At 44.2% G+C, this 72,089-nt stretch overlaps 1 long non-coding RNA gene across 1 annotated transcript; it reads right to left on the reverse strand.

The window, feature by feature from the left end:
• Window positions 1–4,644: 4,644 nt before the first annotated feature.
• On the reverse strand, window positions 4,645–40,813 carry LOC144242914 (uncharacterized). The gene is made up of 3 exons (XR_013338489.1): window positions 40,706–40,813; window positions 5,362–5,522; window positions 4,645–5,182 (listed from the first exon to the last, which is right to left on the reverse strand). It is a non-coding gene; the product is annotated as an uncharacterized LOC144242914 (long non-coding RNA).
• Between the last annotated feature and the right edge of the window lie 31,276 nt (window positions 40,814–72,089).

Here is a 72,089-nt window from a genome sequence, read left to right on the forward strand (position 1 = left end):
GAAAATGGGGGTCCTTGTGTTCAAAACTGATCAGGAATTTCAAGACAGTGACAGTGGAGCATGAAAGCATGTGCAGGACCCTTTAAGTATGGTCTCCTGGGCTCCTGAATAAGTTTCTACACAGAGCAGAGAGACTCAGAATCCTACCTACCCCCACCCGGCTTTTGAGGAGTTCTGTCCTCATCTGACATGTTGTCTGTGGGATCACAGGGTGGTCCTTGAATTTATATCCCTCCTGGGCTTTCTTCAGTCCAGGACAAACATTTCTTGCCCTCCAGTCAGGTGGGATCCCTTTGAAGTAGCTTCTCAAGTGGCCCATCCTGACCCGACAGAATACTCTAACAGGTGGCTAGGAGAAACCTCTCAGGGTGTCGCACACCCTTCCTTCCCCCCTCAATTGCTGGCTCTTAGCAGAAACGGCATTCATTCTCTCTCCAGAGCAGGGGGCCTTGTGAAATGGACTTGAACGGAGTTGCGGGGAGGTGCCCGTGGTGATGGACATTTCCTCCTCCTGTGAAGGAAAACAGAGAGTTTTAGGAGCCACACCCTGATTCTCAGAACAGGTCAGCTCATCATTGGCAGGCATTCGCACAGCCCTCCAGGGGAAAATAAGTCAAATACAAAATGGCTATTAACTTCCTCAGGTTGCAAACCAGCTGGGGAAATTAGAAAAACTAATAGAAAAATAAATCTCGCAACCCTGACACTGAGGCAAGTCAAAAGCGGAAAGAGGAGATCAGGCACCGGGGAAAGGTTGTTTTCCTAGTACAACATCTGTCTAGTGGGGCTGAATTCCGAACCCCACTGAGGAAAGGCTAAGGAAAATTAAGGAGGGTTCTGGAATCGGGCTGCACTTTAAAATCAAGCAGGGAGCTATCAAGAAGGGCACTTGTTGGTAGGAGCACTGAGTGTTGTATGGAAGCCAATGTGACAATAAATTATATTTAAAAATAAAAATAAATTAAAATTTTTAATGTTTTTATTTATTTTTGAGAGAGAGAGTGCACACCAGCAGGGGAGGGGCAGAGAGAGAGGAAGATGCAGAATCTGATGCAAGCTCCAGGCTCTGAGCTGTAGACACAGAGTGTGACGTAGGGCTCACAAACCTCATGAACCAGGAGATCATGACCTGAGTGGACGTTGAATGCTTAACCAACTGAGCCCCTCAGGTGCCCCTCAAGTAGGGAGTTTTTAAACCAAAACTAAAGCAAACCTGAGCCCAGGTGCTACCATCGGCAATTCAGTAAGAATTCCTTCTTTGCGAGAATTTACTTTTGTAGCTTTTTAAATTTTTTTTAATGTTTTATTTATTTCTGAGAAAGAGAAAGAGAGACAGTCTGAGCAGGGGAGGCTCAGAGAGAGAGGGAGATACAGAATTTGAAACAGGCTCCAGGCTCTGAGCTAGCTGTCAGCACAGAGCCTGACGTGGGGCTCGAACCCATGAACCACGAGATCATGACCTGAGCGAAGCCAGATACTTAACCGACTGAGCCACCCAGACGCCCCACTTTTGTAGCTTTTTACATAGAACATTTTAAGAATATGCAACATAGACAGAACACTGTGCTCAAGGGCCAAGCATGTCATCCAATTTTCGTAATTAATTAATCGGTCAGGACCAATCTTGCCCCCCAAAATACAATTCTTTTGAAGCAAATCCCAGATGTCAAACTTCAGAATGTATCACACCAAAAAATAAGCAAATAAACTCTCTGTAATAGTAATTCCTCAGATAATGTGTCAAAATCTAATTTCCCATTTGACACATTTTTTAAGTGTTTTTAATGTTTAGTTATTTTTGAGAGAGAGAGAGAGAGAGAAAGAGAGAGAGTGCAAACAGGGGAGGGGCAGAGAGAGAGGGAGATGCAGAATCTGAAGCAGGCTCCAGGCTCTGAGCTGTCAGCACAGAACCCAACGCAGGGCTCAAAGTCACAAACCATGAGATCATGACCTGAGCCAAAGTCAGCTGCTTAACCAGCTGAGCCACCCGGGCACCCTGTCTCCTTTTTTTTTTTTTTTCTTTTTTAAAGAGGGCGAGAGAGCATGAGCAGGGGAGAAGGCAGAGGAAGAGAGAGAGAAAGGGAGACTCTTAAGCAGGCTCCCCACTCAGCATGGAGCCCAGCACGGGGCTCAATCCCACAACCCTGAGATCATGAACTGAGCTGAAATCAAGAGTCGAACACTCAACAGACTGAGCCATGCTGGTGCTCCTCCTTTTCTCACCAGAAAACACACTGTCCCCTCTTTTCTTAAATAAATGTAGAATACCACACTCTTAGCCCTTTTTCTTTAAAGAAACTCTATGTCCAATGTGGGGCTTGCATTAGTGATCCTGAGATCAAGAGTCACAGGTTCTACTGACTGAGTCAGCCCCGCACCCCACACACTCTCAGCTTTTTTCACTGACTCCTGGAGCTTGCTCCCCTCTGCTATGCAGACAGGCTCACTCCTTTCCGCAGGTGCCTGACACCCTATCACGGGGATGGGCCACAGCTCGCTCGGGGCTACTTCTCGTTTTTCGTTACTACACATCGAGCTCAAGTATGGAACCGTATGTGTACGACTGCTCATGTTTCCAGTCTCCCTAGTGGATCTGCCGTGCAACTTGGGTTGAGAACTTCTGATCTAGAGAGACAAGCAGGTTGTTAAGAGACCTAAGTTTGGGTCCCAGCTCTGCCCTTAATGTCCCCCTTGTAAAATCTGGATAGTAATATCTGGATAAAATATCTGGATCATATCCAGATAATAAGCTGCCTCACAGATTGTGGAGAGAGTTTAATGAGCTGATAGGCGAGGTGCTTAAAGCCGTTCTCAGCACATTGTAAGGGGCTCCTGTCGCTGTTATTGTTACTTCCTGTCAGGTTCCTCCGTGGCCCCCACCGCCTCAGGATGTCGCCACAACAAAATCAGGTCATCGCCGCGAAATTTCCTGAAATGGCTCAAATCTCCCAAGAATGCAGAGAAGGGGTATCATCTTCAACACCACGGTCCCTGAGGGGCCCACAGGGGACACGGCCCCTTCAGTGTGGTGACACCGTCGTCTCTAGAGCTGCCAACACGGGGCTCCCAGACCCAACCAAGTCCGTTAGACAACCTGTCAATTCACTCAAACCACTAATGTCATTGATTTTTTATTTTCTACTAAATTGACAGACTGAGTACATTGACCAAATTGACTGGCTGTTTTGATATCATTTAGACCCAGCTTGAGTGGAGCTAATCACGAAGAGGGAAATAATTATTATTGACATTGCCGCAACGATCAGACGCCCGGCAAGCAGGGGCCACCAGAGAAGCACTGGGACCCTCCCGGCGTCGACCCCTTCCTGTTCCGCCGGGTCCAGGCTCAGAGAATAAACCCACTGCACAGCATTACAGAGGAGATCAAGACAGAGGGCAGACGGGGAGCCGGGGACTTTGCAAAGGAGCAATGGATACCTAAGCGTGGTTATTATCACTACCCAGTCCTACATGTATGGAAAAGCTAACAGAGCCAAGGGGGGTTAGATGCTCGCCCGGGGCGGGGGTGTGAATAATGAATGACCCCTCCCCCCAATTCCTGGAACCGGTGAGTGTTACTTAACTTGGGAAAAGGGACTTTGAAGAGGTGATATAACTAAAGATCCTGAGATAGGGAGATTTTCCTGGACCACGAGGGTAGGCTCAATGGACGCACCACTGTCCCCGTAAGAGGGAGACCAGGAGGGGACCTGGCCACGGAAGGACAGTAGAGCAGGTGAGGATGGAAGCGAGCAGGTCCAGGGATGTGACAAGGCCTGGGGACCTGCAGTGCAGGCAAAGGCAAAGGGATTCTCCTCCAGAGATGCCGGAAGAAACTAGCCCGGCCAAAGCCTCGACGTCAGCCCAGTGGCACCAGTTTCGGGCTCCTGGCGTCCAGAACTGTGAGCGAGCCCTAGGGAAGCGGCACACTCCCACCAGTGGTCTTCTAGCTGCAGCCCTCAGGGGAGATGCTGCGGGGCAGGAGGGCCCCAAATGACTAAAATGGATCCAAAGCCATTCTGTTCTCCATGTGAGTTCCAGGTAAGATTACACTGGGGGTAGACAGCAATCTGAAATACACAAAGTTGATATTTGCGTATCCAATGCACAGAAAACACTTGGATCAGTGCCTGGCACATCGTGAAAATAAGACACAGTCGTGGAAGGGGTAGTGGTAGTTATTACCTGCTCTGATGCCTTCATTTCACCGATGACAGACTACGGCTCAGTGACTCGCCCAATGGCATCCAGCTCTTAGAAGGGGGATCAGTGATGCAGCCTGGGTCTGTATAATCTCAGTGTCTACTGCAGCCTGCAGCCTGGATCCCCACTCCCCATAGTTAATGCCACCAGCTGCCTTACATTACTGTGGCATTACCTGTGGCATTACAATACTGTGCCTTACATTAAAATCAAACTTCTGCATAAAAGCTGTTTTTATTTTATGTTTTTTAAAAAGCTTATTTATATATTTTGAGAGTGAGTAGGGGCAGATAGAGATGGGGAGAGAGAGAGAACTCCAAGCAGGCTCCACACTGTCTGCACAGAGCCCGACATGGGGCTCGAACTCAGAATATGAGAGGAAGACCTGAGCTGAAATCAAGAGTCGGACGCTTAATCAACTCAACCTGCCACCCAGGCACCCCTATTTTAATGCCTTGTGTTTACAGAGCCATTGCCAAGTTCCACAGTGGGGTAGGGAGTGGGGCTGGCCAGTCCGGGAGCTCCCCATGTGCCGCCCATCCCTGCGGTGGGCTCTGGTCCCAACAGGTGATGTTGGATCGGAAAAGGGGAGATGCTTCTGGTCCTGCCCCCACCCTGTTCCCAGCAGCTGGAGAGATCATGGGGCTCTGCCTGTCGAGCAGATTGCTGAGGGCAGCGGGGCGGGGCTGGGACAGTGGGACAGGGACCGCCCAGCAGCGGCAGAAGCAGCTGCTGGCTCTTTACAGGCACTCGAGTGAAATCTGGGCCACATGGGCCTGACCATATGCTCACGCGTGAGCCACAGCTGCCTGCCGACGGGTCTCCTCGTGACAGCAGCAGAGGCAACACATTCTCCCGGCTTCCGGAGGCGAACTCTCCTGCTGCTCAGTTGCTCCCTGTGATGTCCCGCTGAGGAGGTGTCCTATTGGCTGGGCATCAAGTGAGCCTGCGGTCAGGCTGGCCCTTCTCTGTAACTGCGCTGCAGGAGGGCGCGTGGAGAGAAGGACCAGACGAGCCAGTGAGACACGGCCGTTGTCACTGCCACCACCCGGCGCTCTCTGCGTCTTTACAGAGACGTCTCTACAGAGGCATGGCCTCTTCTCTAAATAAAGCTCCTCATCTGCGTCTGAGGTGCTCAACGATCGCATCTCTACTCACCCCTCCAAGGCTTCCTTCTGTCCTTCCACTCTGCCCAAATGGGATGAGTTACTCAATGGCTCCAAATATGCCATCCCCTTAGAACACGAGCTTACGAGGGAGGTGACTTGGAGCATCTTTAAATTCCCCGTGGGTCTGGCACACAGTGGGCTTGGAAATACCTGTGAAGGAATGAATACCACTCATTCAGTGTCTGTTAGGTACTAAGCACAGTGCTAGGCAGAGACTGGCATGAGAATTTCGCCAAGTTTCTAAACCTCTTTATGTCTAAATCTCACAGGATGTCCGTAAGTCTAAAAACTGAGACAAGTCTCCATAATGCCCTCAAGGACATCCTCAGTGGGTTAAAATATAAAATAACAATATTTCCAGACTTTAAGAACATCTTAGGGATGCCTGGGCGGCTCAGTCGGTTAAGCTTTTGCACTTCGGCTCAGGTGGTGATCTCCAGGTCTCTGAGTTCGAGCCCCGCAGTGGGCTCTGTGCTGACAGCTCAGAGCTTGGATTCTGCTTCAGATTCTGCATCTCCCTGTCTCTCTGCCCCTCCTCTGCTCACATTCTGTCTCTGTCTCTCTCAGAAATGAATAAACATTTTTTTTTTAAAAAGAGCACCCTAGATAGCATTGGGTTAATAACACGTTTGTTATTGTGAACACTAGGTGTCAACTATACTTCAATAAAATAAGAATAAGCTCACAGGCTTGATGTGAAAATCAAATGAAAGACCATGGATAAAGCACTGAGCCCAGTCACTGGTACAGAGTACAGCTTGGTGGCTGGCTATTATTATTATGTTGCTATTTTTACAAGGATTAATTAAGCAGCACTCAATGTAGGAGACAAGTAAACAATTACCGTCCAAAATGAGAGGGGCTGTCACAGAAGTACGGACAAGGGCCTGTGTGGCCCCAGACTCTCTCTCTTAAAATGCATCTAGAACCACAACCATTGCACACCGTGCCTACCGGGCCTATTCTAGTCCAGGCCACCCGCATTTCTCAGATTATTTCCATGGTCTCTCCAACTCTTCTCTCTGCCCTCGCCCCTGTGCCCTTCCCCCCACCCCTACAGTCTATTCTTAACCCGGCAGCCAGGGATCCTGCTAGAACATAAGTCAGCTCATGCCGCTCCTTTGTTCAAAATCTCCAGTGGCTCCCCATCTCTCTCTCCAAGTGAAAACCAGAGTTAGGGAGCGCCTGGGTGGCTCAGTCGGTTGAGCATCTGACTATTGATTTTGGCTCAGGTCATGATCCTAGGGTTATGGGATTGTGCCCAGCATGGAGCTTACTTAGGATTCTCTTTCTCCCTCTGCCCCTCTCCGCTGCTCACTCTCTCTCTCTCTCTCTCAAATAAAATAAAAATAAAAAACAGAGTTACTACTGCCATACCATGATGATTAATTTTACGTGTCAGCTGGGCCACGGGGTACCCAGATGTGTAGTCAAATAGTATTCCCAGTATGTCTGTGAGAGTATTTCTGGATGAGGTATCAGTCAGTAGACTGAGTCAAACAGAAGGCCTGCTCTAATGTGGGTGGGCCTTGTCCAATCAGTTGAAGACATGAATGGAACCAAAAGGCTGAATAAGAGGGAACTCTATCTGCCAAACTGATTTGAGCTAGGATATTGGTCTTTGTCTGCTTGGGACTCAAACTGAAATGCTGGCTTGAGCTTCTAGCTTGCAGACGGAGGACAAAAGGACTCCTCGGGCCTCCATAAATGTGTGTGGCAATTCTTCATAAGTCTTCTAATTATATATATGTTACATAGATTTATAATATTATATACATTAATCTGTTTCAATGTAGATATAGATATAGAGAAATAGATCCTAATGGCTCTGTTTTCCTGGAGGACCCTGCCTAATACACCTAAAGGCCACGGGTGGTCCCTCATCTGCCCCGACCCCAATCCTCTCCCTTGTACTGCTGTTCTTCTCTCTCTTTGCCCTCTACCCTTTCTGTTCCAGCTGCGCTGGTCTCTCCCCAGACATGAGAAGCCCTCTGCTTAGAATGTTCTTTCCTCCAGGATATAAGTGCCTCACACTTTCACTTCTTTCTGGTTTCTAGCCAAATATCAAGTGACTATGAAGCTTTCCCAGATGTACGTACCTGAAATACTGCACTCACGTGCACACACACACACATGCACACACACACACACACACGTATATCTTTCCACTTTATTTCCCTTAAATTGCTTTCATTGTCTCTATAGCATTTATCAGTATCTGCCATAATACATGTTTACTCAGTTTTCTAAAGTTTACTTGTTTATTTTGAGAGAGAGAGAGCATGCATGAGGGAGAGGGGCAGAGAGAGTGGGAGAGAGAGAGAATCCCAAGCAGGGGATTATCCCCTGAGAGCGCAGAGCCTGACGTGAAGCTCAATCCCGCAAACCATGAAATCATGACCTGAGCTGCAATCAAGAATCCGATGCTTAACTGACTGAGCCACTGAGGCGCCCCAATGTTTATTTGTTTTATTTGTTTAACGTCTATCCATCTGTCTCTTCCAACTGGAATATAAATTCCTTGAGAGTAGCAAGTTTGTCTTGGTCACTACTGAGCTCCCAAAACCCGACTACTACCCAGCATCTACTACCTAGTAATGCTTTATGCCTATTTGTTGATTGGATTAATGAGTAGATTAAAGTTCTAAGTTTGACTTCAGAAGGAGGGAAAGGTATTCTACATGGGTGTCAATAAAGGATATATAGACAATCAGTAAAAGATTAGGGTTTTGCTGAGTGCTGCTTAAGAACGAGGCAACAAAGAATTCAGGGGTTTGCCCTCTAACAAGGACCCAGAGGACACTCTCTGTGCTGCTGATTAAAGGCTGATCTTTATGCTTTAACAGCCTGCAGAGCAAAGAGCATGTTTGACATCCTTGCCTATAAATTAAGGAGCCCAACCAGGATACAGGCTTGAGGCGAGGTGAGCGAGCAGCCCCATGAAGGGCCAAGCTTGTCCTCAGAAAACAGCTCTGGGTCAGCTCCAACACCGAGATAAATTAGAGACAGAAGCCCTAAAGTTCAATGCCAATGAGAACAGCTGCGATATTTTTCACTGGAAATAGCCCACCAGAGCCATAAAGCCTCAATGAAGAAATCAAACAGGGAAGGTCTAGTTTTAAGCAATGTGACACCCCGGTAAAATCTCCAGGAGAAGCTGGGGGTGAAGTATTGCCCCAAGTGAGTAAAGGAGAGGTCTTGCAATATATGGCTGTCAGAAGGAAGGTGAGAAAGCTCAAGTTGTAGTGTTCTTCATGGACAGGAAGACAGGGACAAGGCCTGGAGCTGGGGAGAGCTGGCCCTGGGCTGCGCTAGAGTACTAACCAAACGGGTGACCCAGTGCTCGCTAACTTTCACCAGCTATGAAATGGGGGGTTAACTGCTCTACCCTATTCCATAGGGTAACAAGAGTCCAGTGAGAGAAGTTTCCAGAAGACACTTAAAGAATGATAAGCCCCACATAAGTGTGAAATAATAGCAAGAAGCTATCAGCGAGGAGTTTTAAATGAGATGTCCCACGGATGTAAGTTAGGTGGGCAAGGTTCCCAGAATGGATTAATTACTACTTGGGGAACGAGACTAACTCCTGCCACAGCTTGCGTCCCTCGGCCACAAAAGGGCTTCCCTCGTGGCTGCCTGCCTCTCCCACCCATCCTAGTTTTGTCTCAGTCAACATTACATTGTCAAGCTGGGTGTGGATGGAAAGGCACCTCCTGGAGACCTGTTGACAGGTGCACTCAGCCATCACAGCCTATAAACATCATACATGTTTGAAATGACATGTGTTCCAGGTTATTTATCACAGCGTTGTTTATAACAACAACAAAGATTGATAGGGGCGCCTGGGTGGCTCGGTCGGTGAAGCAGCCAACTCTGGCTCAGGTCAGGATCTCACGGTTCACGAATTTGAGTCCCATGTTGGGCTCCGTGCTGACAGCTCAGAGCCCAGAGCCTGCTTTGGATTCTGTGTCTCCCTCTCCCTCTGCACTTCCCCCACTCGCACTCTGTCTCTCTCTCTCTGTCTCTCAGAAATAAATAAACATTAAAAAAAAAAAAAGAAAAGATTGATAACAGTTGCAGTGTTCATTTCAGCAAATCAAGACACCTGCAAAGAATGGAATTCTGGGCAACAATTCCTAAACCCCAAGAAGCTCTTTGTGTACTGATATGACATCATTGCCAAAGTAGATGAAGTTTAACAAAAGAACAGAACAGAACGATAGGTTTGCTACCATTTACATAAGAAGGGGAGAGGAAAAGAAGAGATGGGAGGAGTTACTTGGATTGCACAGAATATCTCTGAACGTATACCCATGAACCAAATAATACTGTTGCCTCCAGGGAGAAGGACTAGGCAATAAAGGAATGAATGAATGAGAAATAGAGGTTGGGCAGTAGACTATTCACTATATGTCCCTATGCCTTTTGAGTTTTGTCCAACATGAATGCGTTTCCTAAAAAATTAAATTATAAATAAAAGGCCAATATAAAATACATTAGTCATGCTCATTTGTAGAAAAATTCAAACACGGCAAAATACACAAAGAAAATAAGCACGACTCCATAGTCTCATAACAGAAAATGATGATTTTTTTGAAATGAGCATTTCAAAAAAATATTTTGATATATTTATTCCCCATTTTTTTTTTTTTTTTTTTTTTTTTGGATATTTTGCAGAACTGAGATCCACTGGCCAATAGATTTCTATCCTATCCCAACATAATATCATAAACATTTTCTCACAACACTAAAATGTTAACAGAAGGATTGTTTTCAATGAATCATTTCTCCCCCATCATATGCACGTACCATGCTTTAACTAGCACCCTTGAACATTTAAGTAGTTTTCAATTTTTGGTAATCATTTGTGGGCATTGATCTCTGTGTCTCTGATTACATCCATAAGCTGAATCCCTAAAAATAGACTTTCTGGATGAAAGGGTATGAATATTTTTCAGTGTCTTAATATAGATTGCCAGAGTCCCTCCAGGAAACTTCTATATGAGAGTGCCCTTTGCACGGCGACGGAGGACTGTTTGATGTCACGTTAGGATGCCAGAACTCCAGCCACTCTTTCTCTAACTTTGGATGAGAAACCAATAAAAAAGATGACCTCTCTGAGAGCCTGCAGACATAAATTATACAAGTTTGCCAATTGTTTTATAAAACCGTCTTTTCTGGATTCCCAAGGAAGAAAACCAGACTTGGTAGATATTCGTAAGGAATAACACTGTTCCAAGTATTTTTGGAAATACTTGCTGAGAGAAAACTATATTTCATAAGGCAACTTTCTCAACTTACAATCAAGCACCCTCAGCTTTAAATTAAGCCACACAACTGCGAGCCAAAAGAATCAACAGTGCGTGGATTTCAAGTTAGTTTGAGAAGCGAGACTTCTGGTATGAACGTGGCTACCCGCTTTACCCCATTTTACTTCTTCCCCCGCTAGAAATCACACAAAAGCAAAAGGAGAATTATAAACTGCACAAACTAGTTTCCACAGAATTCAGGGATGGAGATGACTCAAATTCCAAAGCGCATGTAAGGGCCCCCCCAGACTGTCTGAGATTGGGCTGTGAATTGGGGGAAACAAAAAGAAGCAATAAGGGTGACAGGATTGCCCAGTGGGGACAAAGTTCAGAAAGTGCCACCTAATCGACATGGTCAGAAGGTAACGGTTGTTTATAGGGACTGAGTGAACAGAACTGGTGAATTGGGCCCTTTGGGGCCCAGCTGGCTCACAGCAGCACAGAGGAGGCAGCAGAGAATCACGGGGCTGGGCCAGGGCCAGGGGGCGATCTGTCTCTGGGGAGCAGAGGAGGAAGCATCAGGCAGGGGCTGCCTGGGCCCCTCCCCACACAGGACCTTCTAGCAAAAGGCTGGCTCAGAAACCCCTACCTATGCTGTGATGACTTACATGATGAAAACAACAACAGGATTAGTAGGCATAGCCATTGCCAGGTTAAGGATGATGACACAGCCCACTCTTGAACAACACAGGTTTGAACTGCACAGGTCCCCATATATCGGAATTTTTTTTTTTACAATAAATTTAGTAAAATACTGTAAGTATATTTTCTTCTCCTTATGATTTTCTTTTATTTTTAACTTTTAACGTTTATTTATTCTTGAGATAGAGAGAGAGAGAGAGAGACAGTGTGCAAGTGGGAGAGGGGCAGAGAGAGAGGGAGACACAGAATCTGAAGTACGTTCCAAGCTCTGAGATGTCAGGCTCTGAGTTTGATGTGGAGCTTGAAATCATGAACTGTGAGATCGTGACCTGAGCCGAAGTCGGATGCTTAACTGACTGAGCCACCCAGGCGCCCCAACCTTATGACTTTCTTAATAACATTTTCTCTTCTCTAGCCTACTTTATTGTAAGAATACAGCATATGATACGTGTAACATACCAAATATGTGTTCATCGACTATTTATGTTATTGGTAAGGCTTCCTTCTGGTGAACAGTAGGCGTTTAGTAGTCAAGTTTGTTTTTTCATTTATTTATCCATTTTTGAGTGGGGGGAGAGAGAGACAGAGTGCTAGTGGGGGAGGAGCAGAGAGAAAGGGAGGGAATCCCGAGCAGGTTCCACAGTGTCAGCACAGAGCCTGATGCGGGGCTCGATCTCGTGAACCGTGAGATCATGACCTGAGCCAAAATCAAGAGTTAGATGCTTAGCCGACTGAGCCACCCAGATGCCCCTAATAGCTAAGTTTTTGAAGAGCTTAGAGTTATACATGGATTTTCGACTGCCTAACTCCTACATTGTTCAATGGTCAAGGTAGCAGTTACAGTACATATAATGTCATATATATAATAGATAAATAACAATAACAACATAATAACATAAAATATAAATATAATATGTTTAAATAATAATATAAACATGATAAATAAATATAAATAATAATAAGTACATATAAACATAATAAATAACTATAAATAAAATAAAATAAATATAAATATAATAATAATAGTATAAATAATTCAGCACCCACACAGAGACTCTATAAGAAAAACTGGGCAAAAGGCAGAAAAATCATTGATATCCAAAAATTCTCGATGAAATGTGGCTGGCAAAACTCAGGAAAGAAGCAGGGAAAAAAATAGAACAAACATCACAGAAATGAAAACAAGATACCGAGGTACAAAGGAGAAGACACTGCAGAAAACATAAAAAGGGACATGGAGACAGATTTGCAAAACTTGAATAAAAGCCACAAAATAAAACAGGGAGTCACAGCCCAGGAGAGCTACGACTACAGATGTAAAAGGCAAGCAGAGGAGAGCCAATATTAGATGCCCTTACTAAAAAATAAAGTGAGCCAGAACAATGAAGGAGAACAAATATTTAACAATACAACTCAAGAAAATTGTCCTGAAATAAAAGGCTTGACGCTGCCTTGTAGAAAAGGAACACTGTGGTCAGGGAAATCGACCCCGAAGAGTCAACACCGAGACATCTCTTGGCAAAGCTGCTCGACTAAATTTAGAGGTAAAGAATCCTTTGATCTGGCATTTAAAAGTTAGATTACAGAGAAAAAAAACAAACAGGCTGACTTCAGATTTCTCCCAGCAACAGTCAGTCCTTGATGACACAGGAGAAATAGCTAAAACTCCCCAGGGATTCAACACCTGAGCCAAGAATTTTCTTTTTATCCAAATTATTTTCCACGTATAATGACCACAGACAAACAGTCATGAACCTGCATAACTCAAGGATCACTGGCCCACGGCCCTTCTTGAGGAAACTTCTAGAGGGTAAACTGCAGCTGTGTGAGAAATGTCTAAGGCTCCAGAGCAGAAGAACGGGCCGAGTCTTACATACGCAAAAGTTCAAAGCAAAAATGTGAAACACACACACACACACACACACACACACACGGATTTGGGGGACAGAAGACAATGTGAGTGTCATATGCCCTGACGAGCCAGGAATGATGCAGGTAACAACAAAAGTGGGCGAGAGAAGCACAAAAAAGAAGGAGATAGAGTAATACTGCTATTTGCCTCATGGGTCACACAGGAGAGCGGGAGAATATTACATAAAGCTGGCAAACCAAGTAATCAAGGTGGATGAGAGGTAATAAAAGCTTGTTGACAGTTCAAATAGAAACTGCAAGAAACATATTGTTATTGACCAAATTGAGAAGAAGACTGAATTAAGGAGAAGAAAGGAAAGACAAAGGAATAGGAAACACATCGGGTTTACAATGGTACATACCAGGAAACCATTGGATGCTGAGTAGAAAAATCGGGACTAAGAATTATATAAAGCTATAATTAATTTTATGAAGGTAACAACTAGAAAAATACCAACCCTCTTAAATATCAGAACCACACATACACACACAGAGCAAACATCACAGAGTGAAACACTTAAGAAGATGCAATTATAAATACTTGAGAAGAAGGACACATAAAATATGAAAAACTAAACCCAAGCAGACGTATCAGTATGCAAATGAGTCTCGATTATTATTAAAAGTAAAAGTTTTTCAGGTCATATCGCAAAGAAAATCCAAACTCCAGGCTATCGAGAGACTGGAAAACAAAGCAATTTTTAAAAATAAAAGCCTGGACAAAGGTATACCAGGCAAATGCAAGCAAACTGAAAGCTGGGTTTATGATATTAATATTAGACAAAGTGGAAGTGAGACCAAAAAGCATTTAATGATACAAAGAAGGGCCCTTTTTAATGCTAAAGGGTGCAATTAACAATTAAGATAAAACAGTTATGAATATTTATATATCCGATTATCTACCAGCAATATTCCTAAAGCAGAAATTATATAGAAAAAATAAACAAAAACCTGCCGACTGAAGAAGACTTTAACTTAATTCTCTCAGTCCGTGGTAGGGAAGGTCAGCAAAATAGAACGTAAATCTTTGGCCCTTTACACCCAACCAAGCCACCTCTGGGATGTATCTTTCAGATATCTTTATACCCACGCAAAATGACATGGGTGCAGGCCATTTATTTCACCATTGTTTGCAAAAAGCATGAGTCTCTTCACCGATAAGGAACTTGTTAGATATGATGGTAAAACAATTCAGCGAGCTGTACCATAGAGGAAAAAAAGAAAAGGAAAAGGATGTGGCTCTGTATGTAGTCATAGAAAGAAGTCCAATATATGTTTAAGTTAAAAAGAAAAATCAGCAAAGTACTGAAAAGTGTGTGTGGTACGCTGCCTTCTGTGTAAAAGAGAAATAAGAAGAGAAAGTCACATTTGCTTATATATACATGAAAGATTCTGAAAGGAGACATCAAGAAACTGGTACTAGTGGTAGCCTGTATGTGGTGGAGGTGAGGGGTGGGTAGGAAGTGGGTAAGAGGGGGACATTTTTCACTGCAGACCACACACACATGTATATGTACACATTTAGGTGTCTGGGTGTAAGCATGACTGCATTACCCATTTATTTAAAACCCACAGAATCGGGGGCACCTCGGTGGCTCAGTTGGTTGAGCGTCCGACTTAGGCTCAGGTCATGATCTCACGGTTCCTGAGTTCGAGCCCCGCATCAGGCTCCACGCTGACAGTGCAGAGCCTGCTTGGAATTCTCTCTCTCTCTAAATAAACTTAAAAAACAAACACAAAATTGTGTGTACAAAAGAGCCCTCGTCATAGTTCCTATCTATTACTAGATAAAAAGTCAGATCTGGTTCCATGGTCCTTCAGTTTACATGAAAATCAACATAACAGACCTTCTACTTCATTGATACATGTTTATCATCCCCTTTCACAACATGAGTCTGGCCCAATTAAACAACCCATAGCAAACAGCCTGTGGCATCCCCTTAACCGTGTCACTAGAAGCCTCTAATTCGGTCAGGCGATGTGGCTATGACTTGAGCTGTGGCTACCTCTAGCTGAGATATGCTGTGAGTGTAAAATACACCCCAAGGTTCAGAGGCTTTGGATGGAAGAGAGAGTGTAAAACACCTAATTAATGTTTGACATTGCTTTCGTGTAGAAATAATAATATTCTAGATATATTGGGTTAAATAAAGGATGCTATTAAAATTAATTTTACCTGTTTCTTTTTACTTTCTTAACTGGGCTACGGGAACATTTACCAATTCATATGTGGTTTGATGGACAGGACTGCTTTTGTGGGGGAAAACAAGTGAGCAAAACAAGTGAGATGAGATGGTGCTAGAGTAATAGGAACCCTAGACATCTCACTGACTACAGCAGTGTTTCTCTCTCAGTCATAATGCGTGTGCGCCATGGCTCAGCAGTCCCCTGCAACTGGCCAGTACCCAGGCGGACACAGGCTTCCTCCCAGCTCATATGCTCCTCGTCACTGGGACCGCAGCAATCGCACATGGTGCATCACACATTGGCTCTCAAAGTGTCCTCTTGGAAGAAGGACTCACACCGTCGGAGTTCACATTTTGTTGGTCAAAGCGAAGCCCTTGGAAATGCCTGATTTCACGGTGGGCAGGGAGGTGCCATCTTCCCATATGCCCAGAAGAAAAAGACAGGAATAGCTAGCAAACAGCAGAGATGACCATGACCTCGCACCGTCCCTCCTATATAAGGCTTAAGCTGGTGTCTGATTGCCCACACGTGTTGACCCCAAATGACTTGATATCAACTATCTTTCAAACTTCCGAAGAGGTGACTCCCGTTCAGAAGGAAAATGATTTGGGGGAACACACAATGAAATGAAAGCCCTGCTAAATCATCTCATTTGATCTGCTCATGCCACCACTTAAATACTTAACCTGCTCAACCATAGGGAGACCCATTGCCATGTTCGGCAGCCTGTTTGATAACAATTTATGCTGATGGGGCACCTGGGTGGCTCAGTTGCTTAAGGACAGTCAGTGCAGAGCCTACTTGGGATTCTCTCTCTCTCCCTCTCTCTCTGCCCCCACCCCCCCACTCGCGCTGTCTCTATCTCTCTCAAAATAAATACAATTTAAAAAAAGAATGTATGCCGAGCCAAATCTGCTTTGTGCTTTTACCCTCCTCCAGAGCTATGCAGTATGTATTGCATCAGTCTGTCACCAAACAACTTTCAAATATCTGGAGACTTCTACCACTTCAGAAGCTCTCCAGGCTACATATTTCAACCATTCCTCATGTAAACTGGTGCCATATCTCCTCATCACTTGGGCTTTCGTGCTACTCAGCTCTTGGAGGTACATACTAGATCCTTCACCAATAGGACATTGTGCATTTGGGGCCACTGCTATGTGGTTGGTCTGGGCTCGGCCATGTCACATCCAAACAGAAGCTTTAAACCCTAACCCCTCTGGAAAACAGTGTGGAATTTTCTCAAAAAAATAACAATAGAACTCCCCTATGACCCAGCAATAGCACTGCTAGGAATTTACCCAAGGGATACAGGAGTGCTGATGCATAGGGGCACATCTACCCCGATGTTCATAGCAGCACTCTCAATAATGGCCAAAACATGGAAAGAGCCTAAGTGTCCATCCACGGACGAATGGATCAAGAAGATGTGGTTTATCTATACCATGGAATACTACATGGCAATGAGAAACAATGAAATCTGGTCATGTGTAGCAACATGGATGGAACTTGAGGGTGTTATGCTGAGCGAAATAAGTCAGGCAGAGAAGGAGAGATCCCATATGTTTGCACATATAGGTGGATTAAGAGGAAGCTAACGGAGGACCATGAGGGAGAAGAAGGGGAAAAATAGTTGGGGAAAGGGAGGGAAGCAAACCATGAGAGACTCTTGAATGCTGAGAACAAACTGAGGGCTGGTGGAAGTGGGGGAGAGGGAAAGAGGGGTGATGAACATGGAGGAGGGCACTTGTGGGGATGAGCACTGGGTGGTATATGGAAACCAACTTGACAGTAAACTATTTAAGGGAAAAAAAATAAATGTGATTGCAGGGGTCTTCTTAGATCATGTGATCTTCCCCTCTGTCAAAAAGGTAGGCTCATCCACATTGGGGTTGCTCCTTCTGCCTGGGCCCCAGTGTAATGAGATGCATGGAGCAGAGACCCGCAGACCCACAGTAGCCCACAGAAAACATAAGCCAGAAATTACTAGTTGCTTCTGTCAGCCACTGAGACTTGAGCCTGTTCGTTGCATGGGCAAAGCAGGTCAATCCAGAAATCATTCCAGAGTGGCAGTTTTAGGAGAGGCTGGATTTTTACCAACTGCCCCACTGTGATTTTCTCCAAATGATACTTTACAGTGCAACACCTAATTTTATTTATTTAATTAATATTTATATAGCAATGCCTATATGCCCAGAACTATTGCAAACATTTTACAAAAGTTCATTTACATGACCATCGTAAAACCCTATCAGTTGGGTCCCCTTATTATCCCTGTTCACAGGCAAGAAAACTAAGGCAGGGAGAGTTCAAGATCACACAGTAGGTAAGCACCAGATTAGAGTTCGAACCCAGGCTATCTGGATGCAGAGTCTATGTCCTTGACCACTATGTTACACAATTTTCATAACCATTAACGTTTATTGGGCTAATTTACACTAAGCGCATCCAATCTTGTCTGATTCCCATAGCATCTCCAGGAAGCCGGGGAAACTGAGACTCAGAGATGCAAAGTTACTGACCAAAGGTTACCTAGTGACTTTGATGGCAGTAAAGTCCATGCTCTATAAAGACAAGTCTTTTTCTATACAGGAGTAACCTCCAAATTCTAATGCAGACAATCAGCTGAATTCTTCCTGTTCAGATCTGGCGAGAGGCATAGATATCCACCAAATCTTACCACCTCTATATTTCCAAGAATTCTCTTTGAGCTTATCACTGTCACCATCACTGAAACATGTTTGCTGGCTGTCTACCCAGGGAAGGCATTGTGCTAGGCTCCCTTGCCCCCGTTAAAACTGGAGAAACAAGCTTACGCTAATGAGGCCTGATAGGATGAAAGATGAAATAAACAAACACCCCCGTGGATGAGGGAGCATCCGGCACCCCGGTCGGGAAGCTGTGGTTTTCACAAGACTGCGCAGCAGCAAGCTGCCCCAGACAGTAGCAGGGACAGAAAACACAATATTCCCATCCTCCTCCTTGTCATTATCGCCAGGGAGGGCCTCGGCATTAAAGGAGCGGTGTGAAATGGACAATTCACACATCTTCAGAGTTTCTCAACAACATCGGTGCCCGCTGTTGCCACAGCCGCCTCGAAGTCTTCTCACAACAAGAAAAGTATTAGACACGGACCAGTGGGGAAGCTCATGGAAACAGGCATGTGTGTGTGCGTGCACGCACACGTGCACACACACACACACACACACACACACACACTGCCTACACCCCTTTCTCCACTCCCCGGAAATGGCAAGGAATATGGGGGAAAGGAGGGGGTGGGGAAAGAGGCAGCAAACATTGGAGGAAGGGCTCCCCTTTCATTGCTGGGATCATCGGGGGAGCAGGTGAAGTCTGCAAGCCAAGGTCACGGCCTGACAGCCTAAGAGGAATCTCTCTTCTCCAGGCTCTGCCTTCAGAGTCAGACAGACCACTTCTGCACAAGGTCTAGTGGTACAAGGCCCTCCGAGATCTTGTCTGGTACCCTTGTCCCCCGCAGACAGGATGCAGCCAGGGAGAATAACAACCCTCCTTGATCCCTACCAGAGCAGCCTTCCTGGAGTCTGCTGGTCCCAGGTGAAGGCTCAGCCCTTCCCAACCTCTGAGCCACTCTTGCCTTTACTTAGGGAGAATTAGGGAGCTCCAGTTCCATACTCTGAGCATTCAGACTTCAGGTAGTTCTGCCTAAATCCTAAAACAGAGCTGCTTCTCCATTGGCCCCTATATTGGGGTTCTCCAGAGAAGTAGAACCAATAAGAAATATCTGTAAATAGGTAGGTAGGTAGGTAGATAGGTAGATAGGTAGGTGGATAGACAGATAGATAGATAGAAAGAAAGAAAAGAAAGAAAGAAAGAAAGAAAGAAAGAAAGAAAGAAAGAAAGAAAGAAAGAAAGAAAGAAAGAAAGAAAGAAATATCTGGGAGAGAAATATATCTAAGAACCTATATTAGGGTTCTCCAGAGAAATAGAACCAAATATATATATATATATCCATAAATAGAGAGAGATTTATGCTGGGGAACTGGCACACACAATTATGGAGGCTAAATCCCACGATTTGCCATCTGCAGGCTGGAGAACCAGGAAGCCAGGGTATCTACTCTGAGATCTGGGGACATTGACAATGTAAGTTGAGGTCTAAAGGCAGGAGAAGACCAAAGTCTCAGCTTGGCAGGCAGGCAGGAAGCAAAACGGGCTAATTCCTGTTTCCTCCACCGTTTGGTTCTATATATATGGGCCCTCAAAGGATCAGATGACGCCCATCCACAGTGGGGAAGGCAATCTATTTTGTTGAGTCCACCCATTCAAATGCTGATCTCATCCAGAAACATCCTCACAGGCATACCCAGAAATCGCGTTTAATCTGGACACCCTTGACCCCGTCAAGTTGATATAGCATATTGACCTTGATCGCACCTACACCCCAGACCACAACACCCTGTTTGATAAACTGCCTGCAACACCAGTTCCTTCGGGAAAGAGACCAGCCATGTTTTTGCCAGTGTCTCCTTTCAAGGCCAAGTTCATGTCATAGAAATCTACCTGATTACCTCTTGCTCAGTCACCTACTACCTGCCTCTCATTGTCATTGTATTTGGTCCCGTTATAACACATTTCATACTCTGATAAAATTTTGAGGTTACATGTCCCCCCACCAAACCCTACCATCTCTAGGGCAAGGACCATGCAAGTTCTGTGGCTTATTCATCTGTGTGTCCCTAGCAGCTAGCCTTCCCAGAGGAGGCCCCCAGCCAGTAGTTGTTGAATGAAGCTCGTTCACCAGCCATGGTGGTCTGGCACTCCCAGCTGGACGGTTAAGATGCAAAGGGCTGGAAGGCTCGGGTCAGCCCAGGAGAGTTACCATCAGAAGCCAAAAGATCTCACAAAGCCCACGAAGTCCAGCTGAAAGAAACTGTAAGTTTTGCCATTTTCGGTCACTGTTGCCATGGGAAGAGAATGTCTCCTATGTGGCATATCCATGTTAAGTGGAATATGTCTTCCAAGCATCACCTTGAGTGGAATTCCCAAATTTGGGCAGCACTAGATGCCATTATAGGAGCCCTTAAGTCTAAAAAAGGAGGTACACACCTCCCCTACGTCTCCTCTGTTCTTCTCTTTATCCCCTCCCCCTCAGTCTGTCTCCCTCTTCTCTCTCTCCCTTCCTCTTAAGCCCAAATGCTCAGAGAACATTCTCAGAATCTTCTCTCCTAAATATCAGTGTCTGATCTGTGCAAAGGCAGGTAACTAAATCACCCCCGGGTCAAGGAGACATTTCAGGCAATTTAATCTGCTCTGTAACAACAATGGAGTCAATGTTAACACAGCTCTTCTCACTGGCTGGAGCCTGGATGATGGGCAGGTGTAGAAAAGAAAGGAAGCAAACATTTACTGAGCAATTACTTTGTGTCCCTCTGTCCAGGGGTGTACTTCCTTAAGTTGCTGGGCAGTGCCAGCTAGTAGGTATTGCCACCTCCATTTTTATAGATGAAGCAGTTGAGGCCTAAAGATCTCCAGTAATGGTTAAGGTGTGAAGCCAAGACTTGAATTTAACTTAGATTTTCTGTATCCCCATCGGGTACTCTTTCCACTGTACCTGAGTCTTGTCTCACAAATAATGAGGAAAGAGCATTTCCACCAATACTTTCCCTTCCTAGTCCATCTTCAGGGTCTTAAGTAGGTTACCTTCAGTTTAACCATTGACCCCACTCCCTCCTTTCCTCTGTGTCACGGAGATAACTCAAAGGGTTGGGAAGGCCACAAGCAAGAGGGAAAAATTAGCCACACCACATTATAGGTCCTTTGGTCCTCATTTATTGACCTGTGTGGGATCATGTTTCTTTCTTTTTCTTTTTCTTTTTTTTAGACAAACTGCTTTTATTTTATTTTTTAAATTTTTTATCCATTTCTGAGAGAGAGAGACAGCATGAGCAGGGGAGGGTCAGAGGGAGAGGGAGACCCAGAATCCGAAACAGGCTCCAGGCTCTGAGCTGTCGGCACAGAGCCCGATGTGGAGCTCGAACCCACAAACCATGAGATCATGACCTGAGTTGAAGTCTGATGCCCAACCGACTGAGCCGCCCAGGTGCCCCTGAGATCATGTTTCTGACCTACCAGCCATGTCTGAAAGCTCTGATGTGCTCTCTGGGCCTCTCCAGCCCCATTCTCTTGTTCTGGTCCCTATTTCCACTCTGCCCTATCAGAAAGAAGAGGTTCTCGAAGTGTGGTTCCGAGGCAGCCGCTTCAGCCTCACAGAAGAATTTGTTAAAAATATACGTTTCCAGCCCCTCCCTGGACCCACTGAATCAGAAACCCTGAGGGTGGGGGGCACCTGCCAGCAAACTGTCTTTTACAAGCGCTCCAGGGGACCCCACTGCACTCCCACGTTTGCAAACCCCTGATTTTAAAGGCTGTTCTCCTGCCCTAAGAACACGGTACCTTTTTCCAGTCTGTCCTCCACCCCTTTTATTTCCCACAGGACCCAATTTGAGAAGGGTGGCATTTCAGTGGCAGGTGAGATTTAAACACTGCTAAAACTGACATTTTTCCTCATTTCCAGTTCTGTCAGATACCTGATGGCAATTTTATAATACTCCAGAGGCAGAATATACCAATGCAGAAAATACCAATGCAGAATAAGAACAGATTATTTTAAAACGTGTGTTGGCACACTGATGTCACTGGCTGGTTTATACTGACTAATTAATCCTGATTTGACCTGAATTAATGCCTAATCCATGTAAAATGATAGAGATTTGCTGGAAGGCAGTAAATTTGAGAATTAACAAGCCAGAGGCATGTGGGAGAAGATTCAGCATCAGACAACCGTGGGGAGTGAAGTCCTTCTTCAACGGGTACGTTATTTGAGGTTTGATATTTCTTCCTTTCTCCTCTCCACCCCCACTTCCTTCAAGGAAGAAAAAATTGCAGAAGACTCGAGCATATTGTCTCCCCTTCTCCCCAATAAAGGTAAACTGACAGGGCTTTCAATGAAATGCTCGGCATGATTGGAATTAAATGTCAAATACGATTTTCTGTTGGCAATTCAAAGCGTTGGTGTCAAAACCATAACTGACAGTACGACTGCAGATTAGTATCTGTCTGGAATGGCGGCATCACACTGCGGGGAAGGTTTATGATTTAGTAGATTAACACAACTCTCTTCACGCTACCACTTAAGAGATAATTTGTTCAAGCAGGAGCCGATTAGATTGTGGCTGCCGATGAGCGGGAGACCCCCTCCCCCGAAGCTCTGTCAGGCGTTTGATGACACGCCCTGCCCCCTGTGGGGGTCTGCCATCATTACGGGTGACAGGCAGCAGCGGGGAGTGGGCCACAGTCTGCCAGCAGCCTGGCTGTCAGGAGCCACCAGTGACGTTGGCTGGCCTGGCCACGTCTCGGGGAAAATGGAGTTCCTATTGATCCAACCAATATGAAATGGCCTTCCAGGTTGGAGATTTGATTTATTTAGCTTCTGCTCCTCGCACAGGATGGAGGGAGGAAGGGGGACGTGCTTTCTGGCAAGTCATTGAATCATGCACTCCACCACTAGGTTTCTTCCACCTCTAGGGAACATGTGGAGAGCAGGGCCCAGTGAGGTCAGGAGACTTGCCCAAGATCGTAGAGCTCGGGAAGAGGGAGAGAGGCAGCCCTTATCGCTTGAGACTCACACTATCTTAGGCACTTTTATCTCTAATGTCTTGAATAATACAAAGACTTTGATATTCACAGGCATAGGCCACACAAATGCATTCCAGACATGGGTTAGGGCTGGACCCCTAACTCTCCACTCAGTGTTCTCTGCGACATCTTGTGAAGAAGTATCCCTAGAATAAATATGCCAACCAAAAAGGGGATAAAAGGGCTTTGGAAACAGTGCTTCCGTCTTGCACATGTGGTGTGTCATTTCTGCCCAGTGACAGTCCAAAGGACCCGGATAATAAAATAAATAAAATGGATGCTCTGTGTCTTGACCGGCCGTAAATTGTAACCGGTCCTCTGCAAGCCTGATTTAAGAGTTTCATCTTGCACAGACCATGTTTGCTCTCTCTTTTCTCCCCCCTCTGGTCTCCCCACTCCTGGGGAAGAAGGAGGAACAGTGAAAGCAGTCAGTTCAGAGCAGCATTTATATTATCCAACAATGGCAGGATGTGACAGCAGAGGAGACTCGCAGGATAATGTTGAGACTCTGGTTTTAGAATGTTTACTCTCTTCGGGGTGAACTCTGACATCCAAACGCATTAATGCGCTGCCATTTGCAACTCTCATGCCAATCTCTATCCTTGTAAGTATCAGAATTTTAATGCCTGCGTCCCTGTTTGAGTTATGGTAATTTATTGTAATAGTGTATTTTGACCTTTTCAGTATTTTGTATTTTTATTGGATAGCTGTTTTACCTCTTCCCTGGAGGGTTAGCCAGGCTGAAAATGAGAGAGAATGGTAAGACCAACCAATCAAAATACAGAATATTAAAAAGGTCAACACACAAGAGCAAACTACTAATTTGGCAAACACATAAGCTCAAAGAGAATAAAAGCTCCAAACAGCATGGCGGCCATAGCAAGAGTAAGTGGGCAGAAGAAAGCTATGGGGTCCTCTCAACCTATGGGAAAGCAGTTAGTTCAACCACTGGATGTAAACTCGTCCATCATCCCAACCAACAGACGGTTGAAAGTCAGTGTATACTCCGAAGGGTGTAAACTGTACCGTTTCTGTTTCTACCTAGTCAGTGCAGATGGCAGAGAGAAATGGTGGGGTTGAAAGGTCCGAGCCCAGTGATGCCAGGACACTTTCAAATATAATGTGGACCAACCAAAGGATGCACCAAAGATACCATGTTTGACCCCCTACCTACATGCAGATGAACGTGTCCGGAGTCTGGAAATGGTGTTTATCTATTTCTTTTTTGAAACTCTCCAGGAGGGAAGTCTTCAACCTCCCTCATCGACTCTTCCTAGTTGCACTAAATTAAAGAATAATAATCAGCATATCTGATGATCAAGATGAATAGAATCATTAAAAATTCAAAGCATACTAACTCAAGTGGACTTTCAGGTCTGGTCTGGCAGAGGCCATGGTCATGCAGTAACCAGGAAACACACTGAACAAATTACCAGGGTGTGGCCCCTCACCCACTGAAACTTACACTGTTGTTAGCAAAACAGAGCAGCATACACGGAAGGTGTTCAATATCTCAGGTTGATTGGCATCGGAAAAGGGACAACTTGAAGGGAATCGATGTGAAATAGGGACCAAAATCTCAGGGTAAAGAGGGAAACGCTTTTGACTGCCCTTTCATCTCAAAAAATAAAATGAAAATTTATGAAAAGGTCATTTTGTTTTGTTTTCTATTAAATGAAATGGAGGTTAAAATTCTAATCATATTCTCAAAGTACAAAGGAATAAGGGCTGACTGGGAAGTCGGGGCACAACTTTCTCAGCAAAATTTTATGTTAATATAGATACATCGCCCTTCACAACACCTTGGGAACAATCATGAAAAGCATAACTTTTATGAAATATTCAGAGGGCTATTTTATAAATATTCAGGGCACTAATATAAGTGCCCCCTCTAAATTCTTTTATAGTCCAGGTTTTCTCTGCTTTAACAGCTCAGTCTTTGTTTTCTATGACTCAGTTGGTTGATTTCCTATTATTAAGTTATAACCTGTGAGGTCCTTGTTTGTTGAGATTTTCAAGCAATACGAACCATTCCACTATATGTATATCACTTCCATCAAGTTCATGAAATCCTGTGTTGTTTACAAAATTTGCAATTTCCACTTGCTTTTGATTTACACTGTGCTGCCAAAACATCTGAAAATCAACTGCAAAACTGGCCAAACATTGATGTCATACAGGTTTGTGTTAAACAGAGTTATGTTTGAGTTGGGTCTAAGTTTTAGTCTGCCAGTGAATATTTGATGGCTGTTAATTCCCTATGTGAATTTTTAACTATAGGTACTCTAACAATGAAAACTCAAGTACATGGAGCCCAGGCTTAGCGAAGTGCAAACCAGAATATTTTCTATTTAAAACACTCCATAACAGACATGAAAAAAGGGATTGCTGAAATATATCCAACTATTAACACCTATTAACACTTTGTAGTCTGACTCTTAGGAATGGCAAGCCAAGCAGGTTACATCGTAGGAAAAGAATTTGGGGTTAGAAACACTATGTAGATTTACAATGGCTGTTCTTTAAGTATATTTAATATGTCCCCTGCTCAGATTACACTGTTAAATTAAAAAACACTCTTTAAAAAAACACATGTAGCACATGATCCCTGTTTTTAGAAAAACTATCCTTTCTTAAACATTTACTGGGTACCACAAACTGTACTTTGCACTCGATATGCCTTATATTATTTAATTCTTATAACAGCCCAGCAGAAAGGCATCAATACCTACAAGTTATAGGTAATGAAATAAGACCCAGAAGTCAAGCAACTTGCCCGAGATGAAATATGTAATTAGTGGCAGAGGCTCAACCTTGACCCCAGGCTCATGCTTCTACATACTCCATCACAGCACATAGGAAAGGCTTCTAGAAAAATTAAACTACTGGGTAAGATTGTGAATGCCTTTATTCACTTCTTTGTATTTTTCTACATTTTCTAAATTAAAAGTGATTGATTTATACTCAGAGAAAAGAAAACTCATTTTTATTATAAGAAGTTAAAGTTAGAGGAGCACCTGGGTGGCTCAGTCAGTTGAGTGTCTGACTCTTGATTTCAGCTCAGGCCATGATCTCATGGGCCGTGAGATGAAGCCCTGCATCAGACTCAGCATGGAGCCTGTTTAGGATTCTTTCTCTCCCCTGCTCTCTGCCCATTCCCATCCTCATACTCTCTCTCACTCAAAATAAGTATATAAATTAAAAAAAAATAGGTAAAGTTAGAGACTAGAAATCACCATGTTGCCTGTAGCTAAAAGGCAAAGCTTTGTAGAGAGAAAGAGAAGAAAGTCTGGCTCAGTTACAGCTTGAGGGAAGCCTCCCAGCTGGCAAGGCGTCTTCAGATGGAGAATTTGGCACATCCTCTAAGTGCCGCGGACACGGACACTGCCCACTTGACCTACTGAGCTGCTTAAAAGAAATGACTGTGTGTGATGGAAAAGAACATTGACCAGTCAGAGCCAGAGGCAAGGCCATCCCCCACATCCTATAGAGGCCTATATGACTGCCTATCCCCTCATCCCATGGGCCTTACCTGCAGCCCGGTCCTGCCTCTGCTGTGAGGCCGACTCTGTCCCAAGTCAGAGCACTGAGCACCACGGGAGAATTGTTAATGTCTCCAAGACCTCAATTCTCCAAGAATGGGGCCTCGCTTCCCGCAGACCTCGGAGGATGCCTGGGGCTGTTCCACCAGCGTGACCCACCTGGCTCCGCCCCCGCTGCACTCTTGCACAGCCAGCCATACCTTTAGGGACCTCACTGACACCGCCAACCTGGTGCGTGACCCCTCCTTGTTGCCGGCCACCACAGCCTTTTGGCCAAGCTCTGCATTCATGCTCACAGTCTGTTCCCAAGTCCTTAACCCAGGCTTTGCATGGTGGGCTTCAGGGAGCTGAGATTCTGTTCTCTCTGCTGCCAGAGTGGCAGGCGGGCCCTGGACCCTTCCTCTCTGTCTCAAGCAAGTGGAGTGTGCCTGTTCTGCAAATATTAGGGCATGCACAACTGGGGGAGCATTGACTTCAAACCACCCTGATGGGTTTTCTTTGTCCCCACACACCATCCTCTTCCATCCGAGTCCATCTTAAACCTCCTGAGCTCCTGCTTTGTCCCTGGTAATTTAAAAAATGAGTAATGGCATTACCTGTTTACTGTGTATCGGGCACTCTTACAATTGCTCTACACTTATATGGCTATGACATGAATTACAAGTTCTCTGGGCCTCTTTTGTTTCCCCTGAAAAATGGGACAGGGGCAGTTTACCTGAGACCCTCTCCAGTCTTCTTAGGGAGCTCCAGGAACGAGCTCCAGAATTACCGCAGCCTCCTCTCCTTACATGGTTTGAGAGGGTGGCACCTTTCGAGGCAAGGAGATCAGTGTAGAAACACAGAAGAACACTTTCTCTAGGATGAAGTTTTCAAGCCCTTAACCTAAAAAGAAAATTGCTGGAATTTCTAGTAGAAGTGGAATAACAGGAGGAAGACTTGGCATCCAGCTAGAGGAAGCAGGTTCATGGTGAAATGGAATCCAAGAGCTATGGATGGAATTGCGGAAGATGGGCCAGTTGGAAAATCAGGTCCAACAGTATGAAAACAGCTTCCAGAGAACTGCAATCCCAGACCCAGGTCCAGCAACATGGCTGGGCCTCTCCACACGGCGCTAACCAAGAGCTAATATATAGTATTTATTCAAGAAAGATGGTTCCAGAGTAAGGAATGAGATTTAGTTACCGTAACACACATTACTTCTTGGAGCTCCCAGTTCCCCTATGAGAAAAGCCATTTTTCTTTTCCAATATATGTCTGAGTTTTGCAATCTCTAGGGCTATTGTCAATTGGTTTACATTTACTTCAAAAGACAACTCCTCTGCCTTGAGGTTTTCAGTACATGGTGTGCTGGTATCCACTGCTGTGACATTAACACCAGCTACCAAATCATGCACAGGGACGACAAACATGCCCTGTTCTCCTCACCCAGAAGTGGCTCAACGTACCATATCTTGCTTTGCAAATATTGGTAAAAGCTTATCCTCAAAAATAACATGAAAATCAAGAGTCCTCTCTCTGATGATTGGTGGAGTCTTTTCTCTTTTTTCCAGGCTAAATAATCTGTGATTATTACTTCTTTACCTTCACTCTTCGGTGTGATAGATCATCAAATCAACTTTTGCTCTAGGAATTTTTTTTTCAGCTAATTGATACCTCCAGGCTCACAGGTACCAAGCCTGGCACTGAGGGTCTTTTTCTTTATACTAATATAGCATCTTGCTCTAGAGAGAGCTAAGCATTTGCAAATACCAACTCATTATTTATTGCAGGTATTTCACTGAATTCGACCGTTCTAAGTTACAGAAAAAGTAAAATCAATAACTGTTTCTTATGTAATTACTGTCCATGCAGAGCCTATGCATTTCCGTGCATTAGTCATACTTCAATTATGGTCTGAAGTAACTACTGACCAACCAAGGACTAGTAGTATAATTATAAGAGGTTTTAAAAACAGTACATGGAAGAAGACTAATAGATTGAGGGTCAGAAGCCCTGAGGGGCTGTGAGCTGGTACCATGAATCTCCGCTTTCTCATTTGTAAAATGACAAACTTGTAGCTCTTTTAAGTCAGTAAAATCAGGCTGCTATTCTAAGCCACGTGGGCTATCTGCTCCATAAGCAGGCCTACATGAGGAGCAGGGTAGACAGACACACATGTCTTTTCTGCAGAGAGTTGGTTGCTGTGTTTCTCTTGCCCCTTCTAAATCAAGGCCAAGTCCTGTCTTGATTTCTCTAGGAAGACTTTAAAAAATTTTTTTAACATTTATTTATTATCGAGAGACAGAGACAGAGCATAAGCAATGAGCAGGGGAGGGGCAGAGAGAGGGGGAGACACAGAATCTGAAGCAGGCTCCAGGCTCTGAGCTATCAGCACAGAGCCCAAAATGGGGCTTGAACCCACGAACCGTGAGATCATGACCTGAGCCAAAGTTGACACTTAACCGATTGAGCCACCCAGGCGCCCCTTGATTTCTCTAGGAAGACTTATCTGACTCCTCCGGTTCACATTGAACTTGCCCCCAGATGAATGCTGGTCCTATTTTAATATTATACACCAGCAGGGATCATATACTGCTGTGTATTTTTCTTACTGCTCTTTACAGCTTGTCCGACAAACTAAACGGTAAGCACTTAATGGAAGTGCTTATGTTTTCAAACCCTGATCCCCCAAATCAGACCATAAACACAGTAGGCAAGCAATCCTTTGTTACTCTATCTGTTTATGCTACTAGTAATAAATTATGAAAGAGACCCTTTTTGAAAATCTAGGGGCCCAGAACATATAATTATGCCAATAGGCTCTCACTTACAACCACGCAACTTATGTCTAATCCAAGACCTATTTTTAGTCTCATTTCCCCATTCCATTGTCTCCTTTCTGCTCTCTCCCTCCACTTTCTTCTAAGTATTCTGGCATTACTACCATGATGTTCTTCGTTCCTTTGAAATTCCTCCTTAAAACATCTCTGCGTGAAAAAGCAAGGGGCATGTAGTGTTACCAAACTGATACGAAATTTCAGACCAATACTTCCAGCTGTGATGGAAGAGAAAATCATCACACACTGAAAATAGGGGTTGGAGAAAAAGAGCTCTTTCCCCTTCTCATCAAGAAGATGGCAGATCACTGGGTATTCCTGAGGACTATGTCTTACTCCAGACCTAACAGAAAAGCAAAAAGGGACAGAAAGGATGAGGTCTACCTATTTTCTCGGTAAAGAATATCTAGAGAATTCTGCCTCTGGCAATATGGTGTCCAAGATATCTGAAACAGCCACGAAGATAGTCAGATGATGAAAGAATTACAATAAAAGTAAGTGCATTCCTGAGCTCACAAGAAAATAAGGAAAATCCCCAAGGGGCACCTGGGTGGCTCAGTCGGTTAAGCGTCCGACTTTGGCTCAGGTCATGATCCCATGGTTCATGGGTTCAAGCCCCGCGTCGGGCTCTGTGCTGACAGCTCAGAGCCTGGAGCCTGCTTCAGATTCTGTGTCTCCCTCTCTCTCTGACCCTCCCCTGTTCACACTGCTTCTCTCTCTCTCTCAGAAATAAATAAAACATTAAAAAAATTAAAAAAAAAAGAAAATAAGGAAAATCCCCAAGGCCAAAAAAAAAAAAAGAAGAAGTTTTATAACATCAGACTTCCAAGCAAATACCAGAGTTCAGTTGCCTTGGGAAAATGTTCACTCCAAGAATCTAGAATTTTGGAAATGAACCACCACTCCTAAGGGCATAAGAGTAAAGTCAGTGTCCATGCAAAGCAAGGAAGGGGAACCTAAGAACCCTGAATTTACCAGAGTATGCCAAGGGCCACACCCTAAGTGAAAGGGATACAAAGATGTTAACAACACATGTCTCAAGTTTGACTGAATGGATAAACATAGTTCTCTAGAACACATGGAATATTTACAACAAAACAAATAAGTATGAGCCCACAGACAACCCTCAAAATATTTTCAAGAATTGGGTATCCTGCATGCCATATTTCCATACTATATTCTTTTGCTACAGTACAATTGAGATGGAAATCAATTTTTAAATTAACTTAAAATAATGATAAATGGGGAAATTTAAAAACATGTTTCTCCATAACTCATGAATCAATATAGAAATCATAATAGAAATGTTTAAATATTTAGAATTAAATAGAATGAAAACACCATATATCAAAACTGGTGGCATACAGATAAAGGAGTAGGTAGAAAGAAATCTATACTCAAATTCTGACATTAAAAAGGCAAGGCTAGGGGCGCCTGGGTGGCTTAGTCGGTTAAGCGTCCGACTTTCGCTTAGGTCATGATCTCGCGGTTCGTGGGTTCGGGCCCCGCGTCGGGCTCTGTGCTGACTGCCAGCTCAGAACCTGGAGCCTGTTTCAGTCTGTGACTCCCTCTCTCTCTGACCCTCCCCTGCTCACGCTGTCTCTCTCTCTCTCTCCTAGAAATAAATAAAACATTAAAAAAAAATTTAAAAAAAAGGCAAGACTAAAAATTAGTTAAGTTAAACATCTAACTTAAGAACTTGGGTGGAGTAGGGGGTTGGTAGGCAAGAATATACATCTAAATAAATAAAGAAGAAAGGGATGACAAATAGAAAGGAAGAAAGGACAGGCACTAATGCAACAGAAAAACAAAGATAAATAGAAGGAATGAACAAATCCAAGAGTTGATTATTTGAAAAGATCAATAAAAGGGCACCTGGGTAGCTCAGTAGGTTAAGCATCCAACCTTGGCTCAAGTCATGATCTCACAGTCCATGAGTCCAAATGTAATGTCAGGCTCTGTGCTGACAGCTCAGAACCTGGAGTCTGCCTCGGATTCTGTGTCTCCCTCTCTCTCTGCCCCTCCCCCACTTGTGCTCTGTCTCTCAAAAATAAATAAATAAGTAAATAAATAAATAAATGTTTTTAAAAGTTTAAAAAAGAAAAGATCAATAAAATACACAAATTTCTAATGAGGTAGAAAGAGAGACATCACAAAGAAATGATAGAAGAAATTTTTTTAAATGATATAACTAGATAGAACAGAAGTTAAAAAGGATAATACAAGCATATTATGGAAAAATAAATTGGGTTAAATTAGGATTATTCCAGAAAGGCAAAACTAATTCAATATATAAAAACCCAGTTATGTTCATCTTCCTTCCTTCATTCATTCAGACCAATTTAGAGCAATTAAAGTCTCACTGTAACGTCACATAGTTATCTTTTCTTTCCTTTCCTTCTGGGTCCACTCAACCCCAGCCAAAGGAAGTGCATTTGGGGCCTGGTTTCTTTTTCACAGACTGAGAAATTTCCCACGGGAACATTAAACACCTTCACAATGTGATTATCCCAATCTCTTGAATGTCTGATTTTTCCAGAATCTCAGGGAATCACAAGGAAACAAATATAATAGCATGGGGCCCGTTTCCAGAAGATTGAGAAAAATCACTTAATCTCCAAACCAAATACAACCATTAGAGCAATTTACAGTCTTCACATCAATTCCCAAGAAGATGTAATGTTTCCTAAACCCAACATCTCATCAAATCTAGATCCATGCTGCTATCACCAATCATTAGGAAGGAGCTCATATTAGCTTGATAAAAACAACAACAACACACACACACACACACACAAAAGTACCCAGGAAAATGTAAAGGAGGAGCCAAAAATTCCCATGGGGTTCAGCTGTGATGAAAACATGTCAGGTAACCTTGCCAGGTGTCCAAAGTCCACCCCCTCCAAAGTTAATGCTCATTGGAAGGAAGAATCTCATCCAGACACCAAGTTTGCCATATCCTGAGAAAATTCCTCTTGGAAAGTGAATAAAGGACCAGTCTACCACCCAGGAAAACTTATTTCCCCCAACAATTTGTGCAGGATTCCTTCCTTTCCCTCCCCAACACTGCATACGTGGTGCCATGAATTTCCCTGAATGGGGCCCTACAGCAGTTAACTTCCGTCAGAATCTGTGGTCTGGGAGCTTCCCCTAATCCCAAGGGCATGCTGTACCCTTCTCTCTGTACTTCTCTAAAACTGAAGGCTCTCAAGGCTTGCATGCTTACTTGTACAGCATTTCAATTTCTGTGGCAGCTGCCCCTTCCTTCCATTCTGGGACACCTCAGCTTGGTCCCTTAATGTCGTCCTCCAAGCAGAACATCCCGCTTAGTTTCCATATCTGTCCCAGCTGGAGTCACCCACTTGAAAACTTTCTCTTTTTAAAAATGTGTTTGTTTAAATTCAAGTTACTTAACATACAATGTATTACTGGTTTCAGGAGTAGAACCCAGTGATTCACCACTTTCCATATGACACTGCTCATCCCAGCACGTGTCCTCCTTAATGCCCCTCACCCATTTAGCCCATCCCCCACACACACCTCCCCTCCAGCCACCCTCAGTTTGTTTTCTGTATTTAAGAGTCTTATGGTTTGCCTCCTTCTCTACTTTTATCTCATTTTTCCTTCCCTTCCCCATGTTCATCTGTTAAGTTTCTCAAATTCCACATATGAGTAAAGTCATATGATATCTGTCATTGTTCACTTTGCATAAGACCCCCTAGCTCCATCCACATTGCTGCAAATGGCAAGATTTCATTCTTTTGATTGCCAAGTAATATTCCACATATAAATCACATATATATAAATCACACATACACACACGCACATATATATCACGTGTGTGTGTGTGTGTGTGTGTGTGTGTATCACATCTTCCTTATCTATTCATCAGTTGATGGTTTGGGCCCTTTCCATACTTTGGCTACTGTTGATAGTGCTGCTATAAACATTGGGGTGCATGTGCCCTTTCTAATCTGCATTTTTGTATCCTTTGGATAAATACCTAGTAGTGCATTCCCAGGTTGTAGGGTAGTTCTATTTTTAATTTTTTGAGGAACCTCCGTATTGTTTTCCAGAGTGGGTGTGCCAGTTTGCATTACCCACCGGCAGTGTGAAAGTGTTCCCCTTTCCGTGCTTTCTGGATATCAGCTGCCTCTGGGGAATTTCCCAAACCTGCTCTCAGTAATATCATAAGGTCCCAACTCCCGTAACTCTTGTCTTCTTTCAACATTTGAATTCCCCAAGTCTTAACAGCTCAAACCCTACGTTCCCAGAACACGGATTCAGATGAATTTTTAAACCTTTGACCTGCCCTAAGATGAGCATCTGGTTCTTTCCCTATCCCTCCTGACCTAAGACATTTTTGACCCCTCATCACCTTCCTCACCTCCCGTTCCTCTTCCCAGAGATCCCTCCAGGGCCAGGAGATTGAAAACTATTTTAAGTTGATCCCATTTCTCCCTGAGCTACCTCCTGAGATCTGAACATTTTCTGTTCACACACCAGTTTCCAAATAATCCCACTCACTTATCTCCTTCTCCACCTTCAATGAGCAAACTTGATTCCCAGCAGCAGGAAATTGCTTTATTGTTGCTTGTTTGCTTCCTTCTTAACCACTCACTTTTGGATAATTCCATTAAGTTGCTCCCCTGACTCAATCTAAAAAGATTACACGGCACCTGCATACAGAGCGCTCGTCCCCATTTGACTTGATCTGTTCCCGGATAAACCCCACCAATTCCCGCTGCTTGACCCCATCCACTGTGTATTTCTAGGAACGTCATCTCTAAATGGGGAAAAAAAATAAAAAACAAAAACAAAGACAAAACTAAACAAAAACAAGACAATAATGTGAAATTGGAATCTGTTAATACTAAATCATGCCACAGTCCAAATACTCTAGGCATTTTACACCAGAAGTCTGCTGATTTTAAAGTGAGCTTTTTCAAGAATCCAGAAGTTTCCATCCCCGCCAAGCCCAGATTCCTACTAATCAAAATCAAGGCACAAACTCTCTCTTCGAGTTTTGCTAATGAAAACCAGAGCTCCTCTTAACAATGCAAGTCTCTTCAAGAAGCTAAACCAAAACCCCCAACTTCTGTGCATACACTCCCCTCTGTCTGCCGAAGAACAAATGTTGGCTAATGTCAAGGGCAAATGGACCAGATCTGGAGCCCTTGGCCAACACTAACCATGGCTGCCTTCAACCCCAGCCCTGCTGTATTCCCAAGGGAGTCCAGGGCTGAGGATTTGGCTTCAAATCCCTATTTTGTCAAAGGCCTAGTGATGTAGGCTGAGCCCCACATGGGATTCAAAAGGTCCCCTGGTCTCTCTATCTTAAGACATCCCTTGGAGTCCCTGAGAAGTGTGTTCTGTGTCCCCTTCACAGACATGGAACATGGAACAGACCAGGGAGGGGCCCCACTTGGCTTTTATTTATTTTTTTGAAAGAGAGAGAGAACACATACATGAGTGGGATAGAGGGGCAGAGAGAGAGACAGAGAGACAGATAGACATAGAGAGAGACAGAGAGCAGCCTCCATGTTCATTGCAGAGCCCTACTTGGGGTCTATTCCGCGATCCTGGGATCATCACCTGAGCTGAAATCAAGAGTCAGACGCTCTACCAACTGAGCCACCCACGTGCACCTCCCCCCACTGAAGTTGGCTTTTTTATGGGCAGAGGTGCTTCTCAGCCTGGCTCTCCCAGACCCCGTCTTATACCATCCCCTTCACGTTCACGTGGAAGAGAGGAGAGCCACCTCAAAACCAACAGAGGGAGAAGGAGAACTTGAATCCTTTTCTCCTCTCCCGCTGTGTGTACTGGGGGTCCCCAATATGTCTTTGACCCACAGCAGACCCAATCCTGCCTCAAGTCCGAGATCGCTCCGGAGGCGATTCGTGTAGCCAACCCACACGGTCCTCACTTTAAGCAACAAACAGCAAAAATAATGGGATAAAACCTCTGACAGTCTTCCCCTCTCAGGAGTTCAAAGGAAATAGAGATGAGATTACGGCCACTAGAATCTGTCCAGCTGATTATTGGTGCCAGTGGTGACAGCCTGCTGTTTACTGATTCATGGAGTGATAAGTAGCAAATGGAGAGAGTTTGCAGAGAGCAGAAAGCTCTCTGTATTCCTGAAGCTCTGTTCTCCCGATGCAGCTACTTGAATCAAGCCATATGCACTGTGGGCTGACTTTGATTCTCAGTAACAACTGTGTAAAAGCGGACAGAGGCAAGGCTTACAGATTTGTTGACTCGTGTTGTTCTTGGGGAAGCAGGAGGAGTTAAGGGTTCTGTTTCCAGCACTTCCCATGGGAGGCTGTTTCCAAAGGAACACAAATCATTCACTGAAGGCAGGATATGTTAGTAGTAGTTTTGGGTTAGCAGCAACATATGCCAGGGCCTTCCAAGAGGTGTGGGTTTAAACAGAAGGAATCTTTTTTTTTTTTTTAACTCATATTCGCCAAAAAAGAACTCTTCCTCCTGGCTTATAAGAACTAGCAGTCCTCAGATGTAATTAGAACATATTCTGAAAGATTTATAAATGTCCCATGAGCACAGGAGGAATTTCTAACAGAGAAATCCCAGAATAGGACCCTGACATTGATAAGATAAGCAGGGCTGGCAACTTGGGCTCTGGTGATGGTGTTTCCCTTCACAGGCTCGTATATTCAGACATTCGTTCAACAGGTTCTAGGTGCCAGGGCTGCCCCAGGTTCTAAGGACGGGGTGAGGGAAAGTCCTTCCTCAGAGCACACGGTGCTTCTGCGGATAGGACTGGCCTTGTGGGGGCCTTTGGGGGCACAAACCACGCCCCTCCCCATTCTAACTCTTCAGTCAGGAAAGAAAAAAAATATCCATTCTTCTTGTTGTCAAGAGTTCATTGGTTCCTATTCTAGATGCACCCAAAACTAAGGGTCATCACATTTCAAATCAGTAGAGAACCCTTGGTTCAACTATTGCCCTGCTGGTCGAGTTTCCTCGGCAACAGCCCCAGCAAGGCAGCAGCAGCCTGTGCTTAATTAAATACCCTCAGTGACAGGGAGCTTGCCACCTTATAAGAAGCTCTTCTCAAGTGACCTGTGGCTCTCAGGACTCTGGTGTTAAGCTCAGTGTGGCCTTCTTTGGTGCTTTTAATCACTGGGTTCTACCTTTGGAGCCATGCAGACCAAGACCAATCCTTCTTCCCCAAGACATGGGACACGTGTCAGGAGCCCTCCCTCCCGGCCAAGGACCAGCCGCCCTTTGATCTGCTCACCACACAACAAGTGCCAACTACTGAGGCTTACTGCACGCTATTGCAGTTGCCAGATACGTTGCCTCTGTTTTCTCATTTAACCGTCATATCCAGCCTATGAGGGTTCTATACCCATTTTACAGATGGGAAAACTGAGGCTCCGAGAGGTTAAGTAGTTTGCCCAAAATTACTCAGCTAGTACGGCAGAGTATGGACTCGAAGCCATGGCTTTCTGACTCCAAAATTCACCTCGAGTGCTCTCCATCCTGGTTGTTCTTTTATCCTGAAGCTTCGGTTTGTCCATCCAATTTGTAGGTCTGGCCGTAAGTCTCCGGAGTTCCCTCTCCCTCTAAAAGCACACCCACACTTGCCCTCACAGAGTTAAGTTATCAGTAGGTAATGGACCAGCAGAATTATAAAATGGATATTTACAGTAACCCACCTGTGTCCTACGGAAGTAGAACAAGGACCTTCACTTGACCTACTCAACCCCCTTTGATTCCGCCCAACAAAAGTTGGGATGCTCCCAGCATACGGCACGGAACTAAGCACAAAGAATACAAAGATGATTGCAAAAGTGGCCATCCCCTCAAGGGAGACAAGAAGGTGAATGAGTAATCATGAGGCATGAGAGTCATTGTATGAATAGCTATAGGATCCCGGTAGAGGGAAGAGTAAGTCCTGGTAGGTGCCCGAATATGGGAGTGAAAGTTAGGGAAGACTTTACAGATGAGGGGACCATTCTCTGTTCAGTTGCTCTCGAGGAACAACGCTTTTTACAAAGAGGTTGAGGGTTGAGAGGACAGGAGTCTGGGCTCATTCCAGAATCATCAAAGCCATTATCACAAAGTGGCCTGGTGCCATCAAGGGACATAAAATTTTCTAGTAAGACCAATATATCAAATATACCAGGGGGGAGGTGGGATAGGAAATGAGCTGTTGGGACAGGATAGATATACTAAGCCTTAGCATTTAGACTGGGCAGAGAGTCACCAAGAATACTTCTGGGGCGCCTGGGTGGCTCAGTCGGTTAAGCATCTGACTTCGGCTCAGGTCATGATCTCATGAGTTTGTGAGTTCAAGCTCCCCATTGGGCTCTGTGCTGACAGCTAGCTCAGAGCCTGGAGCCTGCTTCAGATTCTGTGTCTCCCCCTCTCTCTGTTCCTCCCCCTCCCCCTGTCATGCTCTAGCTCTCTATCTCAAAATAATAAATACACATTTTGAAACACTTTTAAAAAAAGGATATTTCTATGTTAGAAGCCAATCTATGTCTGACAAAGACATCTCTGATGACTTTGCTGTGAATTCTAGAACCCCTGGGCTTGCAATAATGGCAGCTAAGATCACACTTACTCTTTTTCAGCCATAGTTTACTCTCAGCTAACACTCCTTTCACATATGGTGCTGTCAGACTCTGTCTTTCCAGCCGTGAGCAGTTGAACCTGTGCTTGGGATCTTATACTTATCTAATGCATCGATTTTGTCTAAATGCAGCCCCCTCACCCTCTTGTTTGCACCCTTCAGGACATTGATTTTTATCTCCATCATGCTTATGAGGCTGCCAGCTTCAAGCTGTACATTAATTTAATAAAGCTCTTTCCAAATATTCATGCAAATCACAGATTAAAAGGAAAAAAATCATAAGGCAAGGGCAAAGCTCCAAAGCATGTCACTAGACTCTTCCCACTGGATTAACATTTACTTTTAAATCAGTCCCTTTAAAAATAAAAGCTCTTTAATCAGTAGCTATTCCACTCACTCGTCCTTTCTCTTGCCAAATGGCATGCTGACTGTCAGCATTCTGGGCGAAGTTAATCGCGCAGAACTTGCTCGTGGTGAGCCCATGCTGGCTGTTAGGTCTGTGGTTTCCTTTTCTAGGTGCTCACAACACCAGCCCTTTAATCTTCCACTAGGCTTTCTTGAGGCCTCTTCAGTTGCAGACCCCATCTTCTTCCTTGGTTTGAAATCTGAACTCCATTTGCTTGTTTCCAATTTTCCAAACCACGTATGTTCTCCATGGTTCACAAAGACCACCCAGAGCCGTTTGGGTGATCTAATTTGACAAGTTTCTTTCAGTAACATGGGCTATAATTTTCCAGCCTAGAATGCCGCAAGTGTCTGTGTCGTCATCTCAAAAATAGAGACTATAATAGCAGCGCCCTATACGGTGGTTTGCTAATTAAATGGCATCATGCACTTAAAGGGCCGCTGTCCAGCACGCAGGAAACATTCCCCCCAAATTTGTAACAAGCTACTGCATCGTTCCTTCCTAACAGCACCTCCAGTTCGATTGGCCTAAAAACCCACCTCTTCCAAAATCTGCATTTGCTCCTAAATTTCCTAATTCTTTACATGATGTCACTATTCTTACAGTCACTGAAACCTGACACTCAAAAACGTCTTTGATCATCAATGTTAAGTCTGGTAGATTCCATCCCTGCAATGCCGCAGACACCAGCCCCGTATTTCCGTCCCATAGTCACTGTTATGGACCGAATGTTTGTGTCGCCTCAAAGTACATATGCTGAAGCCATAGTCCCCAATGTGACTTATTTGGAGATAGGTCCTGTGAGATGATAAAGGAATGATGAGGTCATTAAGGTGGGGCCCTAATCCTATGGGGCTGTTGTTTGTATGAAGAGGAAGAGACACCAGAGATCTCTCTCTCCACCATGTCAAGGCACAGTGAGAAAACGGACACCTACAAGGCAGAAGACAGTCTTCACCGACAATTAAATTGGCCAACACCCTTGGCCAGTCTGAGACTTGTCAGCCCCCGAACTGGGAGGACTAACTGTTTATTGTTCAAGCCACTCTGGCTGTGGTTTTGTTATAGCATCCCACGCATACTAAGACAGCCACCAGCTTACTCCAGGCCTTCTCTACCCCTTACCTGGTCTGCACTCATAGCCTTCTGACTCTGGCCCCACCTCCTACCTTTCTCCATTCCAACTCATCCATTCCACTACTGCCAGCTTACGCTGCCTGAATTCTGCCCCGACATGACCAGCAACTTCTTACTGTTTACCACACTGAGCATAAAGTCACCAGTACTTTCAAGGCATCCCAGATAAGCTTCATACATAAACGCTCTTTATGATCCTAATCTAACCCTGCAAACTCCTGTTCCTTATTCCTGATATTCTCTCAGCTCCGGCCAAACAAAACTTCTCATCATCTCTAAGAACATCTTCGATCATTTGCATTTTTCGATTGATCTCTGCCCTCAAACAGAAAGACTGACTGACTTAATGGTGACATAAACTAGTAAGAGTTTATTAGTCTCATGTAGTAAGTCCAGAGATGGGAAGTTGCTTCTCTTGGTTTCAAGGCTCAATAATGCCACCAGAGACCAGGAATTCTTTTCCCTTGCCTGACCTCAAGAGGAAAATATGGCTGCCATGGCTCCAGACACCCAATCTGTGTTCAATGCATGAATACAGGAGAAGGAGAAGAGAAGGGGCCAGGCAATCAGGTCAGTCCCATTTACTAGACAAGGTCAAAACATTCTCAGAGTCCCCATAGATTCTCACATCAACTCACTGGCCAGAGCACTATCACATGGTTGCCCTTACCTGCCAGAGAACCTGGAAAAGTGAAAATTTCATCTGAGCAAGGTATGCATGACAATGCCCACAGCAATCCTAGGACACTGTTAGCAAAAACTAGAAGGCAGTCGATAACTGAGTGGATGACTAGTCTAGTCACAGTACCTGGCACTCATGTGAGAGGTGGCAAAATGCTTGTCTTTATTTCTCTTTATATCTACCAAAATTTCCTGTGCATGCTTTGTGTTCGATAGACTGGTTGTATTACTAGTTCACGATTGCCTACAAATGGTTCTACATTCAGTAAGTACCCGTTGGTCTCTGTGAGGTATATTGGAAGAAAACAAGAGTAAAAGAAATTATATTTGTCCTCAAGGCAGACAAAGTATCTGCTTGGTGAAAATCCCCCAAAACACAGTCGTTCGGGGGGTCGATTTCACATCCCTAGCACTGACACTCACCTCTGCTCAGTGACACCTTTCTCCATGGGATAGTACGCATAATAAGCCTCAACAGGAGCTTGGCCAGACTGCTCTGACGGCTGCATTTTTCTGGCTTGACTGGACAAGATTTTCCTACAGATGAGTTGAGAAAACTTTGTTATGAAGCAATCTCATGAAACATTGTTGCAAAAAGAACATTAAAAGGGAGGAGGCAGCCATCAGATATGATGCTACAGAATAATGATATATAAGCAAATATTTGAGTGAACCTAGATTATCAAGGAGTGCACAGTGTACGTATCTATAATCACTGATAAGATACATTATGTGCAGGAGTGTTTATATATAGATAGTGATGGGTCTGAAATAGAAAGAAGGTTACAAATAAAACCTTTAAAGAGGGTTTAAAATTTTTTTAATGTTTATTCATTTTTGAAAGAGACAGAGAGACAGAGTGTGAGCAGGGGAAAGGCAGAGAGAGAGGGAGACACGAATCCGAAGCAGGCTCCAGGCTCTGAGCTGTCAGCACAGAGCCCAATGTGGGGCTTGAACTCACAAACTCATGAGATCATGACCTGAGCCAAAGTCAGACACTTAACTGACTGAGTCACCCAGGCGCCCCAACAAAAAGAGGTCTCAAAAAAATATTTACCCAAATCTTCATAGTGGTCACCTCTGGGAACAACCTTATCATTGGCTTTCTGGTTTTGCTTGTCACTATTTCCCAGATTTTCTCAAATGAATCTGCTTTGCTTTTATAATAAAAAGGGGTTGTTTTTGTTTTTCGTAACTTTTGGGAGTTTTAGAAGGCCAAGCAGCCTTCAGATGCTTCAAGTAGTGATCTGAATTTGATTCGATGAGACAAGGGCTAGTGAACTTAAGTGGCCACACATTTGAGAGAGCCTCTCTTTATGACCTCAAACCACTTGCAGTGCAAGAATGAGTCACGAATTTTTATTTGCAGCTTTAGAAACACAAGGAGCAAAATATAAAGACAGTGTGGCCCTGGAAGGAGGTGGTGCACAATGGAAACTAATTTTCCATGGAGCTTGCTTAGGCATTTCATATCTTCAGAGATTCCCATTCACTGCAAAGTGTGACCCCAAAACAATGAAACCATCAGCAGGGAGGAAAGATCTTCAATGCTGTGAATACTGCCACCTGTACTTTGAGCCTCCTTGAATAAATAAACACTGGAAAGCTCATTGCTCCTCTCCTTTTGTTTTAGTAATGGAAAAGCTTTACACAGGATGGACTCACATCAATTTGATGACAATGACCATGACATTCAAGTGATGCCTATTTTACATGCAGTGCTGAGCTGAGTGTCTGCTTTATCTGACTATTCACATGACAAAGCAGCTGCTTATCAGTTACAACTGGAGCAGAAAAGGCTGGGAAGTCCTAGACAGCCTGAGCTCATGGCTCCATTGCTGCTGGATGTGATGTCGCCCCCAAAATTAACCTCTGGAAATCTCAGCAAAATCACGTCCAGCCCTCTGGAAGGCTCTGGTTTGGACAAGTTACTCTTTCCATTTATGAGGTGCCGTAATTAAGACTTACATGGTATGTTACAATAAAATAAAACACTGTTGCTTTTTTATACTAAAAAAAAAAAAAAGGATATGGTGGAGGGTTTAAAACAATACTTCTGACCTGGAACGTACTGTGAGGGAGCCCAAGTGGTAAGAAAAAAAAAACCTTGAGCTTATGAAATACAACTGATCATCTCAGTTTCTGGATGCCTTAGATGTGTGCTGATTTTCTGGATTTTCTTCTAGGCTGTCCTGCCTGGATCCTAAGACGGGGAAGGAGGCAGGTTTTTACGATAGAGGCTCAGTCCATAAATAAATTCAGTGCATCGGGCTGTACATCTCTGGAAAGTGAACTTTCCAGGAGAACGAGACTAACGCTATGGAAAGGTCAACTACTCAAAGATTGTTGTCAATGCAGCACTTACTGGCCCCTGTGAAGGTCTCTCCAGTTAAGCATCACTTGAGAAAAGCATTTCCCAGAATCCCCTTCCCCAGATGGTGCTGAGTTAGAGTTTCCCAAGGAAGGACAATCATTTGAAGAGAGATTTGGAAGCCCATTATTTTCTGAGAGCAGATTAAGCGGGACACAAGGTCAAACAGGAGATTCATGGAAGTTTCCCAGAGGGCTCTTTTGAACCCCCCATTTTGATGCACCGGGCTAAAACCATAGACTGTGGATTACCACAAACTTCAGTTCCCTATGTCTTCCAATATCTAAATAAATCTCTAAATCCTACATTACAATTATTTGTACCCAGAGCTCAGAGGGCTTTTTAGGCAGTGAAGCTACTCTGTATGATCCTATAGTGGTAGGTACACATTACTGTATGTTTGCCAAAACCTATAGATTGTACAAGACCAAGAGCGAACCCTAATATAAACTGCAGACTTTGGGTGACAATGATGTATCAATGTAGGTTCACCAACTGTAACAAAAGTACCACTCTGGTGCGGGGTAAGGTAGGGGGCGGGGGACAGGGAATATGTGTACTTTCTGTTCAATTTTGCTTTGAACCAAAAATCATTCTTTAAAAAAGTGTCTATTTTTAAAAATAGACAGGATGCACGGAATAGCTTCTGTTTTCCTCACCAAATCTGATGAACCCACGGATTTGCTCACTGAGGTATATGGAAATTTTAGAAAGAGTCATTTGAAGACCATAACACAGGTGGAAACCAGACTGTGGATTCAAATGTGGGGTACAAATCAGAATGGTTACTATACCCCCTCTAAATTTATAAAATTGCATTTTTTTACTGTTTTCACAGTTCTGATATTTTTTCCCCTTTACTGTGTCATGTTACGCTAGGCTACGTGATGGTGCTGTGTTTTATGTCATTTTCAGAATTCAGGTAGATCTCTCTCTCCATTTCTTCCACATTCAAACCTTACTGAGTGTGTACAAAAGGGCTCAACACAGGTCCTGGCTCACAGAAGCTCAATGAGCGTTCACTTCCTGTGTTATTAAGCATCTATCCAGTACCTGTGCTAAGGGATTGTCTCTGCCTTCGAAGAATTTGGAATCTTTTTAAGAAAACAGTATATAGAGAAAAGATGAATAATGGAAATTCTAATAGTTGAATGTAGCAGTTTAAGAAAGATACCAAGGTAACACCTGGTTATAACGGCTAAAGAGTGGATTCTGGTAAAAGCAACAGAGTTAAGAGGTGGCACTGACATTTCTGAATATGTATCATCTTGGAAAACCTTGTGCACTTTGGAAGACCAGCCAGTAAGAGCAAGCCAAGCAGATGGAAAACTGCTTTTCCTCCCCAACATTCTTCTCCAGAATCTTTTATATCCAGTAGGATTCTCCAGGTTGAGCAGAGCCAGATATCTAAGTGGATTAATTGTTATTTATAATAACATTTTGAACCATGAAGCATGGGTGACCTCCCATCACCCGCTCTCCACTAAATTGTGCAACTGTAACAAACAAATAAATGGAATTTGCCTCCCTGCCAAGGATGTGCTGCTGTCATCCATCCGCCACGGTCATCAATTAAAGGATTAAATAATGAATGAACTGGCAGAGTTCAACTATAATCTTCAGACCAAAACTCCAAAGATGCTCTGTGAACAGCAGTATGGGATTTATGGATTTCATTTTCCTTCCCCTCACTCCATGAGGTTGCACACAGCCATGAACACCCTCGTGCACAGTCACAAACATGCACACACAAGCACGGACACACACACTCCCCCCCACACTCTTGTCCATGGCTTCTCTTGCCATTTGCATGGTGTTTTTCAATTAGGTAATGAACTTGTTAATCATGGAAGGAAATGTATCTATCTTGGAGGGAAGTTGCTTTAATCGTTTCGTTTAGACCAGAGAGTGCTGGTCACCTTGGCCAGCAGTCCCTAGCTAGAGTGAAGCCAGGAGAGGAAAACGGGCATTCAAAGCATCAAGCCACCAGACTCAGCCTGACGTAAGAGACAGTGCCTTGGAAGAGGGGCTGTGGTACCCAGGGGCATCTAGCTGTCCCGGAACACCCACATAGGATGCATTTTCTCCAAAGCCTGGTAAAGCTGTAAGTACGCATGAGTTCAGTAGAGATCTAAAGACACGAAACCCATCTATAAAGCGATACCGAGAGCTTGTTAGAGATATTGATTAATCATAGCGGTAATTTACATTTATAAATCCTTTACAATGGGACAGGCACTGTGCCAAATACTTGGCATGGATTATCTCATGTAAGCCTCACAATAACCCTGTAATGTAAACACAGTGATTAACCTGGTGTTTGAAATGAGAAACTTGGTGCTCAGGGAAGTTGAACCAAAATCATGGAGCTGGTATGTAAAGTGGAGTTGAGGTCCAAAGCAGGCAGATGGACTCCAGAGCCCACTTCCCATCACAGCCACATGCCTAACTTCCCTCATTGTTTTAGCATTCCTAAACTTCTGAGATTCATTGTGTAGAGGAAAACACCCATTACTATATTCGCCACAAACTCTCCCTTAATAACATAATGAGAAACAGACTAAGTACATGCAGGTGCATACACACATGCACACACATGAGTGTGCACAAACATGCACGCACACACACACGTGCAGCAAAGAGGTGACTACTTGCATGCACATATACACATGCACACAAGGAAGTGTGTGCACATGTATACACACACACACACACACACACACACACACACACGTAGCCCCGGAGGTGACTAAGGGCAATAGAGAATACCCTCAACTCTCTCTCTATGCTGACCAGACACTATAAGCAGACTGAATCAAGCTTTCCAGCACAGTGTCTTGAAGCATCCCTACTACCCCCCAAACCATGAGGGGAGTATCAGAGACTTCCTACTGCCCTAACGCGAGACGGGTACCATCATCTAGGAGTCCTCGACATTTTAGGAACTGGAAAGTTCATGACACAAGATACACAGACTACACACAGACTGAAAGTGGGCAGAGCGTGTCCATCAGGGCCCACAGCCCTGAGTATCTGCCACCAGCAGCCTGTCTCAGAGCTGGTGCAAGGGAATAATGATCAGGTCTTGCACTTGGCAAATACACCGCAAGGGCCTGGAGTGAAGATAAAGGTGACCCACCGAGGCCACGTCAACGCTGTCGCGTACCCCCAGCCCGTGCCCTTCCACCCTGGCACCAGGACAAATAGGGTCATCAGACTGATCCACCCCCTTCCCTCCCATCCCTGACAGCTGTGCTCTTAAGACATCGGTCCTGCGAGATTTTCTGTTCCAGCCACTGGCTGAGGCCCGTGCCGCACAGAGGGGCACAGAAGGCTTTGTGCCTTCCTAGGAATGGTCACGACCCCCCAGGCCCGGCGGTGACCATGCTGCCTACAGCCCCTGGAGGAGCTTGGGGCCTCTGGGAACATGCCTGTGCCTCGAAAGCCCCATGTGCTCCCTGATGGAGGCTGCCCATGCACTAAGGTGACGCTCCCCTCTGTTGTTTTCTAAAGAGCAGAGTCTCCTTTGCCAGTCTCCAAATAAACTTCTTCTCTCTCAGGCACAAGTGCCGACATCCTGGTTTCCCTGGGGCCCTTATCTCAATGCACTGGCTGGGGAAGCCGAGTCCACCGTGGTGTTTTTATCGAAGTCCCCGCACCTCCCAGAGGCACCGGTTGAAAGGAACACAGCCTGGCTGAGGTCAAGAGAACCAAGGAGAGTGGCAACCCCCTCCAGGAAGTTTCGCAGTCCGAAGCGGAGGAGACTACAGGACAGGTTTGCATTTGTGACAATGCTAGGCATGCAGCCTGGCCTGCTGGGCAGAGCGGGGCCTGGCCTTGAGGTGAGAAAGGTAGGAATAAGTCTTCCTTCCAATGTTGTGATTTCCATCTCAACACTTAAAAGGAAAAAGATATTGTTGTATTTTTAAAAGTATAGGTCTCAGCTGATGTTAAGAGGGGATGGGACACTCTTCCTTAAAGACAGAAGGCTGGCTGGGAGCAGGCTTGAATGGAGACGAGAGCAAGAACACCCGAGACTCAGATATCCTTGGTGTATCACTTTTCTGCCAGGGAAGCCTTGTGTGGGCTCCAGCTCTGGCAAGAGGTCATCACCTGGACGGAGGAGCCACAGGGACATCTCTGCTCTGCGCTGTGACCCCTCACCACTCCTTGGTTTGCTAACAGTGCTCAATATTTCCTCTCTGCTCACATTCCCTTTTGAGAGAACGACCCCCTAACCCCATCCCCACCCAGAGCCTGCGAGGGACTTACACGTCACAGCCAGGATTGGACATCTGATGCAAAACCACTCGCTGGGTCCCAGCTAGTTCCACTGTACCCTTCAAGAGGGGCGTCTGGATGGCTCAGTCAGTTAAGCATCTGATTCTTGGTTTTGGCTCAGGTCGCGATCCCATGGTTCGTGAGTTCAAGCCCCGAGTCTGGCTCTGCATTGACAGCATGGAGCCTGCTTGTGATTCTCTTTCCCTCCTGCTCGGTCTCTCTCTCTCTCTCAAAATAAATAAGCTTAAAAAAAAAAAAGCTGTTCTCTTTAAGAGATTTTATCTTAAAGATCCAGAGCTTCAGATAGGCAGCCGATACTAGACACGAAGACAGTGGTCATGGATGCAAGTTCCAACTTTGCCACACGTTAGCTATGCAGCTCTGGGTGATTACCTTTACTCTGTGCAATCGGATGCCTTGAGATTCCCCAATATTCTGATAGAGAGACCCTCTTTCTTAAATTAGCGTGTGTCAGAGTTTATGTTCCTGGCAAGCAAATGATGCTCCGCTAGGTCTCAGAGTCTCCTCTGCCACCCGTGCCACATGGAATTAGTTCGGCCTCCTGTCAATTGTAGGAACCCCCATCGCACCCCTCTGGGGACAGCATGCATGGTGGACGGGCCGTCCATGAAGCTCTGATGTCCTGTGACTCTTCCTTCTCCAGGGCTCTCCCTCACTACTCTGCCCATAGCCTTCCCCTTGCCATCTGTACTCCCAGTTACAATCTCTCCCTGGTATATTAGGAACAATTTGAACATAGTAAGTGAACAGAAAAAGAAAAGTAGCCAGCTTCAAGTCAGTGTGCAGTCTGGATCATTTCTGTGGAAATTTCCCATAGCAAGGGCAGTGAAAAAAGCCCACTGAGCTCTGAGATTGGCAGTGAGCCCTCAGTGATGGTATCCATCTTTCCAGGTTTTACTGCAGTTTATAAGTCTACCTACATGGCCCCCAGTTTATACAATTGGCCCCAAGGCCATGACTCAAGCTCAAGACACACAAGCTCAAGACGGGGCTGTCACTAGGGAGATGACCTCACTATGTCCTTCCAGCCACTGCTGAAAACCATTATTCCAGGAACACAAAGTCATCCTGGGCACCAATGACAACCTTAGACAGGAAGAGGACCAGTGTAGAAAAGACTCAGGCTCATCAGCTACTACGTACTAAAGGTTTCCATGTATGTTCCCCCATATAATGCTTGCAACAGCCCTCCAATGTTGGAGTGTGCTCTGGCTAATGATGATGCATTACAAACCACTCCACAACTTAGAAGTGTAAAACAACAATTTGATTTTGCTCATGATTTTGTGAGTCAGGAATCTGCAGGGGGCATGGGCAGGCAGTTCTCATTTGGGACCTTTTACACCATTGGGTCAGATGTCAGGTGCACCGTAGCCATGAAGGCTTGACTAGACTGGATGTCCTACATAGCTGCTGCTCTGTGCTACTGTCAGCTGGTTGCTCAACAGGTCTGTAGATGTGGTCCCTCCTGTGTAGTTGGACCTCTTCCATGGTGGTTGTCTTCCCCAGAGTAAGTGTGTCAAGATACCAGGCAGAGGCTAGGTGGTTCATATACCCTAGCCGCAGAAGCCACTCCGCATCATTTCTGCCATATTCCATTGGGTGAAACAGTCACAAGATTCACCCAGATTGAAGGAGAGGAGACATAGGCACCCAGTGGGAGAAGTATCCAAGAATTTGGAGACAGGTTTTAATTGCCACTATATGATTATCCCCTGTGTAAAATTGGGGAGTTACAATGATTACTGAATTGTCAAAAATCACATTCCTAATAAGCGCCTGGGTGGCTCAGTCGGTTGAGCGACCGACTTCGGCTCAGGTCATGATCTCACGATTCGTGGGTTCGAGCCCCGTGTCGGGCTCTGTGCTGACAGCTAGCTCAGAGCCTGGAGCCTGCTTCAGATTCTGTATCTCCCTCTCTCAGACCCTCCCCTGCTCACGCTGTCTCTCTCTCTCTCTCTCTCTCTATCTCAGAAATAAAAATTAAAAAATTAAAAAAAAATCACATTCCTAAAAATGAATGGAATGGGAATTCAAACCCAACCTTGTCTGATTCCAAACCAAGCACTCCTTGGGCTAGGTTACAAGTGCCCGGTAAGACGGACAGTCCTACATTCTTTGTCTTTCCAATCCAAGGGAGAGAAGGGACTATACATGCATTCTATTTAGAAAAACTGCAGACATTTTAGAAATCTCTCTTCCTTTCTTTTCTTTCTTTCTTCGTTTCTTTCTTTCTTTCTTCTTCTTCTTTTTTTAATGTAAGCCCTGGCTAGCCACCAGGCTGCCTTGCGTCCCTCAGTTCTTGAGAACCGACAGTTAAACTCTACCACTCCCACGTCCATGCTGCCCACCACCCAGGGTTGTGGAGCTTAAGACACAAGGAGGTGACGTCACTATGCGGAGGGCCAGCACAGAATGGAGCTCTCCAACCTGTCACCACTCTGCCAGCAAACAGTGTCTTCCCGAAGGTGAAGCCATATTGTTCCCTTGCTCTGAAAGGATGGACGGAGCTATTGAACTAGAAGCTCTAATGTGTGCAAGATCCTAGACTTTGAGAGCTGAAGGGTCACTCTGGCTCCTCCAATTGTTCATTTTGAAGACACTCTTCAGAGATATTTTCTGCTTGCCTATCTGGAATGATAAGCAATGATAAGCACAGACATTATGGGTATCAAACATGAACATCTACATCATCTGAATTGCTTGTCGGAAAGAGTTCTCATTTCCAAATGATCCTTCAGGTGACCATAACAGATTATAGACTTAATTGCATCCTGTTCATAGCTGCAGAATGTTTCAGCTGAGTGGCTTCTGTTGCCAATGTTTCCCCCTCAAGGATGAAGGAGTTCATGCCCTTCCATGCTGTGTGTAAGAACAGCCTCCAGCCAGTCCAGTGACCAGCTGGTACTGAAGAAGCTCTCCAGCACAGCGGCTAAACTGGTTTTGAAGTTTGTAGTCTTGGATTCAAATCCTACCTCTGCCCCTTAATCAGCCCATTATTCAGCCTCTTCAAGCCTCAGGTAGCTGACTATCAGATGTAGATTAGAAAAGCATTTTCCTCATTTGGGTTGCCAGGAGATCATATTAAGTGAGACTCAGTGGCAGGAACTTAGCAGGAGGTTAGCACGACGCCTAACCCCTCGTAAGCACCAAAAAAATGTTAGCTGTTATGATTATACCAGAAATAACTAGAACATTTTGTGGGTAATGCTGAAGCCCAAGCTGGAAGGAAAGGGGGCTAGTCAGGCTTCAGGGGCCTCACGGCAGTTCTAGGCAGTCAGGGAGACAAATCCCACGAGATCAAGTAAGGGAAAGAAGATGTAGAAAAGCATGTAGGATCTGGCACTTGGAAGATTAAAGTCAACAGAAATCACAAATAAGCAAAGGCCATCAGTACTATACCAGAGGTTCTTGTGGCTCTCAAAAAAAAGTTCCAAAACGTTCCGAAACCCAACATCCACATCCAGAAAGACTTGTGAGGTCAAAGAATAGTTAGTGTCCTTAATATGTGCAGATACAGACATTGAGGAGAATTATCATTTATTGAGCACCTATTATGTGCAAAGTATGGTATAGCCATTTCTGCAAACATTGTATCATGGACTCCTCATGTTACACTGAAGAATCAGAACCGTTGCCTTTGTTTAAAGGTAAAGAAACCAAGGCTCAGAGACATTAACGTACTCAGAGTCATGAGTTAGCACGTGGATGCACTGGAGTTTGAAACCCTGCAAACTCTGAAATTGGTATTTCTCCCCCCGCCCCCCCCTCACTCTATCTTGAAGTTTCAGAGAAACTAGCGTGTGCTGAAGGGCTTTGAGAGATGGCTGGCCCCTCTGCAGAGAAGAAGCATAGAAGACTTGTCCTAAGGTCCCATGTCACAACTGAAATATCATCCTCTCCTTATTTTTTCCTTTAAAATTCCATTGTCTGATCCCAGTTGTCGTTTCCTGCCAGAAAAGCGGAAACATGAGGATTTGACTTTGAATCCATATTTTCCTGACCTTTGCACTTACTTCCTCTGTAATCTTGATTTTCCACTTCCAGTCAAGCTCATGAAGGAGCTGCTTGACCTTGCCTTATAGCGGTTCATTCTGAGAAAGCACTGGACTGGTGGTGCCTGACACAGAGGTCCTGGCCAGTGAAGAAAGAAGGCTGTCAGCGGTACAAGAGGTTTTAACAAACGGAAACGCAATCACAAAATGTTCTTCCAGATCTGAATTTGCATACAACAAAATACACACTAACGGGACTCATTGAATAATGAAAGCTAGGTCACTGGCACGATGTAGAAGTGGCCTGAACCCGTGGTGTCTTTACTGCCATGCTTAGAATCCAGTGGCGATTTTTTGTTTCAAAAAGTGGCCTTACTCCGTATCACATTTTTATTTATTTATTTATCCTTTTTTTAAATTTACTTATTTTGAGAGAGAGAGAGAGCACAAGCAGAGGAAGGGCAGAAAGAGAGGGGGAGAGAGAATCCCAAGCAGGCTCCACACCGTCAGCATAGAGCCCAACGTGGGGCTGGAACCCACGAACCCACGAGATCATGACCTGAGCCGAAACCAAGAGTCAGATGCTCAACTGACTGAGCCCCCCCAGGCGCCTCCCTGTATTACATTTAGAAGTGTGGTTTGTCCCATGGAATGCAGCTGAACATCTTGTCTCCTGTACCTAAGACATGTGATGACAGCATTTATGCACACTGCTCATCCAGCCTCATGTGTGGAATCAGTCTGGAATGATTCTTTACAGGGGATCTGAGTGTAGTGTTGCATGGGAAATGCCTGTGTCAAGAATGCAGTAACATGTCAGTGCACTGTGTCAGAACAACTGTGCTGGTAAAACACTTCAGATTTTGCTCCCTCTGAGAACAACAGTATCACACAAAAGTCAGCATACGCCACCTCCTCAAGTTTTCAGAACATACTGTGATCAGTTTACCTGCAGTCATTGTTTCTCTTCTCCTGTGTGAAAGGTTGGAGTTTCCAGCATTCTGGATCAGCTACTAAAATTTTTCCCTTTGTGCATTTTCCCCAAGGAAACAGAGAAAAAATAATCTGCTTTCGGTGTGATTGATTATATAGTTCCAGAGAGAAGCTTGACCACCTGCCCCAAATACTGCTTTCTTTAAATAATGAAATGGAAACCCAGGAGTATAAATAATGCATACAAATTTACTTACATGGGAAGTGGTGGAACCAAGTTTAGAACCTGCTGACTTATAGAAACATGTGGGTAAAGCAAGGATTCATGTAAGGCAGGGCAGAATTCCAAGGGGAGAAAATGAAAGTCAAGGTGGCATCTGGTTTTTAAGTGAGAGAATATATTTAAAAAGCACATGGCCCACATAAGTGCTCAAAAAATGTCAATTTAAAAAAATTAAATAGATAGGGGCACCTGGGTGGCTCAGTTGGTTAAGTGTCCGACTTCGGCTCAGGTCATGATATGGTTCGTGAGTTTGAGCCCTGCATCAGGCTCCATGCTGACAGCTCAGAGCTTGAAGCCGCCTTTGGATTCTGTTTCTCCCTCTCTCTCTGCCCATTCCCCATCCACGTTCTGTCTCTCCTCTCTCTCTCTCTCTCAAAAATAAAAAATAAACATTAAAAAATTAAAAATAATAAAATAAACAAAATTAATGAAATCCAAAAAAGGTTTCATCTGGTTCCTATCTGGTTTAATTTGCGTGAAAAAATGCACAGTTTCTTGTATTTAAAAATAAACCCTTTTAAGCAGGCAAGGAAAATAGTATGCTCTCGGGGATAGGATGAGAATCTCTAATTTTATACCAACTCGACATACGAAATTTCAGATTGATATTTCACAAAGCAGTATCTAGTAATCTATCATTACCTCAAAGTTCACATTTGTAGAATCTAAAATGTCTAAATAACAAATTATAAAGGGCATCAATAACATGCAATTTTGAGCATCTTCTGTTATCTTCTGAGGACAAAGTCTATCCTGGCACTTGCTGCAAGAGAACAGGCTCTTGTAGAAGCCAACAGACTTTGAGTTGAGTCCTAGGTTAGCCACTAACCAGTTCTGTGGTCATGGGAGAGTCACTTAACATTCCTGGGTCTCCATTTCTTCAACTGTAAGATTAAAATGTCCAATTATGTGATCTCCATAACCCTTTCTTGATCAAAAGTGCATGATTTGATTTTTCCCCCAAAGACTGAGAAGAATAGAGACAGTGATGGATATGGCCATAGCTCTAAGGGTGGCTAGAAGACTTGCTCAAAGGAAGAAGCCAACAGCCAGGGGTCCCAATGAGAACAAGAGACCTCCTGGGACTTCGTCTCTTCTTTGACATCCTCCTTCCCCCATCTTTCCCATCTCCTCTGCCCCTTTCGTGAATTCCATGCATTGTGAGAGTTGGAACCTTTCTTTGCCCACCTTTTACAATCAGAGCTCTTTCCCAAGGACCTCTGGTTTTTCCCTACCTGCCTCTCTACCTTCGTGACCTGTCATTCCCGGAATGTCTCAGCATAAACACCTTTCGGAGAAGGCACACATTTAATTTTGCAAAGGGAGAAAGATAGCAAATAAGATCCCCAAATCAAAACTTCAACTTATGAAATGTTGTGAAGGGTAAGGGAGAAACTGAAAATTCAGCTGGAATGTGACAGTGGGTAGTAGCCAATTTGTGAGAACTACACCCTGCTGGCAGTTGGGGGTGGGGGTGGGGTGCTCTGCTCTGGTTTTTAGGAGGTCCCAGAGCTTCGTACCCGCATTTGACCTGCAGCCAGTCTTCCAGGTTAGGAATTTAGATGGCTATGAAAACAGAGCTTCAGCTTCTTAAATGGATGTGTATTTTGGGTGGGTTGGCTCCAATTTCCTTTCTCTGATTCTTAAGTGGGTTGTCCGTATTTTTTCCCAATATATTCTTTCTCCCACCACGTCAAATCTCCCAACCACTATTCAGTGTTTTGACATTTATTGCTAATAAAAATAATACTACTTATCATCTGAAAGTTAGTAGTATAGTTTGAAAGTTTTATGTACATTTATTTTTCCTTGGATTTATGTCACTCTCTCCTCCAAGCAAAGAATAAATAAATAAAAGCACTTTATCAAATTTATAACCTACTCAAATTCAGAGATTTCTGAATAAGAAACAGACTGGGGACACTTAGCCAAGATTAACTTAACTAGAAAACCAAAACCTTACGTACGGTGCTTTGAAGAAAGATGTTAGTCTTTAAAGACTGTGTCCACGCACAAAATGTGAAGCAGATAACGAGGGCGAAACTACCTCAGTAACAGGACTTCTGGCATTACCTTTTCCCAGAAATGCACAGGTAACAAAGGCAATGGGGGCTTTCTGCTCTCAATTACATCCTAATAATTGTTTCAATTCTCCACTTCCTTTTGAGTGTGAAGATCCAGGCTAAAAGGCTTTAAAAAAACAGGCTGAGAAGGTTTCCCAGACGTGAAATAGATTTTACAAAAGAAACTTCTGGCAAGTTTAATGTAAGTAAATCAGAAACATATGGGCTATGTTTCCCTCAAAATACCCATGGGTTTGAAAGCCCAGAAAACACATAAAAAGTAAAGGGAAACTGTTTTCCAAAGCTAAGCTTATTTGAGAAACTGCATGCTATAACAGAACGCCTGGCTCAGCTCCTCAAAGCAGGGGATGGGGCGGGGGGTCAGGCAGCCCACCAGCCCCTGCCCTGGCGCTTATGCTCAGTCTTCGTTTCTGAGGATGATGTGATTGATGGCCCTATGACCTGTGCCTGTGGGTGTGACTGAGAAAACCATTATTCAGTGCTTCCCATACTGAAGACATGACTTCATAGCTCCTTTGCAACCATCTGTAGTGAATGTTTTCACAGCCTGTTTCTGTTCTTGAGGGCTTCTCACGCTAAACAATCAGGCTGGTGGTAAGCGTCCATTTACTGAACATTTTAGCATGTGCGCAAGGGGAAGGATAACGAAGGAAGGGACAGTCCTATGCCAGCCCAGGAGATGCATTATAGACTCACACTTGGAAGGGACTTCAAGATTCCTGAGTTCCTCCCTCCACCCTGTGTAGCAATTCGGGCTACCACTTCTGGTCCACATAATGGGAGGAAAACTGAAAAACAAAACAAAACAAACAAACAAAAAACAGCTTGATATGAAGAGTCAGAGAATCTGATATCAGGTCCCAGTAAACATGACCTTAATCCTGTCAACTGACCCCTCAGAGTCTTGGTTTCCATCAATTAAATGGGAATAATGGTCAAATCAACTACAGGGGTGCCCTAGGGCATCTCTGTAAATATTATGTCTCTTCCCCACCCAGGTCCTTAAATAAATAGAAAAATGAACAAAGCAAAGAGGATGACAGAGACTAGAATTTTCACCTTTATTCCTGAGAGAAGCCAGGTTGGAAGACAGAGTGGAATGAGAGCTAAGTTGGACTGCCACCTGAGCCCCAGAAGGAGGCAGATGAGTTGCTCAGTCTCAGGCCACTCTGCGCTGGGGCAGGTGTGCACATACGGGGCGGGGGGGAATGTCAAATTAAGGCTTAGGGTTTGGGGGTAGAGGAAATCTCAGCCTCTCAGTAGATAGGTCCCTCCCAAAAGGAAATAGGAGGGCTAGGCTGAGTCCAGCATGCCCAGGTTATTCTTTCCAGACTAACAATCAGATAAATCCCTCAGCTCTCATGAAGAGGAGTTAATGGATAGGCAGAGAACAGTCAAAGGTGACTCATAATATGTGTTCTCTTCACCTAAATGGAAATACCAGGAGAAGCCTGCTAAGCAAGGTAAAGCATGTGAAAGCCTTCATGTAAACTGTAAAATGTTGTATGGATTTTATGCTTTTGCTCAATTCATCCTACATTTACTAAACATCTACTATTTGCTTAGTCATAGCAAACCTGGTTTAAATAGGACATTGTTCCTTTATTTAAGATTACAGTCTGGTAGGAGAAAGAGACAATAAAGCCAAAAATGACAGTATACAATGAGTGTACTAAGTAAGACACTAAAGTCTGCATAAAGCATAACCAACATGCAGAGAAGGGATATCTAATTGAATGGACAGTTAGGTGAGCCTTCTTTGTGGAATGACATTTGAGAGCGAAGGCCTAAAGAATACAAAGGATCCAAGTGGTAAGAGAAACCAAGATTTGGGGAGACCTTCAAGGTAGAGAGAAGTCCAGAAGAAGTCACAAAGGAAAAGGATGGGACATTCCAGCAACTGAAAGTCATTCTGCATGACTGTAGGAGAATTCATCTTAATGTTAAGGGGAATGATCAGAAAAGGGTATGACAGAGGTTCCTGGGTGGCTCAGTCAGTTGAGCGTCCAACTCTTGATTTCGGCTCAGGTCATGATCTCAGGGTTCATGGGATTGAGCCCCATGTTGGGCTCTGGGCTGACAGCAAGGAGTCTGCTTGGGATTCTCTCACTTCCTCTCTCTCTCTGCATCTCTCTCTGTCTCTCTCTCTCTGTAGATAGATAGATAGATAGATAGATAGATAGATAGATAGATAGATAGATAGATAAGAAAAGAAGATGTGGTATATATCTACAATGGAATATTACCCAGCCATAAAAAAGAATGAGATCTTGCCATTTGTGAAGACACAGATGGACCTAGAGGCTTTGTGAAATAAGTCTGACAGAGAAAGACAAATACCATATGATTTCACTTATATGTGGAATGTAAAAAACAAAGCAACAAACAAAAGCAGAAAGAGTCCCATAAATACAGAGAACAAATTGGTGGTTGCATGAGGGGGAGGAATTGGGGGAATGATCAAAATGGGTGAAGGTGAGTGGGATATACAGGCTTCCAGTCTTGAATGAATAAGTCACAGAGGCAAAAGGCACAGCATAGGGAATATAATCAATGATATTGTAATAGTGCTGTATGGTGATAGATGGTAAGTACACTTGTGGTGAGCATAGCATAAGGTATAAACTTGTTGAATTGCTAGGCTATGCATCTGAAACTAATGTGACATTATGTATCACCTGTACTTCAATTTAAAAAATTAAAGAACTTAATTTAATTAAAATATCTGACATCTGAAAAGTTTTTGATTAAAAAAAGAGAGTATGTGTATGTGTATGTATTATATGAGTGGAGACTAGAAGAATGCATTCAAAAATATTAACAGTGGCTACACCTGGCTAGTGGGATTGTTCATTATTATTTTTTACTTATCCTTATTTTCTATCACAAACATTTGTAATTTTTTTAGAGTGAGTGAGTGAGAGAGAGAGCAGGGGAGAGGGGCAGAGGAAAAGAGAGAGAGAATCGCAAGCAGGCTCCACATTCAGCACGGAGCCCAATGTGGGGCCCAATCCCATGACTGTGGGACCATGACCTGAGCCAAAATCAAGAGTCAGATGCTCAACCGACTGAGCGACCCAGGTGCCCCTATACATTTTTTTTATGAAATAACTAATGACACTGACCTGATCACATGAAGTTTTCTATGTAAGTCACCCTTTCAAATGGTTCCAAGCATTATGTTCTTTTGTATAATATTGCTGGCTCTTTGCAGCAATCAATAATCAGGTCACATGGTCCCAGGTTATATGGATGCTATTCCTGTTTCTCTACCACCACAACTGAGACACTCCAGACTTTGCAGTGACCATTAGGTGACAACAGCAGTACAGTGCCTCCCTGGTTCCCACTGTCAGGACTCATCCAGTTGCAAGCTCAGGAAAGAGGTTGTTTCTTCATTCATTCATTCGTTCATTCACTCATTCATTCACCAGTGTTTACTGGGAGAGACTCTGTCCTTGGTGCTGAGAGTAGAGCCACAAAACAGACCCACCTTGGCCCCAAAGAAAAGAGCTACAGAAGCCTTGTGTTTCACCCCCTAGAGAGAAGACTGCATGTTATTTCACCTCCCTGCAGACACCATTATCCTATTTCAGTTCCTTTGTGTTTCCACAGATAAGTATGTCTAGATCAGCTCTTTTTTTGGATATATGAATGAGTTTTTCCCTTTTATTTCACATAGATACTATATATATAAAGCAAACTGTACACATTCCTCTCCATTTGCATCTTTCACTTAAAACCTTATCTTGAAAGGGTGCCTGGGTGACGTCTGACTTTGACTCAGGTCATGATCTCATGGTTTGTGACTTTGAGCCCTGTATTGGGCTCTGTGCTGACAGCTCAGAGCCTGGGGCCTGCTTCGGATTCTGTGACTTCCTCTCTCTCTGCCCTTCACTCTCTCTCTCTCTCTCTCTCTTTCCCTCTCTCAAAAATAAATAAAAATATTAAAATAAAAATAATTTTTAAAAACATATCTTGAAGATGACATCATATCAGTAAATACTTGATTTTGCAAATGAGCAAGCGCGAATACGTTTCTAGAAGCAAAATATGCACCTGGGATTATGACAGACATTACTAAATTGTTCTCTATAAACATCCCAATTTACTCTCCCCCACTCCCAGGGCCTGCTGTCCAGTACTCTTCCTAGCCCAACATGGTATCAAACTCTTGATGGTGGCCCACCCAATAGGTGAAAAGTGTTAGTTCAGTTTTGTTTTCATCTGTATTTTTATTTTGAGTCCAGAATATGCTTGCACAGGATTAAAAAACCATTTTGCTAAAAGCCTGTTTATTACTACGAAACACAATCTTTTTTAGAGATAAGGACTACAGATTCTCTAGGAGAAAAAAAAAAGTACAGCAGTGGCAGTATAAATCTGTTCTCAACCACTACTGTGAAGCAATTGACTGTGCTTTCCACCTATAACCTGAGCATTCAAAAGCCGCTTTCTGCACTACAGCAGAGAAATCGCAGAGGGGACAGAAACCAACATGCAAGTGCTTGCTATACACCAGGTCCCAAGCTCTCTATACACTCTCATTTAATCCTCCTAACATTTTTAATCCATGAGGCTTGAAGAGGTTAAGTACCTGCCCAAACTCACAAAGATTATGAATGGCAGAGAAAGAACGGAAGCCAGGTCTTAACACCAGCACCCATGTTCAGTGCCTGACACCACACTGCCTTTTGCTCTGCTAGGGTGTTTGAAGTCCATGGGCCTGCATCCTGAGAGTCACATGCTAGGAGGACTTCTTTTGACTTTCATCATGACCTTCTAAGCAGAAAAGTACTACGGTAGCACCTATCTCTGGAGCCCAAATGTAGATTTTGATAAGCTTCTCCTGAGACTGAACTGTCACTTGAGACTCAACACTGAATTAACTTGCTGAATTATTGGACATACCCACTTATTAGTACCAGGAATCATTCAGAGATTTAAATATTGCTTGGGCCACCTGGGTGGCTCAGTCGGTTAAGCATCCGACTTCAGCTCAGGTCATGATCTCTTGATTTGTGGGTTCAAGCCCCACATCGGGCTCTGTGCTAACAGCTCAGAGCCTGGAGACTGCTTCAGATTCTGTGTCTCCCCCTCCCCTAGTCGTGCTCTGTCTCTCTCTCTCTCTCAAAAATAAACCCTAAAAATTTTATAAAATATGATTTATAAGACCCCCCAAAATGGCTGATAGTTGGTCTATATGTTGCAGAACTGCGCCATTTAAAGCCAGTCAGCCCAGATGATTTCTCAAACGGCATGCTGATGGGTCACAGTGGGAATGAACACAACAGAGCCCCAGAGCAGTGCCTTGAGAGAACCAAGTTTGACAACTGCCAAGTCCAAATAAGAATCCCAGCCCTTGAGGTTTCCCGACTCCACATCAGAGTCCCTAACCGTGTGATGCAGAACAATGGGAGGCAGACGGCCTCTTCCTCGTACGCTGGGGAATCGCCAAAGATTAGTTCAGGCAAAGCATTCCCTTCCCACATAAGGGGTAAAGAGCCCATCAGTGGAAAAGCTGCCTTGAGAGAAAAATGCATTTCAAAACATCTACAACGCGCGCGTCCAAGCCGCCCGCCTGCAAGTGTGCCGCTCCCTATGGGGGACCACGCAGGGTGTGGTCTGGGGAAGATGCGCTGCTAGGCCACCGTGACGAGATAATTACGGAAATTGGGAAATAAGCGTTTAGAAACTTTTCTAGCAATTTGGCAGAGTAATTTTATGTCTGTTGAAGCTAATAATAAAAAAAAAATTGGGGCTTGCAAAAAAAAATTTTTATTGAAGCCATTAAAACGAAGAAGTGTTTTGACATGTGACAAGTGCTCACACGACAGGGTCGCAATTACTCAGGATAAGGAAGCCCACGTTCGTTCTAGCACATAACGAAGGGTTTCCAGGGTCCCCTGTACAGGTAGGGATGCCTGGTGCGCGGCGCCCGCGTGGGGAGGGGGGTCAGTAGACCACGTGCCACAAGTCCGCCACTGCAGCACTTTGGCCGAAGTTGAAACTAACCCAGGACTGCCGTCACACAACTGTTGCAAATGGAAGTTGGTTTAAAATGTGCAAAGTGGTGGGGGCGCCTGGGTGGCTCGGTCGGTTAAGCGTCCGCCTTTGGCTCAGGTCATGATCTCCCGGTTCATGAGTTCGAGCCTAGCATCCAGCTCTGTGCGGACAGCTCAGAGCCTGGAGCCTGCTTCGGATTGTCTTTCTCTCTCTCTTTGCCCCTCCCCCACTCATGCTCTGTCTCTCTGTCTCTCCCTCTCAAAAATAAACAAACCCTGAAAAAAAGCTTTAAAATGTGCAAAGTAGCTTCTTTGGAGAGAAACTTCCATTTGCCATTTCAAGAGAGGGCAGAGCTAAGACCTCTCGGAAAATAATCGAGGAGTTATGTCACATACTCCATAAATCTGTATCGAAGACATGGGGATGGCCACATTCCAGAGAGCCATCACGAATTCCCAAGGATGTGCTAAGTGAAAGAAGCCAGCGACAAAAGGATAGACGTGTGTGATTCCACTCAGAGGAGGTACTTGGAGTAGGTAAATTCATACACACAGAAAGTAGAAGAGAGGTTCCCAGGGGCTGGGAGGAGAGGTAGGTGGAGACTTAATGTTTAATGGCTACAGAGTTCCTGTTTGGGATGATGAAATGGATAGTGGTGATGGCTGTATAACATCATGAAGGTACTCAATCCCACAAAATTGTACACTTAAAAATGGTTACAACTGCACCTGAAATGAATATAGCACTGTATGTTAACTGTACGGAAATTAAAAACTTGGTAAAATTTTAAAAATGGTTACAATTATAAATGTTATGTACATTTTACCACAATAAATAAATAAGAACTCCCAATGTGCCTTCTGAGGCTCATTTAAAACAAAAACAGAATAGCTTCCAATAAAGCAGCCTCCTTCTGAGGCCTGAGTGAACACCAAAAATGAATGAATGAATGAATGAATGGATGAATGAATGAATTGGTTCAAGTACAGAGTTCATCCCATTCGGATCCAGTTATTGCACTTGTAAACCAGAAATATACCTTTTGCTCCTGGTGAAAGACTAGAGAGTAAAGAGAACAAACAAACAAAAAACACACACAAAAAACCAAAAAACAAAACCCCCCACATTATTTTTTAATGTTTTTTAAAATTTATTTCTGAGAGAGTGAGACAGCGTGAGCAGGGGAGGGTCAGAGAGAGAGGGAGATACAGAATCTGAAGCAGGCTCCAGGCTCTGAGCTGGCTGTCAGCACAGAGCCTCACACGGGGCTTGAACCCATGAACCGTGAGATCATGACCTGAGCCGAAGTCGGGTGCTTAACCGACTGAGCCACCCAGGCACCCCCACATGATTTAAAAATGCAGTCAAGGAATCTACAAGTATTAAAACTCCCTGTGATTCTCTGTATCAATAGACACTTTTAATTTATCCCATCCTATTGAAATTTTCCCCACTCCCATGCAAAATCTGTCTTCTTACTTACTGCCTGAGCTGATTCGACTAATCAGATTTACTGAGTCGACTGCCAGCCTTCGTGTGTAAACCTGCAAACACTCTGATAGTTAAGAAAGGTGTCATTCCATAAGACATATTCTATTTTTCATTTATTTAAGATATATAAGAGTCTTCAAACCAGCTCTCAACAAACTCTACTCCATAAATTTTAATGGTTTTATATTCTCTCAGGACCCTTACATCCCTCTCCATCCTTCTGAATCATTATTAGACTAGATGTTCTCTACATGTCCATTCAGCAGCCTCTCCTTGTCTCTATAGGTTCTCTCTTGGCAATCCCATCCACCCTCACAGCTTTCTCACTATGAGTCTGACCTATTTCTCCCCAGCTTCGCGTCTCTATGTTGACCGCGTACTGAACAACTCCACAATGGTGTCCCACAAACACTTCAATCTTGGCATGATCGAACATTTATCATCTTACCTCCCAAAGCTGATCGTCTTCCTGTGTTGAGCGTTTCTACAAATGACACCACCTCCATCCTCTCAGTGACCCAAGCATGAAACCCCCCTGGCCTTCAGTGATATCCCTCTAAGTTATCCCCTGCCTTCTGGTTTTCTTCCCCTCAACTGATCTGGCACATTGCCTGATTAGATTACTCCTCAGCCCATCTGAGGTGTCAGAAACCAGAACAGTAGTTGATCATTCTCTGCAAAGACTAGAAAGTTCCAAGGACCTCAAATCACACAAACCAGAGGTCAGTGAAAGCGCAGGTACAGGAAGCTAGAATTTTCCTGGGATTTGATCATGGGCACCCAGAAGCTGGAGATGTCCCACCAAACTGCTAAACCTAAAGACATTACCCTTAATATTTACAGGGGCAGCAGAAATTATAATATATCCTTCCAGCATTATAAGATGGAAGTCAGCACCTCTGTCAGAAAATGTTGGATGAGGGATGCCTGGGTGGTTCAATCAGTTCAGCGTCTGACTCTTGATCTCAGCTCAGGTCTTGATCTCAGGGTTCTGAGTTCAAGTCCTGCATTGGGCTCCATGCTGGGCATCAAGCTTACTTTTTTTAAAATGCCTGATGAGCTGGAGACTTTGCAGGATAGGATGGGGGCAGCTATTCAATCTCTCATCATGTATTGAGCATCATTTATGTGCCAAGCACTGTACTAGGGAGCTAGAGACACAAAGAAGCAAGCCACACTGGAATTCCCAGTCCAAAGAAAAGACACAAAATTGTAACACAATTTTGGTGATCCTGCTCCACTAGAGAGAGATGCAGGACATCCCCGAGGACAGAGAGAAGAGTCCCCAGTACTGTCGGGAGTTTGGGTACAGTGGTAGAGATTATGGAAGCCTTCACAGAGGCTGCTACCTCTGAGGTTTGAGCTGGGATTTCCAGGACAAGGAAAGATCACTGTAAAGGAGAAGAACATTTCAGGAGAAGGAACCACAAGTGCAGAGTGAGGATATGAGAGCACACGGGCTGTGAGGAAATAGCTAGTGTTATGGCATGGCCATGAAGGGCAGTGGTAGAAAATGATGCTAGAGAAACATTCAGGTCCAGAATCACACAGAATTTTGTACGGTGAGCTAACATGGACCCTTGACCTTCTCCCAGGACCAAGAAGCAATGATCACAAATCACAATTAGCCCTTAGAGTGCAAACTTACACGTATGTCATCTATCAACTCCTCTTGTTTTGTAACCGAGGAAAGGAGTTACAATGAGTAGCAGCAACTTGCCCAGGGCCTTCTGATGACCCTCGCATATTACACCTGCTCATACAATAAAAATCCCACATGCAGAGTCTCTGCCAAGAGCGCAAAGCTAACCATGTAAAATAGATTCGGTGACGTGAGGGGAGTGAGGATGCGGCAAAGCACCTGGTCCAGGGCACTCCTCTTGAAAGCAAGGCTGAAGGAAGCAATTGGCATTTGCAGAGAGAATAGATTGCACACAGACGTAATGAGGAAAAATAAACACCTTTCAAAGGCAAGCGAACACTCCCTGTGAGTCATCCCCAGCCAAATGTGCCAAACCCCAGAATGTGCTAGCAGCACTTAAGGTCCTAATATCCCAACAGCTGTAAGATAAACAATTAGCCTTAGTCATAATCAAGAACAAATGGTCAAATACAAGCACATAACCTCTAATCCGAACATTTTAAAGGGTTGCTCTGTTCTTTTCAGCTTATATGTTTGTTGCAGCATTAGCAAAGGGAATTCTTAGCACAATGTGAAGATTTGCTGATGCCAGGAGCTTATATTCATTAAACGGAGACCGTGGGGGTACAATCAAGCATGAACTGTGGACCTAGATAGAGCAAGATTTGAATGACAGCTCATTCACTTAGTAAATATGACTTTGAACTGATTCCTTGCCTCCGTAAATTTCTCCAAATTGCTTGGCACACTGCCAGACACAAAGTAGATGCTCAGATATTCACGGGTTCCGTTTCCACCTGTCATGCTCACGTGGGAAACTGTTTGCAAAAATAGCCGTAGTAATTCCCCTTTCTATATCCATGTCCCTTCCTGCGCTGGCTCTGGGCTCACCAAGTGGCTTGTTTTGACAAATGACATGGAGAAAATGTGACATCTGAAGCAGAAACCTGAAAAGCGTGCATTGGAATTTTTCCCTCTTTTGTTCCTCTTGGGAATCTTTAAATCACCACTGTACAAATGAGCCAGGGCTAGCCTGCTGGATGATGAGAGACATGTGGCCAAATCATCTTAGTGCCCTGGCTGACACTGAGCCAACCACAAGACACGTAAGGTGGCCATCGTAGAACAGTTGGCCAGCCCATTCTGAGAATCACCCAGCCAAACCGCTAATCATAAGAAATAACAAATGCTTGTTTTAAGTCTCTCATCTTAAATTTTTTTTTTAATGTTTTATTTATTTCTAGGAGAGAGAGAGACAGCGCGAGCAGGGGAGGGTCAGAGAGAGAGGGAGACACAGAATCTGAAGCAGGGTCCAGGCTCTGAGCTGGCAGTCAGCACAGAGCCTGACGCGGGGCTCGAACTCATGAACCGCAAGATCATGACCTAAGCGAAAGTCGGACGCTTAACCGCCTAAGCCACCCAGGCGCCCCATTAAGTCTCTCATCTTAGAGTGGCTCGTTATACAGCAAAAGCTGACAGATACACTCCTTAAGTATTCAGCGCCCCCTAGATTATGGTCTCAAGCCTCTCCTTACTCACCATTGGAAATCAATACATCAACATCAAAATGATGTATCTCAAGACCGTAGCCTCAGAAAGGTCTCTCTTGCCTATGGAAATTTCATCCCTACATCTTTTAGGGGCCTCACTAAATTCACTGTATTCCCCACAAAATAAAACAAAATGTTTCCCTGGCTGCTCTGTTTCCAATATGTAAAACAAGAAGATTGCTCTCCACTATTCCCCTTTCACGTCTTTTACTCCCAATCAGCCACCAGGTCCTGTCAATTCAACCTTTTAAACACCTATTGGCTCCTTCCCTCTTCCTTATTCCTATTATTTCTACCCCATGAAAAGCTCTTACCTTGTTTCACCAAACTACTGCAATAACCCCTAAGCAATTTCCTGCCTTTAGATTGTTCCCCGACCAATGTCACTTCCATCCAAGCTTGCTACTCCCCAGCTGAAAGCTCTTTAACATGTCCCCATTGTGTATGGGGTGATGCCCAAATGCCTTAAACTATCACATATGTCTTGCTCAAACTGGCCCCTCCACTGCCACTTCCACCTTCTGTCATATCCCAGGGCACTTCAAGCTCCCCAGAGAACCCCAGGAAGGCCTTTGCACCTGTTGTTTGCATAGACATGGCATGTCGGTCCCCCTTTTCCTCTTTTTGAATTTCTACTCATCATTAGATCCAACTCAGAAGTCACATCTTGTGTGTAAAGCGCCCTCTCATCCTTACCCCCAAAGACATTAATCTCCTCCTCTCCATACTATCACTATGCTTTGTACATTCCCTGAATGTTGCTATTATCACACTATATTATAGTGAACTGTTAATAGTTCTGTCTTCCCCAACATCTCCAAACTTTTCTATGACCCTCCTTATGGCAGCATGGGGAACAGGACTTAGTATACAATGAGCATCTCCTAGGGCACCTGGTTGGCTCAGTCATTTGAGCTCCTGACTCTTGATTTTGGCTCAGGTCATGATTTTAGTGTTGTGGGATCAAGCCCCATACTAGTTGCCACAATGAGCATGGAGCCTCCTTAAGATTCTCTCTCTCTTTCTCTCTCTCTCTCTCTCTCTCTCCCTCTGCCTCTACCCCACTTACATGCACTCCCTCTCTCTCTAAAATATAAATAGGGGCACCTGGGTGGCTCAGTCGGTTAAGTGTCTGACTTCTGCTCAGGTCATGATCTCACAGTTCATGAGTTCAAGCCCCACATCAGGCTCTGTGCCAACAGTTCAGAGCCTGGAGCCTGTTTTGGATTCTGTCTCTCTCTCTCTCTCTGTCCCTCACTGGCTCTCACTCTCAAAAATAAATAAACTTAAAAAAAATTTTAATATAAATAAATAAAAGCATTTCCCCCAAAGTTCATCTTATGAATGAAATTTTAACACCCTTCCTTTTCCCTTAGAAGATGTTAGCTTCATGGGTCTGTCATTAATAACTTCCAAATGTAAATATGCTCATTCTACAAAATTTTGAACAAAATTGCCAACACAAAAATAAAATTTATAAGATCTTCAGATTTAAGGGGCGCCTGGGTGGCTTAGTCGGTTAAGCATCCGACTTTCGCTTGGGTCATGATCTCGCGGTTCGTGGGTTCGGGCCCCGCGTCGGGCTCTGTGCTGACTGCCAGCTCAGAGCCTGGACCCTGCTTCAGTCTGTGACTCCCTCTCTCTCTGACCCTCCCCTGCTCACGTTGTCTCTCTCTCTCTCCTAGAAATAAATTAAAAAAAAAAATTTATAAGATCTTCAGATTTAAGATTGCTTTTTGGAGTGTATCCCTTTTGCTATTAGTAGTTCTCTGTGAGTTAGATGATGTAACCTGGTTCTGGAAGGCCATGGACAGCTCTGGCCCAAAGGAAGGCGTTCTAAGGATCAGGACTTTGATGACTTTTACAGAAATCTTACATTCTGATCAAAGAGAGGAATAAGAGATATGAAGGCAAGCAGTAGATTCCAGGGTAGGAAACTTCCATAAAATTCGGGAGGCACCATATGAAATACGTCAAATCCCTTCTCCACTAGGGCACTATCCTGGCGCCAGCATAGGCATCCTATTCCAAAGGGTTGAAGTCGAGGCTACGCTGCTGCATACTTCCTCTACCTGCTAGCAAGGTTTAGGCAGTCTCTTTTCGTGTCTGTAAAATGAAGGATTTGAACCAAATTTACTTCAAAATCCTCTTAAGTTCTGTAATTCTATGGGTCTGAGTCGATGGCAATGAACCCTAAGCCTGCCTATGTATCCATGTCACGTGGGAAGCGTTGTAAATCCACAGTCTCCCAGGCTCTCTTCCCAGAGACTGTGATTCCACCAATTTGGAGAGAAGTCTGGAAATTTTGTAGTTTTTGAAAATCCCAACAGGTGATTCTGATACAAAGCCCCATTTCAGAGCTGGGCCACCATACAGAAACTTCACCTGTCTACCAACTACGGAACAATGTTTTCCAATGGGAATATAGCTCTAATTTCATAATAATGGTTAAAGGAAATGTAGGATCCACTTTACATAAAGTCACCTTAGGGGCACTTTCCTGGAACACGTACATCTATTGCTCAAATATGGAAATTACCTGTAGAGTTTTGTATTTCAGTATCTGTATTATCACCATTTTAAGCATGTGATTTGGTATAATTTTGGGTGAAACACTTTCCCTATAAACGTGTCTAAGGCTTTTTTTTTCATGTAAATCTGTGGAAAAATAATTATTTCATGTATAAATATAGCCACTGCCCAGGAACATACCTACACTGCAGAGTAAGATAAATGTCTGTGGCAGGATAAAAATGTACCGTCTAGGGGCACCTGCATGGCTCAGTCAGTTAAGCGTCCGACTTCAGCTCAGGTCATGATCTCACGGTTCCTAAGTTCCAGCCCCAGGTCGGGCTCTGTACTGACAGCTCGGAGCCTGGAGCTTGCCTCAGATTCTGTGTCTCCCTCTCTCTCTGTCCCTCCCCCACTCACACTCTGTCTCTCTCTCTCAAAAATAAATGAACATTAGAAAGGTTTTTTTTTAGCGTACCATCTACACATAGATAGACACTGGTTTGCCCACCCACCTTCAGTGTTATTCTTACCAGCAGGACCTATCCAGTTCCAGGCAATGAATCATCATGAATCTAAGTTAATTGTGGACGATCCTATTTCCCTTGGCAAGATACTAATTTTGTCAGCCCCTTTGCAGCTAGGGATAGCCTGTGATCTAGCACCGGACACTGAGATTGGAAAGCCAGTCTGCTGATGGGCTTCTAGGAAATATGGTTTTTCCCTCCTTGTTAAAGGGAGGATCCTTTTTGTCACCTGGATCTGAGCTTCCCTTCCTGAATGTAAAGGGCTACATCATGGTGACCATGTGGTATTAAGTGCAAGGCCCAAATGCCCATAACCAGAGATGACATAGTGGAAAATGAGGAAGAGCCTAAGATCTTAATGGCATTAGGGAGCCGCTGTTCCAACCACAGAACAGCAGACCTCTTATTACGCGAGATAAGTAAGAATCTTTATTGTTAAAACCACTGTGAGCCTTGCTTCTATTACCTGCAGTCAAAATACCCCCTGACTAAATCAATTTCTGGTTAGGATTAAGTATAATCTGCAGGAGGCAACTAGGCATACTTGGGGTCAGAGTTTCATGGAATAGAGTGGGGAAAATACCCCCAAGGAAATAGCTGCTCAAAGGATATGCAGAAGACAGGCGGAAGGGAGTGGAGGCATCAACAGCTTTCCTGGAGAAGGTCTGAAACTACAAGGAAGAAATAAAGAAGTTTGAAGTTTATCATTAGACATTCTAGTAGGGGTGTCTTCACAAGGGAAATCGATAAGATTTGTTTCCCAAAAATCTGAGTCAAAACATTACAGGAGTCACCGAAACCTTCCTCACACATTCGACTACTTTTATTGCTCACTCCCTGTCTTGAGGGCTCTGCCTGTGATCCTGTGTCTTGCTCAATGGCATCACCCAAGAGGACCCTTTCATTTCAGGTAATGTGAAGTCATTATGGCACTGGCTCTGGTTCTTGGTCACTGGAGCCTGGACCCCTTTGACTCCAGTGGAGGTCACTGCGAGCAAGCTTATCAGGTCCCCCTGGATTCTGAAAGCTATGTTAGCATAAGATTCTCACATCTGGAACTGGTTTCTGGAAAACATCAAGAAATGCAACACACACTGTATCTCCTCTCTCTCTCTCTCTGGTTCTCATTCTCTCTGTAACACAGAAATTAAAAAGAACCTCTTGGTGTATAGCACATTGGCACATCAAAGTCCCCCAAGGAAAATATTTGAATTTCTTCCATCTCTTTTCCTCTCCCGTTCTTTATGCCTCTCAATGAGAAGAAAGGTAGAGCTTACACTTTATGTCAACACAAAAGGCCTCCGTTTGTGTGCATTACTTATTAAAGTATTCAGCGATTCAATGTCAAGGTATGTATTATACATACTTTTTTTTCTAGGCCATTATCAGCTTTCTTACAACACTATTATTCTTCAGCCCAGCTAATGCTTCTGTCAAAGATTTAGCAACAAGCATGGAAAATGTCAAACAGTGGGGAAGAAACCTAGCTGTTTCCACAACTGCACAAAGAGCCCAAGTTGTCTTTTATGGAAAAGCAGCATAATTCTGCTCTGAACACCAACGGATGTTTTATCAGGGGACAGAGTAGCGGGGTAGTTTATTTGTTTTCCTCTGCACACCTGAGTCCATTTCCTCTGAATACATTGCCTTTCTTCTCTTGCCAATTTACTTAATAAAATAGGGACTATGTTATTATCATTTTGCCCTCTTCCCAGGAGGTATCTGGCTTGGAACGTGACAGAAATCAGCCAAGGGAGTCAGTCCTGTTCTGTCTGCAGAGCAGTGTGATAAGATTTAAGGAGCACTAAAAGGCTCCTCTGGAGAAAAATATTTCCCCAACCTGCTTACCAGGGTGCCTGAAATTACAACCCTTCTGCTTTTAAGGCACTGAGAGCCTCCATTAAAATGCAAATATGTGAGGTGAGTTATTTTATCAAACTATCACATCTTAGCTTGAATTAGTTTATGGCTTAATTCAAAATCCTGAAGTGATGGGACACAGGGCTGTTAAGTTTGAATGTGAGCAAAGATGATACAAAGGTTTTGGGTTTAAAATGTGTTGCTAAGAAGCAGGCCCGGATAGCAGGCCCAAGTGAGAAAACAGAATATAGTCCGATGGCCCCAGAAATGAGGTCCAGAGTTAATTCAGAAGGGCCTGTCTTCTCAACAATCCTGGCTGAGCAACAGCTAAGTGGCTGGTCCATGTGGTTGAGAAGTTGTCATCCTCACACTTCAAAGATAAATTCAAGGAAGTGTCAATAGGCATATGAGTTCCTTCCTCCCCCAGCTGGAAGTGGTGTCCTCGGTTGGATTTATTTACCATTTCTTCCCCTCCTAAATATGCTCAGGACTCTCACCCACTCCCTCCCCACAAGTTTTAGAGGCTGCAGAGAGCCTGTGGTGGACACTACCAATATTCTCCAATATCTCCATTTCTCTCCCTTCCCACCCCCTTCAACTTGGTCATGGCCATATGACCGACTTGGGCCAATGAAATATTAACAAAACTGGTATGTGTTACTTCCAGGCAGAAGGGTGTAAGAAGTGGCTCATGATTCTCCATGCACCCTTCTTCTGCCATGATGAGCTCTGAAGCATGGTGAACTTGAGTGAAGGCGCAAAAAGGGTAAAAGCCACAAACGGTGAACACAGAGAACAGTTATCTGGAAACGTGCTTAGCCTTATAGATGCCCTAACTGAGCAAGAATAAGCTTCTGTTGCGTTAGATCTTTGACATCTTGGTGCTTTTACTTCAGCATAACCTAGTCTGCCCTGACTGATCCTTGCCCTGTTGATTACACCTCAGGAAATATCATCAGTTCCCCCCCCCCCCTTATTACCATCCATTTCTCATTCAACAAATATTTATTGAACACAATAATAGTGCTCAGCAACTGTGCCAGATGATAGTATAAGTAAAGGGATTTAATAGTAATAGTAAAGACAAAGTCCTTGGGCTCAAGGAGGTTACATTCCAGTCAAGGGAGAAAGATTATAAGTAAGTTTATCTGTTAGGAATAGGTTTTGTGGAGTATAGCAGAAAACCCAAATGATACCAACGTAAGCAAATTATATGTGCAGTTTCTCTCACACAAATAAGTCTGGAGGTTGGCACTCCAAGGCGCAGAGGGTGGCTCTGGAGTGTCATCAGGGACCCAGAAGCTTCCTATCCTTCTGATTCATCATCCTTAGCACCTGGCTATCACCTTCCAGAGCACCCGGTATTCCAAAATGGCTACCATGGCTCCATTAGTTTTACCCTCATTCTAGTAGGAAGACAGAGAAAAGAAGAACAGCAAGAGGAGGCATCTCCCAACTGAACCAGCTCCAGGTAGAGAGCTTTCCCTGAAGCTCTAGTTCACAGGTACTACTTACAACTTATTGGCTACTCCTACCTTCGAGGGAGGCTGGTAGGAAAATATAATCCCAGCTGGACATATTTTTTTTGCCACAAAGAAACAAGGTTCAGGGCACCTGGGTGATTCAGTCAGTTGAGTGTCTGACTCTGGATTTTGGCTCAGGTCATGATCTCACAGTTCATGAGATCAAGCCCCATGTCTGGCTCAGCACTGACAGTGCGGAGCCTACTTGGGATTCTCTTTCCTGCTCTCCCTTTTTCTCTCTCTCTGCTCCTCCCCCATTCTCTCTCAATAAATACATAAACTTAAAAAAAAAAGAAAACAAGGCTCTGTTAGTAGAGAGTAACTATTGAGTAGGCATTCAACAGTCTCTGTCATAATAGACAAACAAACAAGGCTTAAATTGGTGATAGATACTTTGAAGGGGAAAAAAATGTGATCAAAAAAAGAAATGAAAACAGTATAGCTTTACCCAGGAAGGGGAGAAGGCCTGCACTGGAGTGATGAGAAAAAGTCCTTCATGGAGAGAGCTGGAGAAGGGAACCCCGGGCAGAGGGAACAAGGAATGACAGTGGCTGCTGGAGCACCAAGGGAGAGAACTCCCCAGTCGGTGGAGCAGAATGAGCAAGGGGGATGTGGCTGCAGATGAGGGCAGAGAGGCAAGGAGAAGCCAGGTCATGAAGGACCTTGCAAATTTCATCCCAAGTGTGGTGGGAGATAAGCAGGGGCTGAGGGACAAGCAAAAAGTGACAC

This window comes from Crocuta crocuta, unplaced genomic scaffold, assembly GCF_008692635.1.
Source record: "Crocuta crocuta isolate KB4526 unplaced genomic scaffold, BGI_CrCroc_1.0 scaffold217, whole genome shotgun sequence".
NCBI lineage: Eukaryota > Metazoa > Chordata > Mammalia > Carnivora > Hyaenidae > Crocuta > Crocuta crocuta.